Source organism: Pelobates fuscus, chromosome 3, assembly GCF_036172605.1.
Source record: "Pelobates fuscus isolate aPelFus1 chromosome 3, aPelFus1.pri, whole genome shotgun sequence".
NCBI lineage: Eukaryota > Metazoa > Chordata > Amphibia > Anura > Pelobatidae > Pelobates > Pelobates fuscus.
Window position 1 is genome coordinate 390,298,589 of NC_086319.1, and position 72,089 is coordinate 390,370,677.

The following is a 72,089-nucleotide window of genomic DNA, read 5'->3' on the forward strand; positions in this document are numbered from 1 at the left end:
CTCCAGCCCCTTTGTGAGTCTCTTACTAGTCCGCCTTATACCCATTTTGGGGGCTTTTACTATTTCCCTCGGCCCCTTTAAGGGCCTCTTACTAGTCCCTCCCCCAGCCTCTTTGTTAATCTCTTACTATTCCACCCAGACCTTTTGTGTGTCTCTTGCCTTGTACTATACTACATGCACACTGTATGCCTCCCTCCTGCCAGTCACCCGGACATTTCGCCTGTGCTGCCTTATGGTAGCACAAGCCCTGGTGACTGGGAGCAGGAGAACTGCCTGGAATGTGGGTTCTCCTGTTTTCCCTGGGCATAGACTTATTTCCTGAGGATTGATTGACAGGTGGGGATCATATTTTGAAAGTACGTTCAATTCAAATGTATAAACTTGCTAGCATTTTTACATTCAATTAAAGTTTGTTTGCATTTCTGCTAACACAAAGGTATAGATGACCGTTAACATTCTCTAAGACTTGCGCTGAGCATGACAAATATGCTGTATTGAGGATGTCTCGAATTTAATGTGAAACTGTCACTTGTGTTCTTTACATGTTTTTTTGTGAAGGACCCCAGTTTCTGCTTATGTGATGATAGTCACAGGTAGCTTTTTCTTACCATAGCATCCTTATAATAAAATAAAATGTAAAAACACACACGTAGCAGTGCTGTTTAATGTATATAATGCATCAGGATGCAGTATCTGCTGGCTGGCCACTAGATGGCACATGTACCTTAAGATTAACTATACAGGTGGGAGGCTGTTTGACTCAGCAGCTATTTTTGAAGTTATATTTTTCGTGTAGTCTTAGTCACTCCATCCTACACTGTATCTCGATTGGTGCTATTAAGATAATAATGCTTTATTCCACTTCTTACCTAATGGCATAGCACTTTGATGGGTGATGTTAGCTTTTACTTCTTTATATTATTAACCATGAGGAGCCAACAGAGTCCACAGCGCTGTGCAACAGATGGACAAACGAGCAAGTAATCGCTATAAGTGGCGTGTACAGGAAGAAAACAGGCTCACCGTCTAAAGAAGCACCATAATGCAAGCTGCCAAGCCAAGTGCTAAATCTATTTAATACGCTTCGATGCTTTCTCTTCGTTCGTCAGCCAGAAAAACACATTTTTTATTTATTAAAACGTTATAAATTAAATAATAATAAAGTAATTTTGTCAATAAACCCACATTTAAGCCTGGGCCTGGGCCTGTGACGGCATGCTGGAGGCGAGCAGCAATTTATATATAATAATATATAAAATTAGATATAATTTTTACAATGTACACAGCACTCGGTGGCTGACACCTCCACTGCCCCCTAGTGTTAGGATCATGGTATAAAGAAAAGGTGCCAGTCACTCACCACATCCCTACATGGCTACCATCTCAAAAATCCACTTGATGGTCTTGCTCCAGCTTGAACCCTGTCGTGAGGACAGGCCAAGCCTGAGCAGGCAGTCCTTCTGTGTTATTCCAGTGCACCATCCCCTTTTATACCATATATTATACACAGCCTGGCCAAAAAAAAAGTCGCCACCGAAAAAAAGGTCACACACTCTAATATTTAGTTGGACCGCCTTTAGCTTTGATTACGGCATGCATGCGCTGTGGCATTGTTTCAATAAGCTTCTGCAATGTCACAAGATTTATTTATGTCCAGTGTTGCATTCATTTTTCACCAAGATCTTGTCTTGATGATGGGAGAGTCGGACCACTGCGCAGAGCCTTCTCCAGCACATCCCAAAGATTCTCAATGGGGTTAAGGTCTGGACTCTCTGGTGGCCAATCCATGTGTGAAAATGGTGTCTCATGCTCCCTGAACCATTCTTTCACAATTTGAGCCCGATGAATCCTGGCATTGTCACCTTGGAATATGCCCATGCCATCAGGGAAGAAAAAAATCCATTGATGGAATAACCTGGTCATTCAGTATTATCATGTAGTCAGCTGACCTCGTTTTTTGGGTACATAATGTTGCTGAACCTAGACCTGACCAACTGCAGCAACTCCTTCAAAAAATCATTAAAAACCCACTTCTTCATAAAAGCGTATCAATTAAGCTGTGAATAGCTCCCAACTGATTCCTCTCTTGCAACTGTCACTAGTCTAATACTATCCTTACCTTTTGTGTCACTTTACCCCACTCCCTCTAGCATGTAAGCTCATTGAGTAGGACCCTCAACCCCTCTGTTCCTGTGTGTCCAACTTCTGGTTACAACTACGTTTGTTCGTCCACCCACTGTAAAGCGCTACGGAATTTGTTGGCGCTATATAAATAATAACATAATAATAACCCCAGATCATAGCACTGCCCCCACAGGCTTGTACAGTAGGCACTAGGCATGATAGGTGCATCACTTTATCTGCCTCTCTTCTTACCCTGATGCGCCCATCACTGGTGGTTCCCCACTCTCCTTCCAGTTTTTAATAATGCGTTGGACAGTTCTTAACCTAATTTTAGTCGTTTCTGCATTCTCCTTAGATGTTCTCTCTGCTTGACGCATGCCAGTGATTTGACCCTTCTCAAACAGACTAACATCTTTTCCACGACCACGGGATGTGTCTTTCGACATGGTTGTTTAAGAAATGAGAAGCTATTCATTGCATCAGTTGGGGTTAAATAACCTGTTGCTAGCTGAAAGATAATCGCCCATGCAGTAACTATACAATAGGAGGCTCTTTGCTTAGGTAAATCCAACTTTTGCCAACTTTTTTTTGACCAGGCAGCTTATATACATATGGAGGTTATTTAGTTTCTCCAATGACCATGATAGATTTTAGCCCACCTGCCACGTCAAGGCAAACATCTCAGATGGGTCCTACACTAACCTTTCACCTTTCTTTCTTGAGCTTCTGGCAAAGATTTTTCTAATGAGACAGAAAGGGGTACTTTTTTTTTTTTTACATACACCCCTATGGAAGCAAGGTGAAAGGTTAGTGTAGGACCCATCTGAGATGTTTGCTTTGACATGGCAGGTGGGCTAAAGTCTCTCATGGCCGTTGGAGAAACTAAATAACCTCCATTTGTTTAAATATGCATAGGGATTTGGGAAGAGCGCAGGTAACTTTTTTCCCTTGGTTTTTACTGTATGTATTTGTTCTGATGTGTACTATGGTCGTTGCTGCCGCCCAGGAGTGATGGGAGTTTCAGCGCAGGACTTTTTTTTTTTTTTTTTTTGTACAGTGTATATACATGTTTATAGTTGTGCATTTTATTTGTATATATTTTATAATGATATATTTATTTATATTGGAGTTTATGTATATATATTTCCTAGTGGTGTGTGTATCTATCTGTGCCTATTAAGCACATGTTTAAAGAAAACCATAGGTTGTCAGGTGCTTGGTTCTTGGAAACTGTTGAATAAATGGGTGTCAATGCTTCCCTGGGTGTGTGCTTTGTATCTGGGACCTGCCCTACCTGTGACTCATGGTTTCACTTTAAATCTCTGTTCACCTGTATTCGCTGAATTCTGTCTCACGGTTACCCTTTTATTTACTGGTTATGCATGATCTTTTAATGTGCTGTCATTCTTCATCCACACTCTCCGTGTCATGTGAGTACTAGTCCTTTAATCTTCCTGCTTCCCTGTCCGGTGTCTTCCACCAGGTATCTCTCCTCCTATCACCCTTTCTTTTTCTCTCCCCTATTGTCTCAGCCACGTTTTCTGCTTTTATTAAGAGTTCCCCACAGTGAATGTGTAGTATGACCAGAAGGACTCTGCCCTCTAATCTTTGTCCATATTTCTCGAGTCACCTTTCTGCTCTGCATTCCAATTTCTCATTTTAGGAAAAACAGGATATTCAGTCCTAACCTGTATGACTGACACAATGATCTAAATCTCTACACCTTCATTGCTGGCATATCGTTAGAAAGCCTTAAATCTCCACAGCTGGTTGAGGAGAAGGTGTGGTGTAACTTAGAGAGAAATTAATGATTTTGAGTCAGCCGTGCATTGGGAATATAAAGCCTAGAGCTGAGGACCAAATACCAAAACTGGTACCTATAGAATTGTCACACTGAAAATTCCAAGCCTGTACGTGAAATCAAACAGGAAATAAAAAAACAGAACCTTCCAATGTACACAATTTACAGTGTCCAACTGAAGGAACTACAGAGCCTGCTGGCACCTAATGGACTGTCACAGAGAGTATTGACCCCAGCAGTTTGTGGACTGGTATAGAAGGAAAATACAGACCCTGCCACCGGAAACGGATTGGAAATGTACCGGTGCAGGTTTTCAGAGCTTAAAGTCTTATCGTAGTCTGACCTAGACAATACATACATCTTCCAGACTGACCCCTTGATTACTGGTCAGTGCCATTCCCAGAGATGGTTCAACATTATCAGAATCAGCATTACGAGCGATTAAAAAAGCAATGCCAGCGAGCTGGGCGTCTCTTCGAAGATCCAACTTTCTCTGCGACTGACCGTTCTCTGTATTTCAGTCACAGCCCCGCAAGGGCAGTGCAATGGAAGCGTCCACAGGTAAAATGTTATCTCCTTTTTCATGGACTGCATCTCAAGACCCTTCTTCACTGACCTCCACCTCTTTACCTTGCAGGAACTTGTCCAAGCACCCCGTCTGTTTGATGAGGATGGCATTAGTCCCCATGACCTGCAGCAAGGTAGTTTGGGGAATTGCTGGTTTGTGGCGGCTGCTTCATGTCTGGCTGGTGACCCCTCAGTGTGGAAAAAGGTGATTATTTGCCTTGGTAAGAACTTGTTTAAGAGGCCCTAAAGATGTTCATAAATGCATGTATGTATGTGTGTGTGTGTGTGTATATATAATTATACACCTTCCGACTGTTCTTAAAAGAGACAGTCCCTACTAATTTGGGCCCAAATCCCACTGTCTCTCTTTTCTGCCCTCATGTTCTCCTTTCTAGGAGCTTCATATTGTTGGTGTGTCTGAGTGTATAACAGAGCTCCACAGCAATAATACTCCCAGTAATGTGTCTGAGTATATAACAGAGCTCCACAGCAATAATACTCCCAGTAATGTGTCTGAGTGTATAACAGAGCTCCACAGCAATAATACTCCCAATAATGTGTCTGAGCGTATAACAAAGCTCCACAGCAATAATACTCCCAGTAATGTGTCTGAGCGTATAACAGAGCTCCACAGCAATAATACTCCCAGTAATGTGTCTGAGTATATAACAGAGCTCCACAGCAATAATACTCCCAGTAATGTGTCTGAGTGTATAACAGAGCTCCACAGCAATAATACTCCCAATAATGTGTCTGAGTGTATAACAAAGCTCCACAGCAATAATACTCCCAGTAATGTGTCTGAGCGTATAAAAGAGCTCCACAGCAATAATACTCCCAGTAATGTGTCTGAGTGTATAACAGAGCTCCACAGCAATAATACTCCCAGTAATGTGTCTGAGTGTATAACAGAGCTCCACAGCAATAATACTCCCAGTAATGTGTCTGAGTGTATAACAGAGCTCCACAGCAATAATACCCCCAGTAATGTGTCTGAGTGTATAACAGAGCTCCGCAGCAATAATACCCCCAGTAATGTGTCTGAGTGTATAACAGAGCTCCACTGCAATAATACTCCCAGTAATGTGTCTGAGTGTATAACAGAGCTCCACAGCAATAATACTCCCAGTAATGTGTCTGAGTGTATAACAGAGCTTCACAGCAATAATACTCCCAGTAATGTGTCTGAGTGTATAACAGAGCTCCACAGCAATAATACTCCCAGTAATGTGTCTGTGTGTATAACAAAGCTCCACAGCAATAATACTCCCAGTAATGTGTCTGAGTGTATAACAGAGCTCCGCAGCAATAATACTCCCAGTAATGTGTCATTAAACTACAATAACATTTTTTAGAAATCAGTGTAAATAAGATATGCTGTTCTTGTTCCAAGTTACATTATAGTTGCATAAATTGTAATTACCAAGTCACCTCAAATTTCTCTGAACAGCCCCGTCCCTGGCCTCAACCCAACTCACACCCCTAAAATTAAAGTGTCCCTCTTTGCCCTTTTATCAGAATCAGCACGAATACCTTGATTTAATAAGTTTTCCAAATGATGTATCTACAACAATTTGCATAGTCTTTAATGGTGACTTCTGTAGCTAAATCATTTGGAAAGTTTTCTAACAGTATTGAATCAGTTGCAAAGCTGATTAAATAGAGGCGTAAATTAAGAACGTATCTGTTTAAAGCTGTCAGCTGATGCTTTCAGCCAATCATGGACTCCACATGCACAAAACTGGCTTGGAAAATGTAGATTTATTTCCAAGCCAGTTTAGTGAATGGGGAGTCACGGATTGGCTGAAAGCATGAAATGACCGCTCACAGCCAATCAGCGGCACCCTTGCCAGGTGGACCTCCACGCTTCTTGGATATGAAAATTCAAAAGCCAGATTCCACCTGTGGGGCAAGTGGACATCTCTGCTGGAGTCATCTTTGGGGTGAAACTGATCAAATATGGTTTAACCCCTTGATGTAAAAGTGGTTACCATGGAGGCTCCCAAAGCCTCCTGGTACCGTGACAACTTCATTTAGATTAAGTTGTTTTAGTGCCTGGAGTGTCCCTTTAAGTTGCTATAATTCTGTGATTAGTGAATAATACTGCAAATAAACTTGTGAATAAGTAAATTCCCTTATTTCTCTTACTGGAGTGAAGTCAGGAGTATATTTATTAATCTGTATGAACCTTTTCTGGATAAGTATACGGTGAATCTACACAACTCCAGTACAGTAGACACTCTTATTGCTTTTACCAATCGTTAATATTTTACCACATATTGTACTTGTAGGTTATACCCTCCCCACAGGAACAAGACTGGCCTCAGGCTGGTGGTTCTACCCATGCTGGTATATTCAGGTTCCGGTTTTGGCGTTTTGGTCGGTGGATTGAAATTGTAATCGATGACCGCCTGCCCACCACTGAGGGGGAGCTGATCTTCTGTCGTCCTGGTAGAAGGGGGGGCCCATTCTGGTGTGCACTACTAGAGAAAGCGTATGCCAAGTAAGAGTACAAGTTTACCTTCGCCTAATGAAATGACCCTCTTTAACTTATCGAGCTTCAAATATATCTGTCTATGAGGTCCATATTCTGCAGACGTTTTACTATTATAAACCTGTCAGGACAAAAAGCTAATAAGTGGGTGGGGGGGGGGGGGGGGGGGGGGGGCGGCAAGTAAAATGCCTGAGATGTTGGGGGACATATATTTCTGAACTGTAGTCTGAGGTGAGTAAAGGACCTTCATTTTGTCTCTAAATGACCTCAGCCAAGGTGTCTGTTTGTCTGTGTATCTGTTTGTGGGTGTGCATATCTTTGGATGTTTTTGTAGTTGAGTGCAGGTATGAATCTGTGTATGAGTGGTTATTTGTTGCCATGCCATTGTCACTGTATACATGTTTACAGTGTGTGTAAGTCTCACTAATGCATTTTGCCTCTGTTTCCACCCCTGATCTCAACAATCATTTTTGTCTCAATTACTTGTTCATTTTTTATTTTTGTTATCACACTCTACAGAGAAGAGAGAGGAGTATATACATTTGGACATGGTGTAAAGTGGCACCATCTTCTTACTTTAGCCATGCCCTAATTTATATTTTCCTCCTCTCTGCTTGTTTTTTATTGTTATCTTGTTAGAGTGTTTATATATCTCACCGACACTTTCTCACCAGCCGTCCTCTTTATTGCTGCTTCTGCAGGTTAAATGGTAGTTACGAGGCGTTAGATGGAGGTAGTACAGCAGAGGCTCTTATTGACTTCAGCGGGGGAATCTCTGAGCCGATCAACCTTCTGGAGGATAATTTAGCATCTGATGAAGACAAGAAAAAGTTGTTGTTCAAGGCAGTGATGAAGGCACACACTCGAGCTTCCCTCATCAGCACTTCAATCAGGGTAACCAGGAACAATAGATGGCTTAGCTTTATTATCCGTTATTAAGGTTTCTCCAGTGTTCTACATTGAGGCCAAGTTATAATTCTTTATGTACCACTATTTAAAGGGTTACTTCAAGCATCATAACCATTAGAGCCAATTCCCCTCACCCCCCTTAGCTAGGCTCCGATGTTCTCTGGTAGCCCCTTGACACGCTCAGACCTGCAAAAGTCGGGAAAGTCATACAGCAGTCAACATTCATTGACTGTGAGCATTAGCTGACTGCTCTTGGCCAATTGCTAACATTCTGTGCAACGAAAGACAGAATTGACATTAGCTGGCTGATGACACCCCCTGGCCCAGCCAGAGGTGGAGTTAATCCAACATCGAAGGAGTTAATCGCTATATGTGCAGCAGCATTTCAAATCAAAACTCCAGGCACCATGACTACTTTAGTGCAGAGTTTTGCTTGAAGTGACCCTTTAAATTGCTATTTCTTTTATTTTCTTTCTTTTCTTTTCTTTCTTTCTTTTTTTTTCCTGTAAGTAACCATCTCATTGCCTTATTTTCTCACCATATCTGTTGTTACAAATCCTTTCCTACTTTTTTCCTCAGTTTTCTATATTCTTGTCTTTCAAATGTATAGTTTCCATCCATCTGCTTTCCGGTTTCATAGTCTTTCATGATATGGATGCTATAAATGTACCCGGGCCAGATGAGTTGTAGTATGTTCAAAAAATTGACAAAACAGATTGAAATGTCAATAAGCAAATTGAAGGTAAAATAGCTCGTATTGAAAAAATCCTCAACTTGGCTACCATCACAGATTTACTATTTCAGCCTACAATTCATAATTTAGTGAATAAGGATTTTGGTGGAACAAGGGATTTGTAAAACTGCTGTACAACGCCCTTTCAGGAATAGACATACATATTTGATACCATAACTGCAAATGTAGACAAAAAGGGACCGCAAGACGAAGTAGCAGACCTTACTGTGGCTTAGTGTACCATGAAAGAAAAATACCATAAGGTGTACCTAGCCACCAAACCATAGAAACCAGCATTCCAGAGAGCAGGTAAGTCAGACAAACCAAGGAAAGTCTGTAAATAAACCACGCCAGAATAAAGGGCACATAAGCCATGACCATGTCAGAACAATCACCAAACTTCAAACGTTTGGAGCACAAACTGGCAAAGGACCAGAAGGGAGTCAGGCCTTATGAAGGATGAGACCTTTTTGGTCAAATGAGGCCAAAAAGATGCAGCTAGCCACGCAAAACTAGGCTGTTTAAGAAAGTGCAGTTTATTGACCATATCGTTTAAAGATGTGAGCATGGAGCTCTGGTGTGAAACCTGTTAATGACGCAAGAGTGACAAAGGATGCAAGGTGTATCTCACACTTCCACCTACTCACAGCACGAGATTCAGGAAATGAGAAGAGAGGTGTAGGTGGACGCTATCACCGTTAGAACATCCAAATCACCTGGAACAGCATCGTTGAGCCTTAACATATTTTAATGAATACGTAAATGTATTTAACATAAGTAGTGATGTACCGAACTGTTCGCAGGCGAATAGTTCCTGGCGAACATAGCGTGTTCGCGTTCGCCACGGCAGGCAAACACATGCGCGGTTCGATCCGCCCCCTATTCGTCATCATTGAGTAAACTTTGACCCTGTGCCTCACGGTCAGCAGACAAATTCCAGCAAATTAGCAGCAGACCCTCCGTTCCAGACCCTCCCACCTCCTGTACAGCATCCATTTTAGATTCATTCTGAAGCTGCATTCTTAGATAGAGGAGGGAAAGTGTAGCTGCTGCTCATTTGATAGGGAAATTGATAGCTAGGCTAGGGTATTCAGTGTCCACTACAGTCATGAAGGACTAATCTGATCTCTGCTGTAAGGACAGCTGTAAGAACATCAGTCTGCTTTTTTTTTTTTTTTCTATGTAATGTAATTGCAGTTGCCTGCCTGCCAGCTTCTGTGTCAGGCTCACAGTGGATACTGTGCCCACTTGCCCAGTGCCACCACTCATATCTGGTGTCACAATAGCTTAAGCTTGCATTTAAAAACAAAAACTTATTTTTCACTGTAATAGATTGAATAGCAGTTAGTTGTCTGCAAGCGTCTGGGTGTCAGGCCTTCAGCGTGTACTCTGCCAACCTCTGCCAGTGTACTTTGCCACTCATATCTGGTGTCACAATAGCATGCCTTTTAAAAAGAAAAAAAGTTTTTCACTGTAAGCTAATAGCAGTTACTTGTCTGCAAGCGTCTGGGTGTCAGGCCTTCAGCGTGTACTCTGCCAACCTTTGCAAGTGCACTTTGCCACTCATATCTGGTGTCACTATTCCGTGCCTTTAAAAAGAAAAAACGTTTTTCATTGTAAGGTAATAGCAGTTAGTTGTCTGCAAGCGTCTGGGTGTCAGGCCTTCAGCGTGTACTCTGCCAACCTCTGCCAGTGTACTTTGCCACTCATATCTGGTGTCACAATAGCGTGCCTTTAAAAAGAAAAAACGTTTTTCACTGTAAGCTAATAGCAGTTAGTTGTCTGCAAGCGTCTGGGTGTCAGGCCTTCAGCGTGTACTCTGCCATCCTTTGCCAGTGCACTTTGCCACTCATATCTGGTGTCACTATAGCGTGCCTTTAAAAAGAAAAAAAGTTTTTCACTGTAAGCTAATAGCAGTCAGTGTCCTTAAAGCGGGTGTCAGGCCTTCAACGTGTACTCTGCCAACCTCTGCAAGTGTACTTTGCCACTCATATCTGGTGTCTCTATAGCGTGCCTTTAAAAAGCAAAAAAGTTTTTCACTGTAAGCTAATAGCAGTCAGTGTCCTTAACCCCTTAAGGACACATGACATGTGTGACACGTCATGATTCCCTTTTATTCCAGAAGTTTGGTCCTTAAGGGGTTAAAGCTTGTTAGTTGTCTGCAAGCGTCTGGGTGTCAGGCCTTCAGCGTGTACTCTGCCAACCTCTGCAAGTGCACTTTGCCGCTCATATCTGGTGTCTCTATAGCGTGCCTTTAAAAAGAAAAAAAGTTTTTCACTGTAAGCTAATAGCAGTCAGTGTCCTTAAAGCGGGTGTCAGGCCTTCAACGTGTACTCTGCCAACCTCTGCAAGTGTACTTTGCCACTCATATCTGGTGTCTCTATAGCGTGCCTTTAAAAAGCAAAAAAGTTTTTCACTGTAAGCTAATAGCAGTCAGTGTCCTTAACCCCTTAAGGACACATGACATGTGTGACACGTCATGATTCCCTTTTATTCCAGAAGTTTGGTCCTTAAGGGGTTAAAGCTTGTTAGTTGTCTGCAAGCGTCTGGGTGTCAGGCCTTCAGCGTGTACTCTGCCAACCTCTGCAAGTGCACTTTGCCGCTCATATCTGGTGTCTCTATAGCGTGCCTTTAAAAAGAAAAAATGTTTTTCACTGTAAGCTAATAGCAGTTAGTTGTCTGCAAGCGTCTGGGTGTCAGGCCTTCAGCGTGTACTCTGCCAACCTCTGCAAGTGCACTTTGCGACTCATATCTGGTGTCTCTATAGCGTGCCTTTAAAAAGGAAAAAAAAAGTTTTTCACTGTAAGCTAATAGCAGTCAGTGTCCTTAAAGCGTGTGTCTATCTTGGAAAGGACTTTAATAATTTTATTAGTTCAAATTTTATTTTCTACTTAAATCCAACCTAGTATGTGTCTCCATGCGATGGCTTGGTCTTCAGGACATTTTGGTTTGAAGGTAGGAAGCAAAAGGCACTGGTAATCCTTAGCATACTGTTCTCATGAATGAATGGAATTAAACATTTTACTCCAATTCACTGGTTTTGTAAACTTGAACCAATAGAGTTTCCAGCCAAATATTTCAAAATTCTAGTTCTGCAAGGTTTATTCACACTAATGCTTACCTGAGTTTTGTACTCCTAAGTCTACTTATTAAAAAGGGCAATGTATGTCTCAGTGCGCAATTCCCTATTTTATACATCTTTACATGTGGTGTTGTTTTTCTTTTCTACTAGCCCTCTACAGGTCAGTCATTAGAAGAGGTCTTGTCCTCCGGACTGGTCATAGGTCATGCATACAGTGTTACTGGTATCCAAAGCATTAAATTGCGCTCTGGACTCATGTCCCTTTTCCGGACTCACAAACTGCGTCTCATCCGTTTGCAAAACCCCTGGGGGAGTGGAGAGTGGACGGGGGCTTGGAGTGATAAGTATGGCATTCAGGGTCCAGCTATGGGTCTACTCTAAGCCTTCTGCAGTTAGCACATTGACAAGTCTTATTTGTATTTACAGCTCAGAAGAGTGGAAGAAAGTTGGTCGCAGAGAACGCGAAAAGATGGGGGTTACCGTGAATGACGATGGTGAATTCTGGTAATTGCTACTGAATTATTCCTGGGTAGTAGCTTACATATAAAGCCATTTACAGTGTTAAGTTGTGTGTATTTTATAGCTACATGTAAGAAGGATAGTGCCTTTACAAAGCCATTAAATGACTCCAAATGATTGATATAGTTCTATTTACTATAGTGTGCTAAATACTGTTCTAAAGTACTAGGTTTTTAAGTGATTAGACATCAAATATTGGAGATTTTACATAGATCAGAAGACTGATCAGCAAAGCCTGACCGTTTATTTGCATTGCCACTCATACACAAACATATTTCTTTGATGGCCAATTATGTAACTGCTCTAATAACTACATTTTTAACATAACCTTTAGAAGATGTTATATTTGCCTGTAAAAAAAATAAATAATTAAACATTCTGTGCGTGTGCGTGTATATGTGTGTGTGTATATGTGTATATATATATATATATAACCAACTCAAACTCTTCATACTTCTGTCCACAAGGATGAGCTGGGATGATTTCTGTTCCCACTTCACTGACCTCATCATCTGCCGTCGAGTGAACACTCACTTTCTCAGCACTCACAAAACCTGGAGTGAGGTGTCAGTCATGTCTACATGGAAACAAGATCCAGATCCATTGAAAGACCGAAGTGGAGGTTGCCCTAACTACAAGGACACCTACCTGCACAACCCACAGGTATTCACCCTTGCATTTAGCTACTCAAAGTACCCACCAATACCACACGTGTGCTTCATACACCACCCATAGATGTCCACTCTCACATTGAGCTACCGACCAAAGGAACAAACATACAGAGTTCTTCACTAAATTGAGAGTTCCAGGGGAATTCCAAATTTATGGAAAAAATAGCCAATAGCCATAGCAAAACCACAACCTGGACAAATTCTCTCAGTTAGCCATGCTTCCGGTTTGGCAATGTTGGCCTTAAAATTGAAATAGGTGTGTGTGTGTGTGTGTGTATATATATATTAGGCCATTCAGTCACAATTAATCAACTTATCTGTGTAGTTTTGTAGACTGTGTAGACTGGTAAATTTCACAATGTTAACATGATCTATTAATATTCCATAGTTTTTACCGCTAACTCCTATTGAGATGATATCGAAACAAGTACAGTGGCAACCTACCTGCACTACAAATTTTTTTTAAATCTCTCTTTCCAGTTTGTTTTTGATGTGACTTTAAATCAGGAGTGTGCTCTAATTTCCCTGGAGCAAGAGGATCGTAGGACTCAACGCAGCATTGGTGGGGGAGAAAACCTTCCCATTGGTTTCTTTGTATTTAAGGTACACCCCTCTACAGCTATTGCTCAACTAATATAACTAACAGGTCAAGGAAGAGCTGGAGAGCACTCGTACAGTTAGTTCTCTTGCTCCTTATCACAACTTCTCTTGTGCTTGTTGGTGGAATGAAGAATTGGTCTTACTGATGTCAATGTACTGGCAATAGAGTTGGTATGTTTGCATCAAAGCAGAGGATATCCCAGCTTGCAAAAGTGTTCCATACCAGGGCCAATCTCAACTCTCGGTTGGACTGGGGAAGTAGATAATCAAGATCCCGGGGTGGGTGTTATCTATCTTTTATTGTAAGCTAGTTTGAGCATGGTCTTCTTCACTTCTTGTCGCTGTTATATTCAATATTTAAATTACTTAATTACATTATTTCATTATAAAGCGTTGTAGAATATGTTGGGGCTATATAAATGATGATAATATTTAGATATCTGTATTTGTGATAAATTGTATGTTCATTGCTGTTTAAAAGTAGATTGTTGTTCGTTGCAGGACCTGGTTAAGTAGACTTACTTTGCAGGGATTCGTACCCCGCACTCTAAGTTAGTAAAAATATAATTATCTAAAGAATTTTGGGCAGTATGGAACTGGAAGGATGAACATGGAATGAGCAAAACTGGGCTAGTGTGGCTAATCAGAAATACAACCATGTCTGGTGATTTGAGACTGTGTGCATCTGTATCCTAGACTCTACAAGCAATAAAACTTACAAAAACAGTAAATTAGCTCAGCGGGAAATTAGATATGGTAACTCGTAGTTTAAAAAAAACACTTGTCTTTAATAGACTCCATTCACCCTCGGTGCAAATAAAAATCTGGCTCAGAGATGTTTATCTGTCATTGAGACCTTCACGTGTTAAGACGCAGTCAGTGACCATACAGTCAATTAAAGTAGAAAATATATCAATGTCTTGAGGTCACAACATCAAGGAAGAAAATTGGCTTCATAATTAACTTTGCTGCCCCTGAGGTGTATTTTACAGGTTTTGTTTTTGTATCCGTCATTGTATTGTGTATGGGTTCCAGCAAACGTGTGTAAATAAGTGCATGGTAATAAAATAAACTTGTCTTGTGGTGAAGGAATAATGAGATAGTGTTGTATCTTGTTAATTCTCGCTCACATCGTTTTACATGATCTGGCAGGACACCATTCCTTTAACATGATATGCAGGATTGTTTAAATTAAAATTGTGAGGAATTCAACATTAAGGCCAAAATAGTTGAGTTAAGAAATACTTTTTTGTTTTGAATTTGGTTATATTGACCTTTATATTTTTTTATTTTTTTTAATTCTTAGCATGTCCTATTTTTGTGGATATCTCTGTCTGTGTACGACTATCGACTATATATTTTTTTTATTTGTGAATACACCAAAATCAATTCTACAGCCTCTAGCTGGTATCTTATGGAAGGAAAGATGATAGAGTATACCGATAATGAGTGGACAATGGCCTAGGGGTACAAGCCAACCGTCTTCTTTTTCTTCCATCAGGTGGAGATAAACCGAATATACCGCCTACACCGGCAGGCCAGCGGAGTCTCATCCTCCACTTACATCAATTCTCGCAGTGTATTTCTGCGCACAGAGTTACAGAAAGGCCGTTACATCATCTTACCGACAACCTTCAGCCCGGGTCAAACCGGCTCATTTCTCCTCCGAATCTATACAGACCGAGCCATCAGACTCAGGTATAACAATATTCAGCATCTATGGGATGCAGTAAAACATATGGGAAAAACTTGATGACTACCAGCCATCATTTTACAGAAAATATAATTTTGTATCACTAGCTGAAAAGCTATATTAACTTTTGTTTTTAACTGCATTTCCACAGGTTTCCACCAGGGGTGTGCTTATGATAAGATGCAGACCATTTTCTTGCTGTAACATTTAAAAAAAAAAAAATGTATACTGTGTATTTGGGCTGATACTACAGCCATTGCTTCTGCCCAGGAGTAGTGGGAGTTTTAGCACTAGAATTTATTGTGTTTGTTTGTATCTCTTTTTTCTGTGTAGATGAGGATTCAAGTAGTTCAATTCTATGTGGGCTAACCCTTCACCAGGGTACCTGTCCCTGGTTACTCATATACATTGAGGGATTAATAATCTACGTGTGTGTGTTTTAATATGTGTAGGGCTGTCTGAGCATAAGTGAGACAGATAGAGGGGCTTCCAAAATACGTTTGTATTCATGACAGTATAGTGATCCTTGACACCTAGAACCAGAATAACCTGTAAGCTCCACATAGTTGAGTATAAATTGAAGTTGACTTTGTTCTCATCCTAATCTTTCTCTGGGTCTGGACAGCTTAGTCACTTCTGCCATAAGGCGGAGAACTGGATGGATATGTCTGGAGAGGAAGAGACAAAACTACTAATTACACGCAAAATGTAAAACTGTTGGAAAGCCCTACCCTAACTTAATGACTTATTTTACTGCTTAAAGGGACACTATAGATTTAGAAATACACACGTGTCCTAGTTACTGTGTTGGTCATCCCCCACCCCCCTGTATGGGTTAAAATATAGTTTACTTCCCTGTATATTACACCAAGCCTCTTTCTGCAGCTGACCCCAGCCTCATTAGCTGAAATAATCAGTTTGGAAGATCTCTGCCAAGCCAATGCTTTCCCGTATTAAAACTTTGGGAGGTTGGTGAGCATGCGCGGCAAAACACTGCACTGAGTTTCACTCGGCTATTTTGTTAGAAGTGCCTCCAGAGTGTCACTGTTAGAGTGACAGCCACCAGAGGCATTTAAACCCTGCAATGTAAACACTACCGTTGTGGTAAAACAGTGATGTGTTTAATTACCGGGTTAAACAGACTTCATTGAGGAGAAGCGGCCTGGATGCATATAGTGTCCCTTTGAATTTCTACAATAAGTTCTAATCAACACCATTATATATTATTTTCACGGTACTGTTTCACAAACACACACCCTTTAATATTCGTCCTGGAAAGGATACTATAACTGCCATGCAAGCGCCTATTTATATTGGTGTAGAAACTTGCATGTGAACTGGAAACGTAATTAGTTCTTCGTATACCATCGTGTGCACACCAAACCTTGTTAAAATCCCTTACAGATTTTGTCTTGACCACGTCCACTTGAAGTCTATGTGATGGATCAACCAACAAACTGTGCTTATGGTCCTAAACTAAAAAGTTGAGATCATGGCCTCTTGTCCTTGTGTTACACTTTCTATGAAAATGCTTGACATGCGCACAGTCGTATGACGGCATATCTATAGCCCATTACCCAGATCCCAAAAAAACACAGACACCAATTTCTACTGTTGCAATTATAACAATTGGGGACATTGCCAACAACTATCACTGCATTTTAAAACCATAATCTCCCCTGGCAATAACCCATCAGTAAACAGTATATAACAATATACATAACATGGCGGTCTAATGATAAACTGCAGGGGTGTACCGAGACACCCCTACACAACCAGGTTCGGAGCCACCAAAGAGCTCAAACCTACCAACCAAGTAAACTCCTGCCTAAATCATCTTAAACCTATCCATGCCCCACTTCCTACTCCATGTAGCTCCCAATCTAACCTTGCCATTCCCTGCCGCTGTGAAGAAACCGAGAACAGTATCCCCTATGAGCGACTCAAAAAGGGGAGGGTGGGTGGGACAACTAACAGGTAAGTGAAGATTTGATTAAGATGGCCACTTCTCAAGATGGCCGTGTTATATATGACTGGACTAAAACCCTGCCCCCTCCTTTAACCTTCCCACTTAACTCTTCCCATGCCTAACAATTTAAAAAAAATTGGCCCTGTCAAGGCCCATTCTGCTGCTGCGCTGTCCCATGGGCTACATTTAGATTTAAATCTGTTTCCCCTTCTTCCCCAGCATAACTTTTTTGTGACTGTCCAATTGCAGACATCCCAATGCATCTCATCGAGAAGCCTTTGCAAGGCAGGTGCTCTGTGTAATTATTTCCTATTGAGTCTAGCTCCACTCCAAGGAAGGAACAGGATAGAAAGCAACATGACTGGTTGTCTGTTTGAAAGCCAGGGGGTGTCACGAGGTTAATTTATAAAAGTACCAATTTCCATTGAAATCTTTACTTCTTGTAAAATGATAACGGGAGGGTGCTCTCTTCACATGTAAAGCATTTCAGTGAGCTAATGTGCTTTAGGGGTCCAGAGTGTCTCTGTAAGCTAAAAACACTCAATAACTGTCCCTCCTTTAATTGTACTCCATTCATTACAACTCTGCCATCTATCATTAAGTCCGTATTCTAACCACTTAACAATTCGAGTCTGATAGTCAATACAGTTCCTGAATATGTTTCTCCTAAACTGTTTTAAACCAAGTATTTCTTATGACATATTTAACATATAAAGTGTACCAGGGTGTACATTTTCCAATATTTCTAGAAATTATTTATATTCATAGGGAGCTCACACGTGATGTTCCCAAGCCTTCCTGTCTGTCATTCTGCCTTGGCATTCCTAGAACTGTCACCTCCATTACCGTACATGCAGCATCTGGACTCTCACAACCAGGAAGCAACCATGGTATGTATGTGTTCTACTCTTTTTATCTGTCTATTAGTTGGGGGCTTTGGGATGTATGGACAACTACCAAAGGTAGAATTAACACTGTCTGATTTCTCCTTTGCAAGACCCTAGTGTTTACGTTACCATTCACTGTGAAGGGGAGAAGGTGACCTCTAAAACTGTAAAAGGCCGCAATCCAGAATTTGACCTGAAAGGTGTTTTTTATCGGAAGAATGAGCGTAGACCTCTAGTTGTAAAGGTGAGTCATACCTTATCTCTTCCACTCATCTTTCCAACCATCTGCTTTCCTTAACTGTCACATGTCATTTACTACTGCGAATAACACATGGTGGGACCAAACCAACCAAAGCAAGACTATCACTTTCAAAGCTTTGGGAGGCCATAAGCTTTTCTGATGAGAGTGCTTTTAAGGGACTTTTAAATGAATGAAGACTAGGAGAGAGTTTGATGGGGATAGACAGGCAGTTCCAAAGGAAAGGAGCCACCTGCGAGAAGTCCTGCAAGCATGAGTTAGCAGGAAGGGTGCAAGCAGCGGTCAGGAGAAGGTCACCAGCAGAGCTGAGAGACTGAGAAGGGACATACCTACCAGGAAGCCAGTGTAAGAATTGACAGAGGAGTATTCATTGCAGACTGTAGATAGTGGGATCAGGAATTTTTCTTGTTACAAAGAATAAAATGGACCAAGTCATTGAGAAGGCCAAGATTCTAAGTGTAAGATGTGGTAGAGCAATAAAACTGTGAAATGATCAATGAAACAACTTATTGGTAGGAGAAAAGCAAGTTTATCTTTAATAGCGACTATATGTTGGCATACAAACAATGTCATCTGATGATAACATTTTAGCTGGTGGTCCTTCGGGTGCTGATTTATAATCTCAGACCTCTTGGCCTTATTCCATGCTATATCTTTAATAGTGTTCTTTGTGTTCATTGCAACTTTTTTGTGTTCAACTCTTGAATTGATCGATACGTCTTTCAGGTTTGGCTGTCTCGGTTGATGAGGGACATCCTTCTTGGTAGTGTATCTGTCCCATGTCCAGTGGGGGAGTCAAATCAAAGTTCTGTACTGAAGCTACAGAGCAAGGAAGGAACGTCTTCTGGCTACGTCTTGATAGAGTCATCTACCAGCTCTGACATGACCTCACTCTAAATCTCCTACCTTATTCTTCTCCCGCCATCACTGTGAAGATCACAGCAAAGCCTGGATTAATCGACATGCAAGAAAAAAATCTACACAGAGAGACGCAATAATCTTTTATATCATTTTATTAAAAAATCATGTTTTGACACTTCTTTTTTTTTTTTTTTTTATAACTCGGTATTTATTGTGTTTTCAGAGAAAACAATTTTTTTTCTGTAATATATAAATAAAGGAAGCTAAAAAGATATTCTCCATATATAGCAGGAAGAAGTCATAATAAAAAAAGGGGGGACACTTATTAAAGTTGCTTATTTTTTTTACCTTACCGGTATTTTAAATATATATGTCTTTTTTTTTTTTTTTTTTGATGCAATGGTTTATCAGTTTTTAACCTACTTTTTCTGAGACAAGTTTTTTATTCACTTCCCTTTTCTTAAAAAAAAAAAAAAATGGAATTTCTGCAAAAGCTGATGGAATTTACAACTAAAAATGTCACTTTTAGAACACTTATTAATAAATTTAAATTAAAAAAATGGAATCTAACTGTCACTTTTCAGACCACTTTGATAAAAACTGAGACTATGAGAGCCTCAGATGGTCGTTTTGGACTTCTTTGGGCTTCATCAGCGAGGTGTAGCTCATACTCCTCCAGGTACAGTGAGCATGGGGTCCACATCTGGTTCACCCTTTTAGATTAGGGAGTGCCCAAGCAAATGCAACTTGGGTTACAAACTGTAATGCACACATGGATTACAGTTGATGAGACCAAAATGATTGTCCGGGGTTGTTGTATCTCTGCTGCAGAGAGGACTTGCCAACATTTCACTTGTGGACTGCTCTTTTGTGTGTTTCAGTCTGATATACAAATGGCATATATTCTCTTTGTAAAGGCACAAACGAGCAAAATAATTTTGAGAACTGAGCAGGGATTTACCGAACGGCAAGCTGAGTTTCTCTAAGATTTTGTCCGTTCTCTGCACTTTGATAAATTTCTTCAATTGTGCAATAGAATCTTAGGAGATGTACTTAGAAAATGTATTAAGTTTGGTTATGCCACTGAAATGTTCCATGGAAGTTTGTACAGCTACGTTACGCATTGGATAGAGCGTCCTCTGCACAATAGTAGAGGTGTTTACTGGGCACTGCAACTGATCAGTTCCAAGCGAATCTGTTCTTCGGAAAGCTGTGGGCTCTATGGGACACTATAACAGAGGTGTTGTACTCTCAGATAAAATGAATACTATTACACTGTTGCTTGTCCCTTTCTTCCCAATACTTTGTCTTAATCATACTACCCCTCTCTCTTTGTGTGTGTCTCTGTCTCTCTCTCTCTCATTCCCGTTATTTGTCTTTCACTTTCTCTTTTTTTTTCTTAGTCTTTTGATCACTTCTCCTATCCTTTCTTTTATGTTCTAACTGTTCGTATCACTGTTATTTTCACAGCAGAACCTTCTACTAATTACAGACGTATCTCTGCTCCTCCTTTTTCCTCTCATTTTATCAACCCCCTCATCTCTCTCTTGCGAACTCTCACCATTCTCTTTGTAGTTCATTCTCACTTTTTCTCCCCCTCTTTCCTGTTTTAGTACCTCGTCTCATGCAGCCTTTCCTTCCTCCTTCACTCAGTCTCTTCCCCGCTTCGTCTAAGAATGGGAAGACTCATAATAATTCTGCTTCTGGTTTTCGGAGGTGCCTGCCCAGGTGAGACACGTGGTTGTCCAAGTAGAAGGGGTGAAATTGGAATATCAGGTTGGATGTGCCCAGACTGACTGGCAGTAAATGCAATGTTATAAATAAGATCCTTACCAGCTAAAGGATGTTTGTCTGTCTGTGTGTGTCCGTGTCCGTGTGTGTGTGAATGCATCTAATATATAATTATCTGTGAATTCCGTCTCTATCCCTCTAGCAATAACCATATAAAGGATAACGTGCGAATTTCCACTGTATTCAAGATAAACTTTTTAATTAACTTGAGACAAAGTTTAAGGATGAACAATATTTTTGATTTCTTTTGTCTGTTAAGAAACATGGGTAGTTGGTATTTAAAAAATAAATAAATTATATTTTAAGCAAATTAACTACACAGGTAAACTTGTTTCCCAACAATATGTTAGAGCATTTTTCTTATTGCTTTCCATATGAATTAGAAACTTAAAATGAACTGGGGGAAATAATATTCAGATAAGGCACACCAGATATAACAGTAATTAGTTAATTAACTAACCTGGAATTTGAGAAGAATAAACATTTTAATCTTAAATAGCGGAACTGATATTTTTTTCCCAAAATGGCTGCTTTGGCATAACATCCTTAATTCCTATTACATCAATTGTCTCACATGCAGTATATATCTTTACAGGTTAATACAGCAAATAGATTTATCTTGTGTCAGTGAAGGGATACATTCTATGGTACATTAAACCCTTTTTTTGAAAGGTTACATTTGACAAAATCGGTGAAGGAATTGAGGAGGAGTTATGAACCTTGAAAAATAGCAGAGCTGTTTTTTTTTTTTTTCCAGTTGTGAAATTTTGGTCTAAGGCAGGAGTAGGCAACCTTCGGCACTCCAGATGTTGTGGACTACATCACCCATAATGCTCTTACACCCATAATGCTGGCAAAAGCATCATGGGAGGGTTAGTCCAAAACATCTGCGGTGCCGAAGGTTGCCTATGCCTGGTGCAACAGTTGCAAATCTTGTAAATGTTCTCCCCATATTTCTAGCCACCGAATAAACCACAATGTTGGAACTTTAAAGAGAACTAAACTTAAATGTAACATGTTTGTCTAAAATGCCTAAACTATACATTTTGGAGACTGGGATAATTATTTGAGTGTGGCTAGTCTGAGTTTACAATCTTACATTTATAGAGTTATTCGCTAAAGTGAGAATTCCATGTGATTTCAAAGAGAATTTCACGTTTAAGGACAAATACAGGTAAATTCAATCCATTTTGATCCATTGGGATTGATTTTACCTGTATTTGATGCTGGCTCTTTTTTACGTCTGTGTAAGTAATAAATATTTTTATACTATACTTTCATCTGCAATCACCTTATTCTGGATGCACTTTGTTTTACATGCTGCTGAGACCTGCAATATCAACTACAATAAAAAAAGATACCACTTTAGATCTCCAATGATTGCTGAATGCCCTTTTTAGTCAATCAAAGTGTGAGTGACCCATTGGCACTAATAATGACTCTATCTGGGTTCCACAGAGTTGCACTATGTTTTATTCTTATACCCCTTAGTTGGATCCACCCTATATATTGTGTTTATAAAGCGCCAACATATTCTGCAGCGCTGTACAATTGGGAAAAAGACAAACACAATAAGAACAGACCGATACAACTGGCAGGGGGCTCTGCCCGTGAGCTTGCAATCTAAAGGTTAAACTGGGGAGATGAGACAAGAGGTAGCAGAGGGATTTGTATGTGATAGCCGATAGAGTTAATAGTATAACACAGCAGCTGATAGCATGTGAAGGGAATGAGGAGGTGATTGGCTATGGTTCCAAACAGCTGGAAGAGCATGCTATATGGTTGGAAGGAACCAGGGTGAGACCCTGGGTGGGTAGAGCTGAGTAAAATTAAAAGGCCTTCATGCAGGGATATATGATGACTTGGGGCTAAAGAAGAGAGATAAAACAGCTGCTTAAAAGGCATTTACAGCTGGGAGTGGCAAGCAAGGGGGAGAGGAGTCAGGGGAATGGAGCGGGCTAGCCATTTGCGATAAACAAATAAGTATTTGGCAACCAAATTTCTAACAGCCAGATTATTAATAACTACATGTAACATCAGGTACAAAATATTACAGTAGTAAACTATATGTAACAACGGTAGTATCATTATAGTAAAGTAATAATCTAATGTTATAGTTGTCAGGGTACCTGAGGCCTCTACCTCTAAGGGAGGTAGAGACTTGGTGGTTTATCCGTCCAGGCGAGTTTCCTCCGTTCCTCGCGGTCCATCCAGCCACTTAAACACCGGCCGCGAGGAATCCACATCCTTTTCTAGCAGGACGCTCAATACGTGACGTCATGACGCTATCACGAGCGACCTGTCACTCAAGTGTCCGATATCCAATCGGTACTTGTCAGAGGCGTGCTTACCATCCGGAGCCAGGGTATTTAAGCTTACTTCTCTCTTCAGCTCATTGCCCTGTCGTGGTTCTAGCTTGTCTAGTCACTCAGTGCTCTGGTATTCTAGTTTGCTCTATTTGGTTTTGACTCGGCTTGTTGTACTTCCCTGCTTCTCTGTTCTCCCTTGACCCGGCTTGTCTCTCGCTTATCTGTCTTCCCGTTCCCTCGACCTCGGCTTGTCTCTGACTATTCTCTATTACTCTCGGTACGTTAGTCCGGCCATTCTAAGGCCCGGTATACGTACCTTTCCACTCTTTGTACTCTGCGTGTTGGATCCCTGTCCCGATCCTGACATTACGACAGGGCCAATGGATCCTGCAGGTACAAACAGTCAGCTTGGTTCTTCTGATCCCAGGTTTGACGCCATGGAGCATAGGATGGATCAGATGGCTCTAGCACTACAGGCACTTTTGTCTCGTGCTAGTAACCCACCTGAGGAGACACGTACTCCTTCTATTTCTCCTGCAGTCTCAGGTCTAGAGGTAGCCACTGTAGGTGCTTCTTCCCGTATTACCCCACCAGTACGTTATGGCGGGTCACCGGAGAAGTGCCGTGGTTTTCTGAACCAGATTAGCATCCATTTCGAATTACAACCCCGCTCTTATCCTACAGATAGAGCGAAGGTTGGATTTGTTATTACTTTACTCATTGAGAAAGCTCTGAGATGGGCCAATCCTTTATGGGAGAATGATAATCCACTAGTCTATAATTATAATGCCTTTGTAGCTGCGTTTAGAAGAACTTTTGACCCTCCTGGTAGAAAGGTCAATGCAGCTAGATTACTGTTGCGCCTTAGACAGGACAATCGAACACTTGTGGACTATGCACTAGAGTTCAGGTCCTTGGCGGCAGAAGTTAAGTGGAACGAACAGGCTTATATAGATGTGTTTCTGAATGGGTTATCAGATGTAATTCTTGACGAGGTCGCTACTAGAGAACTCCCTGAGAATTTGGAGGATTTAATTTCTTTTATATCTCGTATTGATGAACGCATAAGAGAGAGGCAGAACACTCGAGATAGGACCCGTAGACCCTCCTTTAAACTAGCGCCTACCTTTCAAAATTCTGAGTTCGAGGACTTACGTATTTCTGAACCTATGCAGATAGGCAGTACTCATCTCACAGAGAGAGAGAGACAGTACAGAAGAAGGGAGGGTTTATGTATGTATTGTGGAGTCAGAGGACATTTACGCCTAAATTGTCCTAATCGTTCGGGAAACGCTCGCACCTAAGTTTCTCTAGAGGACAGGCCTTGGGTGTTTCTACTTTGTCCTCTATTCACAATTACAAAGAGTTCAGGCTTCTGTTACCCGTTTCTTTGAGGTGGGAGAAGGGAGTAGTAAAGACTATGGCACTAATCGATTCTGGAGCTGCTGAGAGCTTTATAGATCAGGGTTTTGTTGCCAAGCATGCCATCCCATCCCAGTTAAAAGAGACACCACTGGCTGTTGAGGCCATCGATGGTAGACCGTTACTTGAGCCTGTTATTTTCCATGAGACCATACCGATTAACTTAACTGTTGGCATCCTACATAAAGAGGATATATCCTTAATGCTCATTTCTTCTCCGTCTATTCCCATAGTCCTGGGGTACTCCTGGTTGAGGAGACACAACCCTATTATTAATTGGGAGTCAGGGGAGATAGTTTCGTGGGGAGAGAATTGTCAAGAGAGATGCTTGCGGAAGGTCTTACCTCTCGGATTAACTAATACATCGACTACCTCTGACAATCCTACAGAGACACAAATTCCGCCTCAGTATCTAGATTTAAAGGCAGTATTTGACAAAAAGAAAGCCGATACCTTACCCCCACACAGGTCCTTTGATTGCAAAATTAACCTACTTCCTGGTACCATGCCTCCCAGAGGTCATGTATACCCATTATCTACAAAAGAGAACTCAGTTCTAGAGGAGTATATTCACGAGAATTTAGACAAGGGATTCATCAGGAGGTCCTCCTCCCCTGCCGGGGCTGGATTTTTTTTTGTTAAAAAGAAAGATGGTTCTTTGAGACCTTGTATTGATTATCGAGGCTTGAATAAGATAACCATTAAAAATGCCTACCCGATTCCCTTGATCACCGAACTCTTCGATCGTTTGAAGGGCTCTACAATTTTCACCAAGTTAGACCTCAGAGGGGCATATAACTTGGTGAGAATCCAGCAGGGACATGAGTGGATGACGGCATTCAATACTCGATATGGTCACTATGAATATACTGTTATGCCTTTTGGGTTATGCAATGCGCCAGCTGTATTCCAGGATCTGATAAATGAGGTTCTTAGGGAATTTCAGCAAGATTGCGTCATTGTATACCTAGATGATATACTCATTCATTCTAGTGAGATTGAGACTCATCACAAGCAAGTCAGGAGGGTTTTGCACAAGCTTCTCCAGCATGGCTTGTACTGCAAGTTGGAGAAATGTAGCTTTGATCAAACCCAGGTAACCTTTCTCGGCTATGTGATCTCTGGGGAGGGATTTAAGATGGATCCGGATAAGCTCCAATCCATTCTAGAGTGGCCTTTACCCAAAGGTCTTAAAGCCATACAGAGATTTATTGGTTTTTCTAATTATTACAGGCGCTTTATTAAGGGCTATTCTTCCATTATCGCACCTATCACTAATATGACCAAACAGGGGGCTGATACTAAGAATTGGACTACTGAAGCTCTCCTTGCGTTCAAAACTCTCAAGGAGCTTTTCGCTTCCGCTCCAATTTTAGTTCACCCCGACACTTCTCTGCCTTTTCTACTTGAGGTAGACGCATCAGAGACTGGTTTAGGTGCTGTCCTATCTCAAAGGTTGGGGGTTGATAAACCATTACATCCATGTGGATTTTTCTCTAAAAAATTGACCGGTACTGAAAGCAGATATGACATTGGTGACAGAGAGTTACTAGCGGTTATCAAGGCTTTGAAAGAGTGGAGACATTTATTGGAAGGTACATTACATCCTGTTACCATTCTAACTGACCACAAAAATTTGTCTTATATCGGAGAGGCTAAGCGGTTGTCCTCCAGGCAGGCTCGTTGGTCGTTGTTTCTTACCCATTTCAATTACGTTCTGACTTACAGACCTGGGTCAAAGAATTCTAAAGCCGATGCGCTATCTCGCCAATATGAGCCCTCTGTTTCAGTTGAACCACTTATGTCCTCCATTGTACCCAAATGCAATATTATTGCTAATACCAGTCTCAAAATTCATTCTCCGCTACTTGACCAGATCTTGAAGTCACAACATCTAGCTCCCGGAAACACTCCTGAGGGAAGAAACTTTGTTCCTCCTGAACTTCAACTGGAGCTCTTACAGTGTTTTCACGAAAGTAAAATAGCTGGTCATCCTGGTATTCGCAAGACATACTCTTTGATATCCAAGGATTTCTGGTGGCCTTCACTTCGAAAAGATATTGAGGAGTTCGTCGCAGCTTGTGAAACTTGTGCCAAGACTAAACTACCTCATGCATCTCCATGTGGCCTGTTACACCCCTTGGACATTCCTGAGAAACCTTGGTCCTGTTTGTCCATAGACTTTATCGTTGATTTGCCTGCTTCCAAGAGACAGACTGTTATTCTCACGGTAGTGGATAGATTTACTAAGATGGCCCATTTCGTGCCATTACCTAAACTTCCGACTTCTCCTGAATTGGCGGAGATTTTTGCAAGAGAGGTTTTTCGCCTACATGGGATTCCTTCGGAGATTGTTTCTGATAGAGGCTCTCAATTTGTCTCACGTTTCTGGAGATCCTTTTGTTCTCAAATGGGCATCAAATTGAACTTCTCCTCGGCCTATCACCCTCAGTCTAACGGAGCTGCTGAACGTACCAATCAAAAGATCGAACAGTATCTGCGTTGCTTTGTTTCCGAACACCAGGACGATTGGGTCGGTCTGATTCCTTGGGCGGAGTTCGCACACAATAACCTTGTTTGCGATTCAACTCGCTCTAGCCCTTTCTTCATGAACTATGGCTTTCATCCCTCGATTTTTCCTTCGGTTTCCTCTTCTCAGGGGATACCGTCGGTTGATGATCATGTCGCCAACCTGAAGAAATTATGGGATCAGACTCGGCAAATTCTGTTACATAGTTCCTCGTTGTTCAAGAAACACGCTGACAAGCATAGAAGAGCGGCTCCTGTTTTTATTCCTGGGGATAGGGTATGGCTAAGTACTAAGAATATTCGACTAAAAGTTCCATCTATGAAATTTGCTCCTCGCTACATAGGCCCTTACAGGGTTCTCACTCGTATCAATCCGGTTGCGTATCGCCTTGCTCTGCCACCTGCCTTACGCATTCCTAACTCTTTTCATGTCTCCTTGTTGAAACCTCTTATTTGCAACAAATTCTCCTCTAAGGTCTCCTCGCCTCGTCCTGTTCAGGTGGAGGGTCGGGAGGAGTACGAGGTAAGCTCCATCGTTGATTCCAGAATTTCAAGGGGAAAATTGCAATATCTGGTCAACTGGAGGGGATATGGTCCTGAGGAGAGGAGTTGGGTACCTCAGGAGGACGTTCATGCTTCTCGCCTTCGCAGAGCATTTCACCTCCGCTTCCCATCTCGCCCCGGTTCCTTCCGCCCGGTGGGCGTATCTGAGAGGGGGGGTACTGTCAGGGTACCTGAGGCCTCTACCTCTAAGGGAGGTAGAGACTTGGTGGTTTATCCGTCCAGGCGAGTTTCCTCCGTTCCTCGCGGTCCATCCAGCCACTTAAACACCGGCCGCGAGGAATCCACATCCTTTTCTAGCAGGACGCTCAATACGTGACGTCATGACGCTATCACGAGCGACCTGTCACTCAAGTGTCCGATATCCAATCGGTACTTGTCAGAGGCGTGCTTACCATCCGGAGCCAGGGTATTTAAGCTTACTTCTCTCTTCAGCTCATTGCCCTGTCGTGGTTCTAGCTTGTCTAGTCACTCAGTGCTCTGGTATTCTAGTTTGCTCTATTTGGTTTTGACTCGGCTTGTTGTACTTCCCTGCTTCTCTGTTCTCCCTTGACCCGGCTTGTCTCTCGCTTATCTGTCTTCCCGTTCCCTCGACCTCGGCTTGTCTCTGACTATTCTCTATTACTCTCGGTACGTTAGTCCGGCCATTCTAAGGCCCGGTATACGTACCTTTCCACTCTTTGTACTCTGCGTGTTGGATCCCTGTCCCGATCCTGACAATAGTATTCATCTTCCTGCATTATTAGTGTACGAACCAATTAAGGAGACAGGTTCCAGAGGTCGTCTTTTAATTATGTTACATTATTTGATAATGGCAAAACATAAAAAGAATTATGGCGTCATCCCTTGAGTGCTGTCGTTCTTTGCGTTTTCGTTTTCACATACTAAAGCTATGCAAAGCGGAAAAACATTTTTCCAGGTGCCCGGGGCTTGGACTGGTGAACGGACTCTATTGTTTAATAAACCCGCTTCAACAGTCTATGGGGCTTATTAGTGCGGCAACTTGCGCTATGTGGTGTATAAACCTAACTCGACTTTGAAATAATTTGATAGATAAACAGATCTGGAGCATATGTAGGTGTAGCAGAGCTCGGGTACTCAATGCAAGTACCTCTGGTGGTTTCCATCCTTCTAATCGCCCTTCAGAAGAGAATATCGCCCTTATCCCCGTACAGTTTCTGAGACTTAGTAAGAGTAAAACCAAGCGTGTTGTATTGGAACAGCTCACATATATTTATATACAGTAAAATGTGTAATAGCCCTCCCAAGCACTGTCAATTCTGGGGCTAACTTGATCAGTCCTGCAGTAACGTGGTTTCCCCCCTTTGGGGATATCAGGTTCCTGGTAGTGGAATGTCTGGGGCTTCTGTTTACCCTTAGTTCACCATAGCCACTGCATCCAACACACCCAGCTGCTCTCAGGTCAAAATATTAGTCCACATGGTGTTCGATCGCTACCCAGTTGAAGATCTGCTGAACAGTTCCAAGCGGCCGTCTTCAGTTACCAGTCCCTGGTCAGAGGCCGTACCAGGGATTATGTTAACTGGTGGCTGGCAGTGATGGTGCTCAGTTTGGCCATGTCTGCTTAGACCAGGGGGAAGCTCAGAAAGTGGTGACCTAATCTTTACAGTCTGTAATCGCTCTACCACAGGACCCCCTTGAGGTGGTGACAATCCATTTTAGCACATAAAGGGCTATCAATGCACCCCTAGCATGAGTGCATTTTATTTTTTATGTTTTTTTCATGTTTTCCTATTGAAATTAACCCCATTAAGGAAAAAAATTCAGGAATAAAAGAGAATCATGACATGTCACACATGTCATATTTCCTTAAGGGGTTAAGGTTTGTGTAGAAAAAGACGCAATTAAAATAATACTTAAAACTTCATATATATGTATATATAGTGTTCTTTCTTCTGGTAAAACAGGCTCAACAAGCATTATAAACATACATATGGTCTTCTGTGTCACATAAAAATATAACTCAAACAGACTCTCCAGGCAGAGCAAAACATATTTATTCTTCTAGCTTTGAAAATACAAAGTCTATATTTCTTACAGTGTCATTGATGTTAAATGTTACAACTGATGGCATTTGCTGGACATTCAGAATGTTAGGTGGAGACATTCTGCCCTTGATGTTCGTTGCCTTTGTGTATCAGTGTCTCATTGTCTCATCTTACACATATAACACATTCTATATATACACCATCAAAGTGTGTGTGCAAGAGTATATTATCGTAACAAAGTCCATGCTATTGATACAATATTCTCTTTGGCAATTAATTACCCTATTAGGTCATCCAGGGTTCCATGGACACTCAGAAATAGAGAAGGACTTGTAAGACTTATCTTCTGTTCTTGTCACTCGAGATCCACCAGGCTTCAGTGTGAAATGCACCTAAAAATCTTATATAAAAATAGAATATTGTACAGTTACTGTTTTAATAGTTTTCTGTCTTTTAATTTGTTTGTTTGTTTGTTTATACCCCGTACTGTGGGTTTTACATTGCTTTTCTTCTTTTTTTTTGTCTAGTCAGTACAAATTAATATTAGTAAAACAATCCTTAGGGTTATGCGCATCAGAGGCAAGAGGTATACCAAGAGCTGGCCAGCTGGCCACTTTATGAGTCCCCCAGGAAGATCAGCCAGCTGGGGAAGAATAGAGGTGGAGGTGGCGAGGGAGCTGTACTCTTCACGCTCTTCCAGCACTGCTCCCCGGCATGCTCAGCTATGATGCTGAAAAATGGGTTATGATGTCCCTCCAGCCCTGGTATCACTAAGCAGCACATGCAGGAGCAATATTTGAAGAGCATGAACACGAGTCCCACACTGGACCCCAGGGAAAGATCCACTCCAGCTCTCCCAAAGGTAGGGAGGCTGGGTGGACAAATTACAATAATAAAAAATATAGAATTTGTGAGTGTTTGTGAGAGAAAGTGTGTGTCAGTGAATGTGTGTGTGTCAAATCAGTGAGCATGTCTGTCAGTGAGTATGTGTGTCTGTCAGCGAATGTGTTCCTTTCGGTGTGTGTGTCAAATCAGTGAGTGTGTATCTGTCAGTGCAAGTCTAATAAGTGAGTGTGTATCTGTCAGTGAGTGTGTGTGTCTGTCACTGTCTGTGCCCCTTTGGAGGCGACTACAGGAAAGCATGTATTGAGAAGTCTTTGAAAGCAGTTGAAGCTAAAAAAAAAATTGCAAGTTAGCATGTAAATCTCCCATGTTGAAATTAGTGTACCTGATAATGGGGAGCTGTGATGTAGTGAAAGGTTTAAAACCATATGGCCATTTGGTGTAACTGAATCCTCATGTTTGTTTGCATATATAGGTGATTTTAAGTAGTCTTGTAAGTTTAAAACTGTATATCTTTTTTGTGTGTGCACTGTTCCTTTAACTGTATTTTGTCACTGAATGTGTGTCTGTCCGTTAGTGTCAAATCAGTAATAGTTTGTGTGTCAGTGAGTGTGTGTGTCAATCTGTCTGTCAATGAGTGCGTTTGTCAGTTTCCTCTGTGCGTAAATTTGTGTCAGTGTCATCTGTGTGTAACTGTGTGTGTGTCTGTCAATGAATGTGTGTTTCTGTAAGCGTGCCTCAGTGTGTGTCAAATCGGTGAGTGTGTCCTCTGTGTGTCAGTGTCCTCTGTGTGTATTATATTTTCATCTGGTGACTTTCATACTTCAGATTAATATATCATACACTCCTCCTTACATACACAATATTCCTTTTATATCACATTTATTATAAAAATATTCTTTACTTTCATTATTCAGGCTTGTTCTGATTAATGAGTTTAATTAAAAGATCTGTATCTAGTGTGTTCCATTCCATTTGGAATTTAAATCAATAGAAATGACTTTTTCGAGGCAGTGGTACTAAACATGAAAGGCCTTGTTCTTGCTTGGATTGAGTGGGACAGTCATGATACCATGTCCAACCATCCCATTTCCTTTGCTTCCTGCTTCCAAAACGTAGAATAATATAGCACCATACACAGTTATTTAACTAGTCAGATAGAAATTCAGCAAACAATAGCTACCGTATCTTATCACGCTAGATTAAAGTGATCCTATTGCTTATTATAATATAAAATTTGCTAGTAGTTGGGAGTTGTTAGTACTCCTTAAAAAGGCCACCAAGTCAAAATGTTCCTTATAACTACTGATAAAAAATTATGCTGTTATGGCCAACTAAACCCTTGAACCCCCTTTATGGAAATTGGATTTTGATTTGTTAAAGGGACACGTAGACATGAAAAACAAATTTAGCTTAATTAATTAGTTTTCACTGCTCAATTCACTGCAATTTAGGAGTAAAAATAACTTTTGTTTCTGTTTATGCACCCTAGACACACCTCCCCTGGCTGTGACTCACACAGCCTGCATAAACAAATGGTTTCATATTCAATCAGACTTGTTTTTGTATCTCCTACTCTGTAAATTGAACTTTAATCACACACAGGAGGCTCCTGCAGGGTCTAGCAAGCTATCAACAGTGCAGGAGATAAGAAATTCTAAATTAAAGAGACTTTGCAATAAAGGAAATTTAAGCATTAGATGTCTCTTTACAGGAAGCGTTTAGGAAGGATGTGCAAGTCACATGACAGGAAGTATGACTAGGACTGCATTAACAAAGTTAATACCTAAATGGAAGAGAATTAAGCAGTGAGACTGCAGGAGCACGATCTATACACCAAAACAGCTTCATTAAGTTAAATTTTTTTGGTGGCTCTAAAGTCCCTTTAAAATTATTTTTAGTTTGGTTAGACCCTAAAGGAAGTTGTTAGACATGCAGTGCGTGCAGTAAATGCCCTAGGCGCACATAGCGAAGAGTCAGTTTGGCATAATCGAGCTGTTTAATCCATCCCATGTTAAAGGGACTAGCTCGCTCTAACATGGTGACATATTTTTCTTTCATGTCTTGCATTAATACTTTGTAATACATAGAGAATAAAATCGAGGTCAGACTGAAAACATTGAATCTACAATCTTGCCAGAAGCCCAAGAGATGTCAAAATGTTTTGTTTCGGGGCGTGGCTTGGAGGTCCGCGAAGATGGCAGCATAAACTGAGAGCTCCCCGCCGGCCTAGCTTTCAACCTCACCGACCGCACTAATAATAGCCGAAAATGGGGAAAACACACCGCGCATCGAGCACCCAAAGACCCGGGGACACCCCGAAACGCACTGTGACCCCCTCCGTGAAGCCATACCTCGTGGCACCGGCGGATCTGGACCAGGCCTCGAACGACTCCACGGCCTCCGGCCTATCCCACCCGCGTTCCCCGCAGGGTGACCACTCACTGCCGACCTCCCAAGCCTCCCTACCCGACATAATGTCTATGCTGCAGCAACTACCCACTAAAGCGGATCTGAAAACTGCAAACGCGGAACTCCGCGCGTCCATTACCGCTGAGCTACACGCCATGCGTGAGGACATACAAGGCCTTAACCAAAAGGTGACTCAGTTGGAAGCTGACAGCGACCACATGTCTGCGGTTCAGGCAGCAACCACAGACAGACTGCAATCCCATACCAAGATACTACAACAAATGGCGCTCCACATTGAGGACCTGGACAACAGGGGTAGGAGACAAAATATTAGAATCAGAGGGGTGCCAGAGGCGCTGGACAAGAAAAGCCCGATCCAAGACACCTTGCTGGACTTATTTAATAAATTGCTGGTGCGACCTCTCCAGACACCCATTAGCTTTGTACGAGCACACCGCGCCCTGAGGCCTCCGGGCCCCCCGGACGGGCCACCCCGTGACATTATTTGCTGTTTGGAAAGCTTTCCACTGAAGGAGGAAATCCTCCGCAAAGCAAGGGGCACAGATAAAATAATACTGGAAAACTCGGAAGTCCACCTGTTTCCCGACCTATCCCCAGCCACGCTATCATTTAGGCGAGCCTTGAAACCCCTTACAAGGCAGCTACAAGCAGCCCAGATGAGGTACCGCTGGTGCTTCCCCACGGGCCTACAGGTTGCTACGCCCAACGGCCCCTTCACGATCCTGGGGGAAGAAGACGCCCAGGCGCTGCAAAGAGAGCTGCACCTTTCGCCAGAAACCCTGACATGGCCGAACCCACTCAACTTCTACGCTTTTGCCCCCAGATCACAGGACACGGGCCCTCGCCCTCAGAGAATTCGTCCTCCCCGTACTCAAACGACCAGACCAGTGGGGACACCCATCTGAAACCCGCTCCATTCCTGAGAGGTTACCCCCCCCCCCCCCTCCAGAACCGCCATGCTGACTACACTAGCAGACTATGAACTATACCACCCACCGCAGACCACCCTTGGCGCTTCACCGTTATTGTGAACTTTGACTGTCATTTGGTCACAGCAAGTATTATGGGAACTGTACCCCCACTTTGGGTGTGGGGGGGGAATATTAGACCTAGCTAAGATTGCCCTGGGGGGTGAAAGGGGTGCCATACCCACACTGCCGCAGAGAGGAAAGGGACCCACGAAGGGCCTAGGCCCGAGAGGGAAAACATTAGGAACAACGCACCTCATAGCCCCGTTATAAGACCCCCCACTCTCTACTATTCTAACATTTAAGGGCCTTCTAGATTAACTGAGATCGGTACATTAGGCTGGGGAAGGAGGGGATGTCTAGCTCTGGGAGCGGGAGGGGGGTGGGCGATAGGGACTTGGGAGGGGGGAGGAAGGCGGAATTGTAGGCCAGTGGACCTGCTGGGCTCTACCACACAGGGGGGGGGGGGGGAGGGAGGGTAATTTTGAAATGTTGATGTGTTTTATGTTATGGCTAATACTATTGCTACTGTTTTTTACTGCATTATATGGTGAGGTTGACACTCATGCTGAATTTTATTTAGATTGTGCCGTAAGTCGGGGAGACGATGGATCCTAACTGGGTGGTGCCCCGAGAGGTCACAGTGGTCTGTGACGACCTTTTTGAGAGCGCACTTGACCCCCTGGACCCTACTCACTTGGGATCCCCGGACCCCCTTCGACTGCCCTACAGGAGTGAGCGACCAGAATCAGGTGAGCGGTCCCCCTCCGCCCTCTAGCGGACGGGGGGGTTCCAGCCCCCCTTCGCTCTCTTCCGATACCGCTGGTTATAGCGATTTTGTTCAGACTTACCGACTGTGACTCTTGACTCCTGACTTTCTCCCCCCCCGCCTAACCCAAGCCTTCCTGTGCCCCCCCTTTTTCCCTACCCCACCCTCCCGCTTGTCCGCCGGACGGACAAGCCTACGCTGATACACGACTGCTAGGAAAGCCCCGGTCATGTCCATTGCCCCGGCCCCCATCACGATACTGTCCCTGAACGCCAGAGGCCTTAATCAACCCGAGAAACGGTCGGGAGCGGTGAGGGAATTTCTCTCCCGTAAGGCATCGATTGTGTTCGTACAAGAAACGCATTTTAGGGAGGGGTCACGTCCCACACTAACGAACCACCACTACCCCATAGGATACTTTAGCGACTTTCAGGGGGGAAAGTCCAGAGGTACTGCGATTCTCATTCATAGACGCATCCCGTTCACAGAAAAAGATGTACAAACCGACCCAGAGGGTCGATATACCTTCTTAAAGGGGGAGATAGCGGGCACGCTTTACACCTTCGCTAATGTTTATGCCCCAAACCGCAGACAATACCGTTTCCTGGCCCGGACACTCCGCTCACTGCGGCGCTTCGCTGAAGGGGTATTGGTCCTAGGGGGAGACCTAAACGTAGCTCTAGACCCCAAATGGGACTCCTCCTCAGGACGCTCACCCGTCCCTACCCAACACATCGCGGCAATCAGGGCCTTACTGACGAGGGAGAGACTAGTGGACTGCTGGAGAGCACTACACCCTGACGAAAGGGACTATACCTTCTACTCTCACCCGCACAATTCCTACACTCGCATTGACTATCTCTTCCTTTCACAATATCACCTCCCACTGGCCCTCCAGGCTGACCAAGGCACCGCAACATGGTCGGACCATGCACCGGTGTCGGTCACCCTGAAGTCCCCCCTTTTCAGACCTAGGGTCTCTAAATGGAGGCTGAATGAAGCCCTGCTTGCCATGCCAGAACTGACTGCGGACATAGACACCACACTCCGGGACTACTTTACACACAATGGCGACCAGACGTCCCCCACCATACGATGGGAAGCTCACAAAAGTGTTATCAGGGGGCATTTCATACAAAAGGGCGCTCTCCTGAAACGACAGAGGGAGGCACGCATGACTTCGCTATTAGCAGACATACACAGCCTAGATACCCTCAACAAACGCCTCCAACTCCCTACCCACCAAGCCACGCTGTTAGGTCTAAGGAGGGAACTGACCACACTCATACAATCCCAACATCATAGGGCAGTTCTACGACACAAGGCATTCTTCCATGTAAACGGTAATAAGAGTGGGAAGCTCCTAGCACGCATGCTCAACAAAAGACGACGGGACACATACATAGACCGCATTCGGGACAAGGACGGGAACCTCCACAGACACCCCACCAAGATACAGGAGATCATTCGATCATATTACGCAGACTTATACTCCCTACCACGACCGCACACTGACACGCACACTCTCAGACTCCGTGACTCTATAGATGAGTACCTCTCGGCCCACACACTCCCCGCCCTAGCGACTGACATATCAAACCGACTAGAAGAACCCATTACCACGGAGGAACTTGCGCTAGCGATTAAAAGCTCCAAATCAGGGAGAAGCCCGGGCCCCGACGGACTACCACTAAAATATTACAGGACATACGCTGACATACTTTACTCCCCACTGACAGACATGTTCAATGCGATCAGAGAGGGACACGAACTTCCCGGACAGGCTCTAATGGCGCACATCACTATCATCCCCAAAGAGGGGAAGGATCGAGAGCACTGCGGCGGCTACCGACCCATATCCCTCATTAACACGGACATAAAACTCCTGGCAAAAGTTCTGGCGACTAGACTCCAGACGCATGTTCCCGATCTGGTCCACGCAGACCAGGTTGGGTTTGTGCTGGGTCGAGAGGCTAGGGACAACACTATCAGGGCCCTGACACTGATGCATAGGAATACCGAGACGAACACGGGCCTTCTCCTACTCTCCACAGACGCGGAGAAGGCCTTTGATAGGGTCAACTGGGAATACATGTTCCGGACATTAACACACCTGGGAATGGGACCACACCTTTTGGGCTGGATTAAAGCCCTGTACTCCAAACCGACAGCACACGTACTGGTCAATGGGGCCCTAACAGACCCGTTCCCTATATTTAACGGTACGCGTCAGGGATGTCCCCTCTCCCCGCTACTTTTTGTCCTAGCGTTGGAGCCATTCCTGAACACCATCAGACATCATCCCGACATTACCGGCATTCACACAGGAGACACACACCACAAAATTGCCGCCTACGCGGATGACCTACTGTTTTTCCTCACACATCCAGAGGTCTCCCTGCCCAACCTAGTCCAGGCCTTTCACACATTCGGACTCCTCTCGGGATTGAAAATCAATTTCTCGAAATCCTATGTCTTAAACATTAGTGTACCCATACCTCGCGCAGACCAACTGCGCAGGAGCTACAAATTCCAATGGGCCTCGGACAAGATACGCTACCTGGGTACCTGGCTGACAGTGAGCGCAACCACCCTGTACGCGACAAACTTCACCCCATTACTGACCCAATTTCGGAAAGAAATGAGGGAATGGGCCTTCCCCCACATATCCTGGTTAGGTAGGGTACAGGTGGTGAAGATGAATTTTTTGCCGCGTCTACTCTACCTCTTCCAGGCCTTGCCTATCCTGATCCCAACCTCTTTTTTCACGACACTCCGGGGAGCACTGGGGTCCTACGTGTGGAACGGGAGGAGACCCAGACTGAAATACTCACTGCTTACACGGCCCAAAGACAAAGGAGGACTAGCCCTCCCAGACTTTCTGCTATACTACAAAGCATGTCACCTACAACGAATAGCAGAATGGTCCAAGCTAGGGGTGCACAAGCTGTGGAAATCCCTTGAGGGACACGCAGCGGGAGTCCCCGCCGCTCTACTCACATGGCTCCCAGCGGGAGGTTCTGGGAGGGAAGCCCGTTACACACCCTACACAAAAGCGACTCTGACGGTATGGAGAAGGAGTATGGGGCGTCATGCTCTTAGTACGCACCCCTCCCCCCTTCTGCCTCTCACCCATAACCCGGACTTCCAACCAGGCCTAGACCCGAAGGCCTTGCAAATTTTAGTGGACGACCCCCTACCCCGACTGAGACATGTCTGTTCCAACCGGGGACTGAAAGACCTGACAGAGTTACGTGGGGCGACCCCTCAGTCCTTCCTAACGCGTTTTCGCTATGCACAAGTACGCAATTACATAAAACTCCTCCCGCAGGGACAGGCTTTGGGCAGAGATCTCACAGCTTTTGAGAGACTATGCTCAGCCCCTGACCCATTATCACATGGAATTTCACACCTCTACTCCCTCCTCCAAATGCAAACCCCAGTAGAGACACCTAACTTTATGGGGAAATGGGAGGAATCCCTAAAAAAGACGTTTAGCGCCCCTGAATGGGAAAAGATCTGCAATAATGTTCACCACTGCTCAACATTTAGCAAGAGTCAGGAGACTGCTTATAAACTGCTCACGAGATGGTACCACACACCAGCTACTGCGCACCACATAAACTCTCAAGACTCCCGCCTATGCTGGAGGTGTGAGAAGGAGATAGGCACACTCTTACACATTTGGTGGAACTGCGAACTGATTCAACCGTTCTGGCGCACTATCCACCAAGTCATAGCCCGCTTCTCAGATAACCCCCCACCCCTTGAACCGGCAGCTATGCTGCTCCACCATACACCCACCCCCACGTCCAAATATAAAAAGACACTCACGATCCGAATCATTAATGTAGCAAAACAATTAATCCCACAGTTTTGGAAGAATAAAACGGCCCCGCCCTTATCCCAGTGGTTTGCCCAAATGGAGGACCTCAGAGCAGTTGAGGAACTTATCATGTACGCGGCTGGCCCGCAAAAACAGCAGCAGACTTACCTAGACATATGGACGCAGTGGATACTGTTGACCACGAAACCGGAATTCCAGACCATGCTTATGGACTACACGACCGATACCCCAAGACTAACGAAAGCAGAGATAGTAGACTAACCCTATCCCCCCTTCCCTACCCGGACCCTGCCCCCCCTTTTTTCCCTGACTCCCCTACTTCGGACCGACTAGAGAGACGGAAACATGTAACCAAGAGCAAGCAGACACTTTAGGCTGCATAAACACGAGCATTGGGCACTGACGACTAATGCACACAACTATGCCCATCGGCCTCACCGACCTACACACCTGAAGACCTGGTCGGGGGCCGAACCCGCAATGTCCACTACGATCCTACATACCACCAGACCTAACTCATGATAACTACGGATCTGGCCAGTCGAATATTGCTTGCAGAATTCTGAAATACACCTGTGAGCTCTGAGCTTCATAGGGCCTGCGCGCCCACAAGAATCTGTTATTGTTTTCTTTTGTTTACTGATAACATGGATATGTGAAATACGACACAGCAGTCTTGATCACTGACGAGGACCTGCGAGTCCACTAATACATGGGGCCTGCGCGCCCACGAGTTTATATTTGTGCTTTATTGTTTTTCTATGGTTGGACTCATGTTGAGTCTTAAATATTGCTAACAACTACACGTGGAGACTTGCACGTCTCGGAATGAAGCTCATAATTTTGAAATAAAAATTATATTTACAAAAAAAAAATGTTTTGTTTCTTCGTAATCTTTATCTTTGACCTATTTTCACATTGTATAAAGAACATGTCTTGTTTGGAGTGACAAGGTAAGCTCATTTAGCAGGGTCCTCTACACCCACTGTTCTCGTATGCCATACGTGTTTTTTTAGAATTAAATATTTATCTTGTTTACCTTTTGCACAGCACTGTGAATACGTTGGCGCTATATAGTTATATTTATGCTGCAAACAATAGAATATAATTGCACATAGTCTTACATGGAATAATATATTTGCTTTACAATACGATTGGCTAACACATCCTTTCCTGTGCTTTCTGTCTGCAGGGCACCCACCTGTTCACATGCCTGTTCTAGAAATGTCTATCCGACCTCCGGGCGTCTATGTATTATCTTGCTCACCTTATTCTACAAAAGAGAGCATTGTCCAGCTACATTGGAAAGAAAAACACGCGAATGGGTCTTATAGCATGATAGGGGCACAGAGTCCATTATATGGAACTCACACTATGTCTTCCTACAAGGAAGTTGCCAAACTTGGTTGGAAGGCAAACACAACCTACATCTTGGAGGTTAAGGAGGACATGGAGGTTTGCTGTGAGATGGTAATGTACCCGCATGGAAGGAGCCCGGAGAGCTGTGTGACTATGAAGGTGGACACAGGTAAATGGGGGAAGAGTTGGTAGATATAAGGATGCTTCAGTGAGATGACAGACTTTGAGAAAAAAAGTGACAGCAATAAAATGACAAGATTGATATAGCAAAGGGCAGATATAACAGAATAGAGTGGCCCAGTAAAAACAACAGAAAGATATAACAGCAATCTGTGAGAGTTTGGGTAATAGTGGTATAAGTGAAGGAAATAGGTGACACAACGGTAAGACCGAAGGTAGAGGTGATTGTAAGATCTACCAATTAGGGTCCTCATTCACCTATTAGGTCTATTGTATTGACAGAGGTGGCCTGTTACAAATGGGTCAAACATTAAAAGGGACAACGTGTAGATGTATGGTGATCTAGAAATCAGTTATATGTGTGTAATATGTGACAATTCAAGCGGTTTTAACAATGTAGAAACAGTAAACTGTCAGACATGTAACAATCTTTCCTCCTTTTAGAGACTCAACATTTTAAATCCGAGCTGATGGTGGTCTTTTTGGTGGGTGGATTTTTCTTCTTGGGATCGCTTGTCATATTGTGTTACATCTGCTGGACCCGGAACCGGTGAGACTCTTAGGGTTTATTTCCTTGCGTGTCGTTGTCATTTAGAGACTAGACAATAATCAGTGAAATAGCTGTCCCTTGCACCGGTCCAGTGTTACAAATGCTAACGTTTAATGACCGACAGTCTGCGGGTGCCAAATGTTTTAACATTTTCCATGGTAGTTAAGAAGATAAACTTAAAGCTAAGCAACACCTAGTTTGTGTTCTAAACGGTAAAATGTTCCACCCGCTGTGGTTTGACTACATATTACACCTCCTTTATCTAGCTGTAAAAGACTGTTAAAACAAAAATACTAATTAGTGACTGGCTGCTCACAATACATCCTATATTAAAAAAAAAAAAAAAAAAAAAAAATATATATATATATATACATTATTCTATATTTATTCTGTATTCTTATTCTATTCAAAGGGAAACTATAGACTTAGGAACACAAACATGTATTCCTGACCCTATAGTGTTAAAAACACTATTTAGCCCCCTGTCCGCCCCTCTTACCCTGCTTAAACTGTGTGAACTGACAATCTCACCCAATGACAATGATTTCCCATAGGAGAACATTAGATTGGTTGAGATTGCCAAGGAGGCGGGCTGGGGGTTCAGTAGCTGCAAACATCTACCGGCTTTTGGTATTTAAAGTGTTTAATGTCTGCTTTTTACAGACATGCATGGGAACTAGCCCCTAGTAGGATTCAATTATAACAATGTTTGATGAAGCATAGGTTCACATATCACAGTTCTGAACCCTAGTCTTTATGGATTGGTGGTCATTATCAATATCATTGAGCCAGAGAGATCAAGATAATTATTTAAATAGAAAAAATAGTGACCTGTTTTATGGTTACTAACAATATGTACTTATTTAAAGTATGTTTTCTATATGAAATTGGTGGTAATATCTAATATAGCATCTTATCAAAAATACCAGAAGAATCAGTCAACCGCCATTAGAGAAGAGGAAGTCCAACCATTCCATTCAAATCTCCCTGATCTTTCTAGAACACTTTGATACACTGAGTCTCTCTTGGTGAGGCCTACATGAACAATATCCAACCAAACAGTGTCTGGCAGACTCTTCCTTGTTTTGGGCATGGTCTTTAGGTTTATTTTTTATTGTATATGTCCTATGTAACATGTTTAAATCCGTTCCAGGACATACTTAAAAAAATTAGAAATCTAAATGTTTTTCTTGAAAGGCACAGCTTAAATAATTACCGGTACTCCAAGCACCATAACCACTTCAGTGACTTCACGTGGTCAAGGTGCCTGGATTCTGTATGTGCACCGTTTCGCTATTAACTGATCTGTAAAGTGACACCCTCGGAATTGCCATGAAACATGAGCATAGTGATATTTGAGCAGGGGCAGCCATAAAAAAAAAACTAAGCAGTTAAAATGGCAAATTTATTATGAATCATCAAACACCATTCATCATGGCAATTGTTTTTAGGCCAGAGGCCTATCATTGTAAGGGGTCACTGCACCACAGATACTATGGATTGAGAACCACATCACTCTTGGCCACAAAACCATGTGGTCATGAGAGTTAAGGGGTCCACTCCCTAAAGATCTGAGATTCGAGCACATTGTACCACTCTGTTTTGCACTTGGTGATGACATGCAACATTGTCACAGTAAGGACTATTTCACTCTGCTCTTAATGATACTTGACATTTGGAATTCCAAATTAACTGCAACTTTTTTCAAGTGAATCCTTGCAAGTTTTGCTGTTGGCGCTGGCAAACGGCTAGTTATTCCTTAATAATACCAGAGGTATTAAAATAATACATGCATGCACAGAGATTACACAGTGAATACTTTGAAGAAAATTCAATGAGCAGCTAATACCGCAATGTCGTTTTTTGCAAAATTGGAAGCGCTTCAGACTGGGTTTTTTGCCTTCTTTTGGATCAACAGCAAAAACATAACTAGGAAGGCTAAACTTGATGGACGCAAGTCCATCTCTTTTCAGCTACGTAACTAGGTAACTATGTAAATTTTTCAAAGAAACGTACTAGTACAACACTTGGACAGGCTTACATTTAGCTCCATTGTTTCCAAGGTTTTGTCCCATGGCGTTGTGATACTTGGACAAAGGCATCTCCACAATGTATGGTTGGGTACTGATTAGGGTGCTCTCTCGAGTCATAGTTTTCTCTCTTCTCCCTTACAGTAGGAAATACTAGGAGCATGAGCGTCCTCCGCGTAGGACAAAGGGGGCAAATACCCCCAAAGAAATTGTCCTTCCTTTGATTTTAATGGGGCAGAATGTATTTTTGTAATCTAATGTCGTTACTTATACCAGATAATAAATGGTATATTGGCATTAAAATTCAGCTATTTTCGTGAGGCCTTGTTAAATCACCCTAATACATACCGGCTAAATGCATTATTAGTTGTAAGATTTTCTTCGAGATTTTTAGATTGGGGTAATTTGGGGTTTGCTCTTATTAAGTTACATTTGCGATAACTCATTTTTTAACACGATGGGCTGATGAGTGTTTGTTTTGCAATCTGGATGTTAGACGTAGGTAAAACCCCAGCAGTCACAGTGGAAATCTATCTGCAGAGAATGTTTCCACAGCCTGTGATCTGAAGAAGAAGAACAACACATTGTGTAGCTTGTGGTATAAGATTACACGCACACACAAAATAACTGTATGCAAATAGGCTCGTGCATTTTACTCAGAATTCAAATAAACTGAAAACCAGACTTCAAATTCAGACTAAAACAGACAAACTAGAAGATTTATGAATCAGCTGTTTTTTATTATAATTCTAAATCCAGTTTTCACTTCATCGCAATTTAATTTAATTGCAACTTTTAGGCGAAAGTATCTGATGATAGCAAGTGTGTGAATATGTACTGCTATGTGAGTATATAGGGACGGTCTGTTATAGTTTCATACCTTGATAACATCTACAGTGGGATCTACAAAGTGGGACACTTTCGGGGACCGGGCCTAGCTCACAAGCTGACCAGGCGTGCTTCATATGAGCGCCTGCCAGAATGTGCTATATTTCAGCAAAAACTACAAAAATACAGCTGCAAACAGCTCAGAGCCAAGCATAGAAGACACCTTTAACAGAAGGGACACAAAGGGTCCCAAAATAATAACATTTGCAAGCTTATCACACTATCTACCAGGATTGCAGGCCCATTAGCAGGGAGAGGTGGCCGATCTCTTGCTTTGGACAGAGCCTCCTGAAGTGAATCTACTAGTCCCCCCCTTTGGACTGGTGGGGGTTATTCTGGTCCCCGCTGGGAACACTAAATACTCTGCAGTGGCAAGCACAATCTCAACCACGTGGCGAATCAAAGATGGCTGCTGCGCTGAAACCCACACTGAGTCAAGCAAACCCTGAGAGCCTAGATTGGGTAAAAAGCTTTGAAGCCAGATTTGACAAGCTGTGCCAAGACTTCTGGACTCGTATGGCATGTCGCTCGGCCACTCTAGCCTCACTGGTCCCACCGCAGACTCAAGCAGCAGCTCCAGCTCACTGTCCCTCCTTTGGGCTGGCTGCCTGGGCAGGGCGGCAACCACCCAGACATCCATACACCCGTGCGGTGTGCCAAGTTCCACATTGACGCAAAGCTGCAAAGCAGACACTGCACCAGATGCTGAAGAAGGGCGTGCAACCACATGCTGCCACCCACTCGGCAGGTGGTTCAGATTCCCGCAGATGCTTTCCTGGATCTCGTGCCTTGCTGAGAGGATCTCCATGTCAATACTCCCCCGTGTGCCCAGGAAGGGTGGGCGCACGGGGGAGGCTGCCTAGTGAGCCCCTCCAGAGACTTTAAACAGGTCCACAGAGCTTCCTTAAGCCGATCGGGGGCTAGGGAGGGCAGGTTGTGGTGGACTTGCAGTATGCAGGGACTCACACGGACCAAGACAAGCCTGGAGGTGGGGGTGGGTTGAGGGGCCAGTATTTAAAGCTAAAGTTAAATTGTTTTCCTTTACATTAATAAGCTGTAGCCCTCCAGTGACTTCCCTAAGCGATCTTAATAATTTAATAGCAAACCCCAGTGGTTTTATTTTACCTTCTATCTACTTATAAGCATGTTCATAATTTTAAAGTTTAATCTTAGTGGAATCTACAACAGTGCATGGGTCATACTTTATCACAGAGTTTATGTGTTTAGCTTCACCTACCAGCACTGAGCTACAAAAAACAATGTACAATTTATCGTACGTGTTATCTGAAGGATGTTTTCCTGTACTCTGATTGACACCCTACCGCTTTTGCAAATATCCATGATGTATCTGTGTAAATCCAAATTAAAAAAAAAGGGCACTCATTTTAATAGTGTGACTGGGGTGTGTGAACAGGGGCTGTTCTGAGAAATCTTAGGTGACTCACTAATAATAATTTATACACTAAAATGTAATTTAGAACAAGAACAATGTAGACTGATTTCTAAACACATTTCATGTAGTTTAAAGACACATTACTGGCAATATTATTAGCGTGGAGCTCTGTTATACACTCAGACACATTACTGGGAGTATTATTGCTGTGGAGCTCTGTTATACACTCAGACACATTACTGGGAGTATTATTGCTGTGGAGCTCTGTTATACACTCAGACACATTACTGGGAGTATTATTGCTGTGGAGCTCTGTTATACACTCAGACACATTACTGGGAGTATTATTACTGTGGAGCTCTGTTATACGCTCAGACACATTACTGGGAGTATTATTGCTGTGGAGCTCTGTTATACACTCAGACACGTTACTGGGAGTATTATTGCTGTGGAGCTCTGTTATACACTCAGACACATTACTGGGAGTATTATTGCTGTGGAGCTCTGTTACACACTCAGACACATTACTGGGAGCATTATTGCTGTGGAGCTCTGTTATACACTCAGACACATTACTGGGAGTATTATTACTATGGAGCTCTGTTATACACTCAGACACATTACTGGGAGTATTATTGCTGTGGAGCTCTGTTATACACTCAGACATATTACTGGGAGTATTATTACTGTGGAGCTCTGTTATACACTCAGACACATTACTGGGAGTATTATTACTGTGGAGCTCTGTTATACACTCAGACACATTACTGGGAGTATTATTGCTGTGGAGCTCTGTTATACACTCAGACACGTTACTGGGAGTATTATTGCTGTGGAGCTCTGTTATACACTCAGACACATTACTGGGAGTATTATTGCTGTGGAGCTCTGTTATACACTCAGACACATTACTGGGAGTATTATTGCTGTGGAGCTCTGTTACACACTCAGACACATTACTGGGAGCATTATTGCTGTGGAGCTCTGTTATACACTCAGACACATTACTGGGAGTATTATTACTATGGAGCTCTGTTATACACTCAGACACATTACTGGGAGTATTATTGCTGTGGAGCTCTGTTATACACTCAGACACATTACTGGGAGTATTATTGCTGTGGAGCTCTGTTATACACCCAGACACATTACTGGGAGTATTATTACTGTGGAGCCCTGTTATACACTCAGACACATTACTGGGAGTATTATTGCTGTGGAGCTCTGTTATACACTCAGACACATTACTGGGAGTATTATTACTATGGAGCTCTGTTATATACTCATACACATTACTGGGAGTATTATTGCTGTGGAGCTCTGTTGTACATTCAGACACATTACTGGGAGTATTATTGCTGTGGAGCTCTGTTATGCACTCGGACACATTACCGGGAGTATTATTGCTGTGGAGCTCTGTTATACACTCAGACACATTACTGGGAGTATTATTGCTGTGGAGCTCTGTTATACACTCAGACACATTATTGGGAGTATTATTGCTGTGGAGCTCTGTTACACACTCAGACACATTACTGGGAGCATTATTGCTGTGGAGCTCTGTTATACACTCAGACACATTACTGGGAGTATTATTACTATGGAGCTCTGTTATACACTCAGACACATTACTGGGAGTATTATTGCTGTGGAGCTCTGTTATACACCCAGACACATTACTGGGAGTATTATTACTGTGGAGCCCTGTTATACACTCAGACACATTACTGGGAGTATTATTGCTGTAGAGCTCTGTTATACACTCAGACACATTACTGGGAGTATTATTACTATGGAGCTCTGTTATATACTCAGACACATTACTGGGAGTATTATTGCTGTGGAGCTCTGTTGTACATTCAGACACATTACTGGGAGTATTATTGCTGTGGAGCTCTGTTATGCACTCGGACACATTACCGGGAGTATTATTGCTGTGGAGCTCTGTTATACACTCAGACACATTACTGGGAGTATTATTGCTGTGAAGCTCTGTTATACACTCAGACACATTACTGGCAATATTATTAGCGTGGAGTTCTGTTATACACTCAGACACATTACTGGGAGTATTATTACTGTGGAGCTCTGTTATACACTCAGACACATTACTGGGAGTATTATTGCTGTGGAGCTCTGTTATACACTCAGACACGTTACTGGGAGTATTATTGCTGTGGAGCTCTGTTATACACTCAGACACATTACTGGGAGCATTATTGCTGTGGAGCTCTGTTATACACTCAGACACATTACTGGGAGTATTATTGCTGTGGAGCTCGTTTATACACTCAGACACATTACTGGGAGTATTATTGCTGTGAAGCTCTGTTATACACTCAGACACATTACTGGGAGTATTATTGCTGTGGAGCTATGTTACACACTCAGACACATTACTAGGAGTATTATTACTGCGGGGCTCTGTTACACACTCAGACACATTACTGGGAGTATTATTGCTGTGGGGCTCTGTTATACACTCAGACACATTACTGGGAGTATTATTGCTGTGGAGCTCTGTTATACACTCAGACACATTACTAGGAGTATTATTGCTGTGGAGCTCTGTTATACATTCAGACACATTACTGGGAGTATTATTGCTGTGGAGCTCTGTTATGCTGATATTGATACCTTAGAGAGAGTTCAAAGAAGGGCTACTAAACTGGTTCATGGATTGCAGGATAAAACTTACCAGGAAAGGTTAAAGGATCTTAACATGTATAGCATGGAGGAAAGACGAGACAGGGGGGATATGATAGAAACATTTAAATACATAAAGGGAATCAACACAGTAAAGGAGGAGACTATATTTAAAAGAAGAAAAACTACCACAACAAGAGGACATAGTCTTAAATTAGAGGGACAAAGGTTTAAAAATAATATCAGGAAGTATTACTTTACTGAGAGGGTAGTGGATGCATGGAATAGCCTTCCAGCTGAAGTGGTAGAGGTTAACACAGTAAAGGAGTTTAAGCATGCGTGGGATAGGCATACGGCTATCCTAACTATAAGATAAGGCCAGGGACTAATGAAAGTATTTAGAAAACTGGGCAGACTAGATGGGCCGAATGGTTCTTATCTGCCGTCACATTCTATGTTTCTATGTTTCTATGTTTCTATGTTTCTATGCACTCGGACACATTACCGGGAGTATTATTGCTGTGGAGCTCTGTTATACACTCAGACACATTACTGGGAGTATTATTGCTGTGGAGCTCGTTTATACACTCAGACACATTACTGGGAGTATTATTGCTGTGAAGCTCTGTTATACACTCAGACACATTACTGGAGTATTATTGCTGTGGAGCTATGTTACACACTCAGACACATTACTAGGAGTATTATTACTGCGGGGCTCTGTTACACACTCAGACACATTACTGGGAGTATTATTGCTGTGGGGCTCTGTTATACACTCAGACACATTACTGGGAGTATTATTGCTGTGGAGCTCTGTTATACACTCAGACACATTACTGGAAGTATTATTGCTGTGGAGCTCTGTTATACATTCAGACACATTACTGGGAGTATTATTGCTGTGAAGCTCTGTTACACACTCAGACACATTACTGGGAGTATTATTGCTGTGGAGCTATGTTACACACTCAGACACATTACTAGGAGTATTATTACTGCGGGGCTCTGTTACACACTCAGACACATTACTGGGAGTATTATTGCTGTGGGGCTCTGTTATACACTCAGACACATTACTGGGAGTATTATTGCTGTGGAGCTCTGTTATACACTCAGACACATTACTGGGAGTATTATTGCTGTGGAGCTCTGTTATACACTCAGACACATTACTATGAGTATTATTGCTGTGGGGCTCTGTTATACACTCAGACACATTACTGGGAGTATTATTGCTGTGGGGCTCTGTTATACACTCAGACACACAAACAATATGGAGCTCCTGGAAAAGAGGGGCAGAGGGATTTAAGTCCAAACAGGGCCACTTGGGTGGTATGGAGTTTATATGTAGAAAAAAATGTAAATGCCAATAAATATAGAAATACGAAAATAAATATAGTTTAGAACCAGCACAATCTCCACCTTGGAATATACTATGCCTTTTATTTGCTCTAATTTTGATTTGGTGGGCTGTAGGAATCCCCTCAGTTTGGATGGATGAGAGGTAAGAGAGTTGTAATTTATTAAAAGGACACTATAGTCACCGGAACAGCTACAGCTTATTGAATTTGTTCTGGTGAGTAGAAACATTACCTTCAGGCATTTTGCAGTAAACCGTCTTTTCATAGAAATGCAGTGTTTACATTACAACATAGGGATACCTCCACTGGCCACTACTGAGATGGGTACTAGAGGTGATTCCTGGGGCAGTGCTGCACAATGTGACTGACAGTCAGTGTCTCCACCTTCTGTATGGAGACACTGAACTTTCCTCACAGAGATGTAATGATTCAATGCATCTCTACGAGGAGATGCTGATTGGCCAGGGCTGTGTTTGTCTTGTACTGGCTCTGCCCCTGATCTGCCTCCTTGACAGTCTCAGCCAATCTTATGGGGAAGCATTGTTATTGGCTCAGATCACCACTTCTGATGATGTCAACCAAGCAGGCAGATCAGGGGCCGAGGCAGCATCTGCAGACTGGAGTAAAGGTAAGATTTTGATATATTTAGGGAGGCAATGAGGGTGAAGGGGGGCTAGATGGTGACTTTAACACTATAGGGCCAGGAAAACATGTTTGTGTTCCTAACCCTATAGTGTTCCTTTAACGGTTAAATACATTTTGTATGAAAAAGACTACACCTACCATCCATATTGTATCATTTTTTAGTTAATGGCCTCTGGTGCTGGAAGCAAGCTCACAGGATATCGCTTTAAGAAAACACATACCCTATGCTAATGTCTTGCATTCATCTTTCATGTAAATCCATACCTCCTAACAGCAGTATCTGGTGAAGCAGGATTTCGGTGGGCGGGGTAAAAGGGTGTTCCACTGACGCGAATCACATAACCAAAACTGCCCAGAGGGGCAAACATGCCCCAAAAAATCTGCCCGAGGAATTAGAAGGTCAGTCTGGCATGAATACATGTCAGGCTGCCTGTCAATCATGCAGGCTGGCCAACTAAGGGCATACTATGCAGACAGCACCCTGAGCTTGGCATAAATGAGTCTAATGATGCGCTCGCTCCATGCTTTCTAAGGACTGTCTCCTAGCAGTCACTTGTCCACTCCTCTCCTTACCCTTACTAGCAGGCAGAAGCTCCTTTTACACAGTCTGGGACAGAGAAAATATGTGTGTTGTGAATTTTGAAGAAAGGGAACTTGCCAGATAGTTAGAGAGACTGAAGTAGCAAGAGCATTTACATAGTATGCAAAGTCAGCTCTACCTTTACTGATTTCATTGTCATCCAGTCCACCCAAGTTTTGTTTCCCTACATCCACATGTGAAGAGTAGTAAAAAAGATTTTTTTTTAGCAATGGGCCGATTTCATGGACATGGGCCTGGAGCTGCAGCTCCATCAGCCCCTATGTTAATCCGGCCCTGGGTAGGGTTTATAACTTGCCTGTGAGTACCGTGGTTTAGCTGCTGTCTATGAGTTGTTGGGATGATCTCCTGTCTGTGAGTGAAAAGGTTTAGCTGCTGTCTGTGAGTCTATGACAGATAACGTTATTAAATTAAATAATCAAAATGGACCTGCTTAAATCTGACTCTGCAGTGTTGTTTCTGTGAACATAGTAATTTGAATAGCGGTTTTAGATTTAGACTCACAGATCTGTGTAATATGGTTGTGTAATACATTATTAAATGCAAACACAAAAAACTAAGCCTTGTGCTCAAACTTTAAACACCAAAATAACTGAAAAAGGGGGGGAAACCTGTTTATAAAACTTAAATTTTATTAAAGTCTATTAAGAGGGTGAATTACAAATAAAGGTTTAATTCAACGTGTCCAGAAAATCCAAACCTGTCATAATTAAACTGCCTGTCAGTGTCATCCGCATGAGAAAGCTATCTTAACACAGTAATAGTCACATAGACAATACTGTAAGAGAAATGTAACAATATCTGAAAAACTATCAAAGACTAGGGAACCTAGCTATACCTAGTGTAATAAGTATAGCTACAAGAAAAGCTGAAATATATATAGCAGAGAAGAGTAAGGGAAAATGCTATACATTTTAGGGAATGAGGTGTAAAAACCCAAATTCTCATGGAGCAACCTGCCACACTCTCCCTTAATATTTCTGTCTATACCTGTGCTTAAGTTTCCACAACTCTTGGGCGGCAACAATGGCTATCGTATTCTGCTATAAAATCACCTGATTACAAAAATATTTCTTTTATTTTATGTGTTTGGGCTGATGACTATGATATCCTGTATTGTTGAAACATTAAAACATGTTAACATATATAAAAAAGCAACATACCCAACAGAGCATACAAAACCACAACACATAGCACACATAGCATACACAAACACATAACAGCACCGAACAGAGTATCCGCATGTCACACACAGCACTATGTTTCACAATATTAGATAGATGTACAGGGAACATACTACAGCTAGCGATATACAAGATAGCAACACTTAGTAGTACAGTGGATAGCATGTAGTACACAGTAACACACAGAAACAGCACACATCACATACAGTTACACACAGCAGCTCATAGCCTTACACAGGATAGAGAATACAGACAAGGTAATGAGAAATGTACATAGTGTAACACTATAAAAACAGTATGTGGAAATATATAATAACACAAGGAGAAAAAAAAGGACATATCACCCACTCCATGGTTGTGTCATTAGAGGCCTGCAGGAGGTCCTTCAGAAGTTCTTAAATATAACCAGAAAGCACTGCATAGTGCACTGTGTGATATATAAGCACACCATTAATGCGTATTGCACTTATAAAGTAAAAGTAGTATACTGTCTTATCCCAACTTCAGTAAGTGGTAAATCTCTGGGGATTTTACTGTTGGTTTTGATTCCAGAAGTTCAGCAGATGTTGCAAACTTGTGTTGAACTGTGTTGAGATTTGGGGAACTTGTTCTGTATTGTGTTGAAGATTTGGGGAACTTGTGTTACATTTTGTTATAGATTTGGGGGGCTTGTGTTGTATTTTGTCGAAGATTTTGGGGGCTTGTGTTGCGTGTTGTTGAAGATTTGTGAGAAATCTTTTTTGTTTACTAGACAAGGTTGATAAAGAGATGGGAATAACAATTTGCCTCAATAATGTGGTGTGCTTGATGCGTGGGATATTCCTTTATCTATTCGGCACAGAGACTAGCAGCACCGTGTACAGGTATATGGTTGATTTCTTAGTGACTCTATCATCAGCCAGGAGTTTAGTCACTAACTAAACTCTGAATTGTAGTAAATTAAACTAGAAAAAAGGCAAAAACAACTGAACTGGAAAAATTCCAATTTATAGTAATAGCTTGGCTCTTTTAATGTTGCCTTTTGGATTCCAGTTTGCCACTATTCAGAGTTAAGTGAAAACCCCTCAGTGTATCAAAACAAATATTAAATATTGTAATTACAAAATCCTATTCTCCTGTTTTTAGCTTATTTTTTTCCTTTTTAATTATTGAAATATCATTCCCAGTGGGTTGGTAGCAGTTCGGGGACCTTTGCACAAGACCCATGTTGAAACCCAAATTTAAGAACATGGATATATTCACAGCACCTTGCCAAAAAGTCTCTAAAATTAGGAATTTTAAATCCACTATGCTGTTTATGTATCCATGCAAAGATTTCATAACTAATACATGGATATACAAGTAACAAGCCAGCAGCTTTAAAATGCTCTGAAGGGTACTTGTTTAACTTCTTACACAATCATAGAATGATTCACAATTCTGTCTTTCTCTTTTATATTAGGGGAGCACATCGCCTGAGAGAGGACACTCAACAAAATTGGAAGAGGAGGGGGATGATATACCCTTACCAAAATACAGTTACTTCAAGTCATCTGTCTTTTGATCCTTTGTCTATGGAAAACCACACAGACCGCAATGCTTTGCCCCAGAGAAATGCTCACTGCCATAGGCCTCTGCCTCAGAGAAACCAGCTACCTCCTCCTCCCCCTGTTCCACCTCCTCGGAACTGGCAACATCAACCAACTATGCTTGCAAAGAACCAAAGGCCTTCTGAGGAGAATTCCTCACCTGACCTTCCATATCCTACAATACCTACCCATAAGAACTTCTGGACACATGAGGTTCCACCAAGGTCAAATGATATATATAGTAATGTTCTGCGCAAGAAACCAAAGATGACTCAGCCATCATGGTGTTCTCGAAGAAATACCCCTACTTTTGATATTATGGTACACTCAAGACCTCTGTGGTCCACTTCCTCATATTGTCCTGAAGAAGTTGCTCCACTGCAGCCCACAATATCCAATGTGGATTCTCCTTTTTCTACCATTAACCCCATGTATCACAGTGGAGCACAATGGGTATCCCGCTCCGAGGGTAACATCCGACTATAAATAATGTAATAATAATTGAGTATACATAGACATTTATAATCCACTGACACCACATCTATACATTTATATAGTTACTGTGGCTTAAGAGACCCTATCAACTAAGCAGTGCTGATCGACATTTCCAATCAATATCAGCAACGGAAAGAACTGATTCTGCCCAAATTTAGGGCCCCCAGAAGTTTCCCTAGATTAGTCTCAGTTCATAACAAGCAATAATTGCACGGATGATATCACCACCTGTGCATTACGGGAATCGGAAACGTGATCAGCTCGCTGAAATAATGGGCACCTCATGAAAACTATGTAACCATCAGAAAATATACACCATTTACTTTATCATATTCTTTAGTAATTTATATTATATATTCTTTGTCTTATGGTCCAGTATGTATTTTATAATTCTTTGGTAAAGTGAAATGCTGTAGCTAAGGGAAGAAATTATTCTATGAGTTGTGATTCTAATCCTGTGGGCACCTGGGGAAAAGGCAGTATTAGGTTCCCTAATGAAAGTCAGTGATAAGTGTTCAGCATGGCTGGCCGCAGGATAACGCTCTTTTTTTTTCCTCCTTAATAATTTATGAACCAGAACAGGAGATGCATTTCATGTACAGGTTAGCTCTATGGAGGTAGTGAGTACCCCCATCCCCCCCAAGTGTTGCTGAAATGAAAGTCTGAATAGCACTGGTCAGGATCAGACTGGTGACTAGTATTATTTATAAAGGCACCAACAAATTCAGCAGCGCTGTACAATAGATGGATAACAAACAAGTAGTTGCAACATCACAAGTGAACGTACAGAAACAGAAGTTGCTGAGAGTCCTGCTCAAAAGAGCTTACATTCTATGTGGAGTGGGGTACACGAAGTACGGGTAAGATGTATTTAATGTAATGGAAAGGTAGTTGGCTAGAAGAGTTTACAATGATGGATTTTGTTTGTTTTAGGATAAGAAGCAAGGTAGGTCAATGAGGTGTTAGCACGAGTCCATGATGTTTGAATGTGTATGGATGCACGACAGAGGGGTAGATAGACATATCATACATGCAGGTGTACATGTGCATGCACATGTATATTCTGTGTGTGCAGATGTGTGTACATTTGTATCATGTATATTTCAATGTATCGAGGTGTGTTTGATTTTTTCTAAGATGCGTGTACGAGATGTTTTCCCAGGTTGCCCGAGGTGGTAGGACCTGTTTTTTGCTTATCCATTAGGAATTACTGATCCAAACTTTTTCTATTATTAGTCATGTTTAGCAAGTGCTACACCAGATCACATTGCGCTCACTTGTCCTTGCTCCAACGTGTGAAATAAAATATAAATCAATATGTGTTCTTTTATTCTTCGCTTACCGAGCATCTGCTTTGAAAGTCTTATCATAAATACAACAGAAGTCTACAACAGGAAGTCTACTGTAAGCTTGTCCACCTACTAGCTAGAGTCCCAGCACCACACATTATTATTATTTTATTATTTATATAGCGCCAACAAATTCCGTAGCGCTGTACAATGGGCACACATGTAATGATTGGCTGAGAACATCACCAAGTCATTCACAGGAACAGAGACAAACAAAAAAGGAGAAAACAAAATACACCTGATAAAATAAATGCATAAATAAAAGACAGATAAAATAGTAGATAAAGCAATTAGCAGTCGATTTAAGTGGATGTCGAACAATAAATAATAAATCTACATATATGTTTTTTTTGTTTGTTTTTTTGTGTGTTTGTGTTTGTGTATGGAAAATGGGACAAATGGCTGGAACTTGCCCTACGAGTGGCAATACCTATACAGGTTGTGGTTTAATCTCTCCCTTGGAAGTTGACATTTAAACAGGGCAAATAAAATATAAACATTAAACAAGTAGTTTGAGTGCTCACATAAGAAATGGCAAAGTCGATGCAGTTCTAATGGTCAGCTCCACCTTCTGCCTGAACACACACCAAGTTATAGACTAATACAATTACACAATCATAAAGTTAATGTCAGGTAGCAATATCTGTCTTTCTGTCTGTCTGGTTATCTGTGTGTCCAGCGATCTTTGTCTAACCTGGCTATCTCTTTGGCAAAATATCTATTAAAGGATCACTCTAGTGCTAGGAAAACAAACTCGTTTTCATGGCACTATGTAGTCCTTAGGTCCCCCCCACCCTCATGGTTTCTCCTCCCTCATGGTTCCCCTCCAATCTTTCCACCACTTTTTCCAACAGAAGTTTAAAATTTTCAAACACTCTACATTTGGTGGTCTTCTGAAATCGAAATTTCTGCTAAAACTAGCAGAATTTACTATGATGAAAACCAGTACTTTTTAGATAACTTTTAGAACACTGTAACTCTGTCTTTATGTCTGTTTCTGTAAGCATACCTATAGGTTTCCTAATGTCTGTGAAAAACAGTGTCTGTACATTTGTTTCTGTAAACAAGCCTCTGTGCATGAATGTGTATATTTGTTTCTGTGTGTAAGCGTGTTTGTCTGTGTGCATTAATATTTCTGTATGTTTCTCTGGTGTATTTATCTCTGGATATAACTGTTCATGTTTGTTTGTCAGTGCATGACAGTCTTTGCAGAAATGTATGTCTAAATGCACGTCTCTGAGTGTCTAATCATATGTGTGATTAATAATGCATTTCTTCTGTCTGCATGCAAGTGTTTTTGTGTCTGCATAATTATGCCTGTGTGCCTGTCTGTGGGTACTTATGTTTGTGTGTGTCTGTGTTGTTGCACCCCGTATTGGCTCATCAAACAACTACTTCTGTGTGGAAACAACACACAACCAGAACGACGCATCCCTATAATACATGCAAATATACTCTACCATGCATGTTGACACAATCGTCATGTGGGCGAGTTGTGAAAAAAACTGTACATTATAAAATATAAAGTCTCAGCAGCTGGTGCATAAATTGAGCAAATAAACTGGTTCTATTGAGTTTTTATTTCTATTCTACCCCATTTAATTTTTCATGTATCCTTTGCTTTTTTTTTGTCCTATATTTTATGCCTGCTTCCTTTGGGACCCACTCAGACACTTTCATCATGTCACAATATTTAGACGCTCTGGTGAAAATGTTTTAGGGACAGTTGGCTGTGAGAGGTGTCTGATTGCATTGCAGAAGGGTTTGACTAGGTCTGGCTGCTCACCAAACGTCTGTTTGGCTTTTAATGTTTGCTTGTTTTTTTTGCAGCTGATAGCCAGCATTTGGCTGACAATTAATTTTATGCAACTGACCTAATACCATGGTTTCATTATGTAATATTAGGAGCTCTTTCTACACCAATAACCCCGGTCACAGACAATGTAAAACATTTTTTTTATAGTTGAAATAGCCCATTCCTGGCCAACAAACTCCTTGTACATAGATTTAGGTGATAGATAGTTTGAATAGTTATTGCCTTGGTATTCTGTACAAAGTCCAAGGGTGATAAGAGTGGAAGGCATTAGTATTGGATATTAGTATCCTCTAATTCCTTTCGAGGAGATATGGCGAGGGAGAGGTCGTATTTATTCAATAAACTTGGTGGTTAACAAGCTAACACATCAGCATATTGAGAAAGACTTTTTCTAAACAGGGTAAATTGAGTCCTGGACTGCAGAACACAGAGCCGCAGAATATTACTGACATGCGAGAGCCCCTCAAAGCAAAATTAATAAAAAATAAAGGGAATGTCTTGACAATGAGTTAAGTGTGAGTGTTAGTGGGTGTGATGTTTGACAATATAATACATTTTTTGTTTTTTATTTTTTCTGAACATGAATGTTCTCAGTATACCCATCAAGGGGCCTGCTGAAGCCTGGACAGGATGTGGCCTGTTTATTTCCTGTTTTTGTGGCAGATTCTTCTGCCCTCGATTCTACTGATGTCAGTAATGCAGAGACTGGTTGTGTTGAGGACATTGTTATTCTGTGAGTATAGTGTAAGTGGTTAGACCACATGCTGATAATGACGACAGGAGGTCACATGCCGGCTGTGTACTAACCAATTTCATATTATACCCCTACCTCTTATTCCAACAATTATTGTTATCAATAGCAGCCAATCTCTTATTAGCTAATCAATCACTTAAATAATTAGCATAAGCATTTCAGGTCAATTATTTTTTTTTTACCTTTGAGGGCTTTCAATGAGTAATTCAATATTGTGTAGCATAGTTTATTGGAATACCACAAGAAGAAAGTCCTTCTCTGTCTTCTATACCTACAGTATATCTAGATCCGTCTTGTAGTTACGATTGCTGAAAAAAATTTTTTAGGATTCCAATGCAGGGTGTTGAAGTTTACTGGTAAAACTGTTTTTTTATTAGAAAAAGAACAATGAAATGTAATGGGGACGTTTATTTAGTGTCCTAAAAGAACAGGAAGAAACTGTGCTTTATATATAACTATATACACTTGCCACAGTGCCACCTACTGCGCAGTCCGTAAAACACAACCAATATATATGGTTTGTGATTGTATTTAAACAAGTCACACCTCTAATGATTGGAAAGTAGGAATGTAAAGTAGGGATACATTTGTAAGGAGCTACTATATCTTTACACATGTTTACCGATAAACTGATAAGCAAACCTATTAGCCCTACAACTATTATATAATAAACTAAAATAAGAGACTGGAACTGTACCTACATCAACCCAGTCTGTTATATTTACGTGGTGTCATTCTACATTGATTTAAATGTTAATGATATTTTGAAGGACTGCAGAGTTTGGGAGAGTCAGAAATGGTGTGAGAGGGCATTCAATAAGGAGGGGCTGCCCTGAAGGTGCAGTTCTGGGGTGCAAGTATGAGAATGGGACAGTAATAGAATATTAGCACAGAGAAGAGGTCGGCTGGAACATATGTGTTAATAAGGCAGGAAATATAAGCAGAGGAGTTATACAGCTAACTACATGCAGCAAACACGTTATTTTCTATTAATAAATTGTTATTGATTTTCAAAATATAAATACATGCATTATTCAATTATCAGAAACAATAACATATATAATGTAAGCTTGCATATATGGACATGTGAAGATAACTACATAACCTGAGTTACCTTAGAGCAGTGTAGGAGGGCAAGGCTGTATAACGAGGGGAGAGGAGACTATATATATTCAACTCAAATCGTCTCCCTTTATGGCGTTGATCCTAAGATCTTTAACCAATTATCCCAAATACAGTATTTTTCTCAAATGACAGAAATTAGAAGCAATTTTCCGTTCCATCTTGCACTGGAGTTTGACAAAATTTGACATAATATGACAGAGATATATACATATATTGGTAGGGTTTGTCTGAATTCCTGAATTCTTTATAAAACAAAACAAAAATGATACATTCAGGACAATTTGAAAAAAATTATTTCGGATCCATTTGATTTCCTCGGGGTAACAAATTAGGGTCTTATCTACTAAGCAACCGAAACAGCAAAATGAAGGAAAAGGCTTTCCCCCCTTAATTTTGAGCTTACAACTGTTTAGCTCCCTTATTTGTTATCCTTAATTATGTATATAAGGTTAGTGATCTCCCTGTATATAAGGTTAGTGATCTCTCTGTATATACGGTTAGTGATCTCCCTGTATATAAGGTTAGTGATCTCCCTGTATATAAGGTTAGTGATCTCTCTGTATATAAGGTTACAGTTCTCTCTGTATATATGGTTAGTGATCTCTCTGTATATAAGGTTAGTGATCTCTCTGTATATAAGGTTACAGATCTCTCTGTATATAAGGTTAGTGATCTCCCTGTATATAAGGTTAGTGATCTCCCTGTATATAAGGTTAGTGATCTCTCTGTATATAAGGTTACAGATCTCTCTGTATATATGGTTAGTGATCTCTCTGTATATAAGGTTAGTGATCTCTCTGTATATAAGGTTACAGATCTCTCTGTATATATGGTTAGTTATCTCTCTGTATATAAGGTTAGTGATCTCTCTGTATATAAGGTTAGTGATCTCTCTGTATATAAGGTTACAGATCTCTCTGTATATATGGTTAGTGATCTCTCTGTATATAAGGTTAGTGATCTCTCTGTATATAAGGTTACAGATCTCTCTGTATATATGGTTAGTGATCTCTCTGTATATAAGGTTAGTGATCTCTCTGTATATAAGGTTAGTGATCTCTCTGTATATATGGTTAGTGATCTCTCTGTATATAAGGTTAGTGATCTCTCTGTATATAAGGTGGTTAGTGATCTCCCTGTATATAAGGTTAGTGATCTCTCTGTATATAAGGTTACAGATCTCTCTGTATATATGGTTAGTGATCTCTCTGTATATAAGGTTAGTGATCTCTCTGTATATAAGGTTAGTGATCTCTCTGTATATAAGGTTACAGATCTCTCTGTATATATGGTTAGTGATCTCTCTGTATATAAGGTGGTTAGTGATCTCCCTGTATATAAGGTTAGTGATCTCTCTGTTTATAAGGTTAGTGATCTCCCTGTATATAAGGTTACAGATCTCTCTGTATATATGGTTAGTGATCTCTCTGTATATAAGGTGGTTAGTGATCTCCCTGTATATAAGGTTAGTGATCTCTCTGTTTATAAGGTTAGTGATCTCTCTGTATATAAGGTTAGTGATCTCCCTGTATATAAGGTTAGTGATCTCTCTGTATATAAGGTTAGTGATCTCTCTGTATATATACGGTTAGTGATCTCTCTGTATATAAGGTTAGTGATCTCTCTGTATATATACGGTTAGTGATCTCTCTGTATATAAGGTTAGTGATCTCCCTGTATATACGGTTAGTGATCTCTCTGTATATAAGGTTAGTGATCTCCCTGTATATAAGGTTAGTGATCTCCCTGTATATAAGGTTAGTGATCTCCCTGTATATAAGGTTAGTGATCTCCCTGTATATAAGGTTAGTGATCTCTCTGTATATATACGGTTAGTGATCTCTCTGTATATATGGTTAGTGATCTCTCTGTATATAAGGTTAGTGATCTCTCTGTATATAAGGTTAGTGATCTCCCTGTATATACGGTTAGTGATCTCTCTGTATATAAGGTTAGTGATCTCCCTCTGTATATAAGGTTAGTGATCTCTCTGTATATATACGGTTAGTGATCTCTCTGTATATATGGTTAGTGATCTCTCTGTATATAAGGTTAGTGATCTCTCTGTATATAAGGTTAGTGATCTCCCTGTATATACGGTTAGTGATCTCCCTGTATATAAGGTTACAGATCTCTCTGTATATACGGTTAGTGATCTCTCTGTATATAAGGTTAGTGATCTCCCTCTGTATATAAGGTTAGTGATCTCCCTGTATATAAGGTTAGTGATCTCTCTGTATATAAGGTTAGTGATCTCCCTCTGTATATAAGGTTAGTGATCTCTCTGTATATATACGGTTAGTGATCTCTCTGTATATATGGTTAGTGATCTCTCTGTATATAAGGTTAGTGATCTCTCTGTATATAAGGTTAGTGATCTCCCTGTATATACGGTTAGTGATCTCCCTGTATATAAGGTTACAGATCTCTCTGTATATACGGTTAGTGATCTCTCTGTATATAAGGTTAGTGATCTCTCTGTATATAAGGTTAGTGATCTCCCTGTATATACGGTTAGTGATCTCCCTGTATATAAGGTTACAGATCTCTCTGTATATACGGTTAGTGATCTCTCTGTATATATGGTTAGTGATCTCTCTGTATATACGGTTAGTGATCTCTCTGTATATATGGTTAGTGATCTCTCTGTATATATGGTTAGTGATCTCTCTGTATATAAGGTTAGTGATCTCTCTGTATATAAGGTTAGTGATCTCCCTGTATATACGGTTAGTGATCTCCCTGTATATAAGGTTACAGATCTCTCTGTATATAAGGTTAGTGATCTCTCTGTATATAAGGTTAGTGATCTCCCTGTATATACGGTTAGTGATCTCCCTGTATATAAGGTTACAGATCTCTCTGTATATACGGTTAGTGATCTCTCTGTATATAAGGTTAGTGATCTCCCTGTATATACGGTTAGTGATCTCCCTGTATATAAGGTTACAGATCTCTCTGTATATACGGTTAGTGATCTCTCTGTATATATGGTTAGTGATCTCTCTGTACATACGGTTAGTGATCTCTCTGTATATATGGTTAGTGATCTCTCTGTATATAAGGTTAGTGATCTCTCTGTATATACGGTTAGTGATCTCTCTGTATATAAGGTTACAGATCTCTCTGTATATACGGTTAGTGATCTCTCTGTATATATGGTTAGTGATCTCTCTGTATATACGGTTAGTGATCTCTCTGTATATATGGTTAGTGATCTCTCTGTATATATGGTTAGTGATCTCTCTGTATATAAGGTTAGTGATCTCTCTGTATATAAGGTTAGTGATCTCTCTGTATATAAGGTTAGTGATCTCCCTGTATATAAGGTTAGTGATCTCCCTGTATATAAGGTTAGTGATCTCTCTGTATATATGGTTAGTGATCTCCCTCTGTATATAAGGTTAGTGATCTCTCTGTATATATGGTTAGTGATCTCTCTGTATATATGGTTAGTGATCTCTCTGTATATAAGGTTAGTGATCTCTCTGTATATAAGGTTAGTGATCTCTCTGTATATAAGGTTAGTGATCTCCCTGTATATATGGTTAGTGATCTCTCTGTATATAAGGTTAGTGATCTCTCTGTATATACGGTTAGTGATCTCTCTGTATATAAGGTTAGTGATCTCCCTGTATATATGGTTAGTGATCTCCCTGTATATAAGGTTAGTGATCTCCCTGTATATAAGGTTAGTGATCTCTCTGTATATAAGGTTAGTGATCTCTCTGTATATAAGGTTAGTGATCTCCCTGTATATAAGGTTAGTGATCTCCCTGTATATAAGGTTACAGATATCTCTGTATATACGGTTAGTGATCTCTCTGTATATAAGGTTAGTGATCTCCCTGTATATAAGGTTAGTGATCTCCCTGTATATAAGGTTAGTGATCTCCCTGTATATAAGGTTAGTGATCTCTCTGTATATAAGGTTAGTGATCTCCATGTATATAAGGTTAGTGATCTCCATGTATATAAGGTTAGTGATCTCTCTGTATATAAGGTTAGTGATCTCCCTGTATATAAGGTTAGTGATCTCCCTGTATATAAGGTTAGTGATCTCTCTGTATATAAGGTTAGTGATCTCTCTGTATATATGGTTAGTGATCTCCCTGTATATAAGGTTAGTGATCTCCATGTATATAAGGTTAGTGATCTCTCTGTATATAAGGTTAGTGATCTCCCTGTATATAAGGTTAGTGATCTCCCTGTATATAAGGTTAGTGATCTCTCTGTATATAAGGTTAGTGATCTCTCTGTATATAAGGTTAGTGATCTCCCTGTATATAAGGTTAGTGATCTCCCTCTGTATATAAGGTTAGTGATCTCCCTGTATATAAGGTTAGTGATCTCCCTGTATATAAGGTTAGTGATCTCCCTGTATATAAGGTTAGTGATCTCCCTGTATATAAGGTTAGTGATCTCCCTGTATATACGGTTAGTGATCTCTCTGTATATAAGGTTAGTGATCTCCCTGTATATAAGGTTAGTGATCTCCCTGTATATAAGGTTAGTGATCTCTCTGTATATAAGGTTAGTGATCTCTCTGTATATATGGTTAGTGATCTCCCTGTATAAAAGGTTAGTGATCTCCATGTATATAAGGTTAGTGATCTCTCTGTATATAAGGTTAGTGATCTCCCTGTATATAAGGTTAGTGATCTCCCTGTATATAAGGTTAGTGATCTCTCTGTATATAAGGTTAGTGATCTCTCTGTATATATGGTTAGTGATCTCCCTGTATATAAGGTTAGTGATCTCCATGTATATATGGTTAGTGATCTCTCTGTATATAAGGTTAGTGATCTCCCTGTATATAAGGTTAGTGATCTCTCTGTACATAAGGTTAGTGATCTCCCTCTGTATATAAGGTTAGTGATCTCTCTGTATATAAGGTTAGTGATCTCTCTGTATATATACGGTTAGTGATCTCTCTGTATATATGGTTAGTGATCTCCCTGTATATAAGGTTAGTGATCTCCCTGTATATAAGGTTAGTGATCTCCCTGTATATAAGGTTAGTGATCTCCCTCTGTATATAAGGTTAGTGATCTCTCTGTATATAAGGTTAGTGATCTCTCTGTATATAAGGTTAGTGATCTCTCTGTATATAAGGTTAGTGATCTCTCTGTTTATAAGGTTACAGATATCTCTGTATTAGCAGTTTCCCTTTATATAGGATTAGATATTTGTATTCATATTTCTGCAGACTGTGCTATGTGCACAGTGTGTGTAAAGTATGCTAATAATATGAAGTGATCTATGAAATAAAATCTCATTAAGATGTCTTTTATTACACTTAGCGCCCCCTCCCCTCCCCTGCTTCTCCACAGTCTGTATTCCCAGAGGTTGCAGCAATCTCTTCAAACATTGCCCAACCGCAGATTGCAATGCTCCAGTCAATGAGGTCTGCTAATAGGACTGGCTTGGCTTGTGGCCCACTGGCCCAGACAGACAGACAGACACCTCCTGGAGAGGGGCAGCGGGTCTATATATAACATGGAAAGTTCAGCTAATATCCAGTCACTGACTCCTTTCTCTCTGTCACTGCGTGTACCCCTGTTCTGTGCTAATATGTGTACCCCATTTTGAGTGACTTTGTGTACCCTATTTATGTAACCCTATTCTGAGTGACTGTGTGTACCCCATTTTATATAACCCCATTCTGAGTGACTGTGTGTACCTCATTTTATATAACCCCATTCTGAGTGACTGTGTGTACCCCTTTCTGTGTCACTGTGTATAATTATACCCCCCATTTTTAGTTATTGAGAGAACCTCTATTCGGTAACACTGTGTTACGTCCATACCGTTTCACTGTTTAGTTTCCCACATTTGAGTAGCTATGTGTACCCCAATCTGTATCACTGTTTGTACCCCAGTTCTAAGTTACTGAGTCTACCCTATTCTGTGTCACTCTGTGTACCTCAATCTGTGTAAATGTGTACACCCTTTCTATTTCACTAGGTCACCTGCCTTTATTGACCTGTGTGTGCTCACATTCTCTGTACCTGTACTGACTATTCTGTGTCACTCGGTGTACCTGTACTGACTATTCTGTGTCACTCGGTGTACCTGTACTGACTATTCTGTGTCACTCGGTGTACCTGTACTGACTATTCTGTGTCACTCGGTGTACCTGTACTGACTATTCTGTGTCACTCGGTGTACCTGTACTGACTATTCTGTGTCACTCTGTGTACCTGTACTGACTATTCTGTGTCACTCGGTGTACCTGTACTGACTATTCTGTGCCACTCGGTGTACCTGTACTGACTATTCTGTGTCACTCGGTGTACCTGTACTGACTATTCTGTGCCACTCGGTGTACCTGTACTGACTATTCTGTGTCACTCAGTGTACCTGTACTGACTATTCTGTGCCACTCGGTGTACCTGTACTGACTATTCTGTGCCACTCGGTGTACCTGTACTGACTATTCTGTGTCACTCGGTGTACCTGTATTCACTATTCTGTGTCACTCCGTGTACCTGTACTGACTATTCTGTGTCACTCGGTGTACCTGTACTGACTATTCTGTGTCACTCAGGTACTCACTTGTGTGTAGCTGTATTTTGTCTTTTTGTGTATTGTAACCTTCTTTGCAGAACAATTTATTTCTCTTCCATATTGTTACTTTGTTTCCCTTTACTTGTTTTCCTACTTCTCTCTCATAACTCATATCATTTTCCTCTCTCACATCCCACCCCTATTTATATTCCCTTCTGTACCCACTTTCTCCACTCTCAATATTTGGGGTTCCAGATCTCCCCAGGAATTATGTGGATCCAGTTTGCCCCCCTCAACATCCCTCTGTCCAGGCGGCTGCAAACAGCTGCAGTTTTCCAATGGACCTTCTCCTTCTTGGCAATGGGTGAGTACAGCTTCTCTGCTAATGACAGAACCCTGCAAGCTTCATCCTGATAGAACCCTTCAAGCTTTATCCTGATAGAGCCCTGCAATCTTCATTCTAATAGAATCCCGAAAACTTAATCCTGATAGAACCTTGCAAACGTTATCCTAATAGAACCCGGCAAACACCATCCTGATAGAACCCTGCAAACTTTATCCTGATAGAACCCTGCAAACCGCATTCTGATAGAACCCTGCAAGCTTTATCCTGATAGAACCCTGCAAACCGCATCCTGATAGAACCCTGCAAGCTTTATCCTGATAGAACCCTGCAAGCTTTATCCTGATAGAACCCTGCAAGCTTTATCCTGATAGAACCCTGCAAGCTTTATCCTGATAGAACCCTGCAAACATCATCCTAATAGAATCCCCAAAACTTCATACTAATAGAACTCTGCAAACGTCATCCTGATAGAACCCTGAAAACTTTATCCTGATAGAACCCTGCAAACTTCACCCTGATAGAACCCTGTTAACCTCGTCCTGATAGAACCCTGCAAACTCCATCATGATAGAACTCTGCAAACGTCATCCTGATAGAACCCTGCAAACTTTATCCTGATAGAACCCTGTTATTCTCATTCTGATAGAACCCTGCAAACTCCATCATGATAGAACTCTGCAAACGTTATCCTAATAGAACCACCAAAAACTTCATCCTGATAGAACCCAGTAAACGTCACCCTGATTTAACTCTGCAAGCTTCATATTGATAGAACCTTGCAAACGTCCTTGTGATAGAACCCGCAAACTTTATCCTGATAGAACCTTGCAAGCTTCACCCTGATAGAAACCTGCAGAGAATTCCATTGGACAGAGCCAAGCAGAGCATTATGTTGCAAACCCTTTGATAGAGTCTGCAGAACATTTCATTGTAGTAGGTTTTTTAGGATGGATTTCTGCAGAGCATCACACAGCTAAATATAATTACCTTTAACTTTGCAGCGCATTGCTACATTAGAGGTCCAATAGTTTTCGTGCCGTTGTTTTCTGCAGCTCTGCACCTGATCCATTAACCCCTGCACTGTAACCATCACTTCTTGAGCCTTCCTGTTTGTAATTTGCTCTACACTAATTGTGTTTGTACTTTCTAGATATGGTTGTATGTGTTTTGATACATACCATGACAGATTGCTTAACATTGTAACATAGCTAGTAAAATACATTCCCATTTTTTTCCAGTTGTATTAATGAGTACATTTTACTTACATGATTTTAATGCGTATACATGTTTGATTGAAGTGGAGTTCTATTGCCTTGCAGTTTTATGATCTATTTATACACACTGCAGATAAATGGGAGATTTATTGCGGGGCTCTGTCATGCACTCATTCACACTATACACTACTGTGAGTGTAATCGCTGTGGAGCTTTGCAATTAATTAATATACAATATATCTGCTTACAATTAGTGATGTTCCGAACAGTTCGCCAAGAACCGTTCGCCGGCGAACATAGCGTGTTCGCGGTCGTGAACACGCGCGATGTTCGGTCTGCCCCTATTCGTCATGGAGGTGGGAGGGTCTGGGAGGGAGGGTCTGCTGCTGATTGGCTGGAATGTGTCTGCTGACTGTGAGGTACAGGGTCAAAGTTTACTCAATGATGACGAATAGGGGGCGGACCGAACATTGCGCGTGTTCGCGACCGCGAACACGCTATGTTCGCCGGCGAACGGTTCCTGGCGAACTGTTCGGGACATCACTACTTACAACCTATTAGGATTTGAGGAAGGTGGGTATATATATATATATACATAGTTAGGTGTCTTGTCCAGAAGGTGATCTGACTGGTATTTGAACCTGAGTTTTTCAGTTCTGAGGCAGATACCAGCTGATATAATTGTGAGTTTTATTGCTGTACAGCTCTGAGATATACCATATACACACAAAAAATGTCTGACAATTACACAGGACTTTAACAACATAGAAGTACTCTTATGCGGTATAATATCATTCAACATGCACATATCATTAGATTTTTTTAAAATTAAAGTAAGAATCACAAAACTGTATACATCACAGGATGAATTTGCTTAAAGGGACACTATAGTCACCAGAAAAACTACAGCTTATTGTGTTTGCTCTGGTGAGTATAGTCAGTCCCTGCAGCCTCTTTGCAGTAAACACTGTCTTTCCAGGGAAAATGTAGTGTTTAAATTACAGCCTAGGGACACCTCCAATGGCCACTCATCAGAGGGCTGCTAGAGGTGCTTCCTGTGGCATCTCTATAAGGAAATGCTGATTGGCCAAGCCAGCATTTGGCCTCACTCCCTCCTTTACAATCTCAGCTAATATAATGCTTTTCCTATTGGAAAACATTGGATTTTTAGAGATGATGATGTCAGTGAAGGAGTGGGCGGTGCCTGCGCCGGCTTCTGGCGATAGGCACGTTTTATTATCTGTTAAGGGGGGTCGATGGTGGTTTTGACATTATTGGGTCAGGAGTATATGTTTATGTACCTCACCTATAGTGTTGTTTGGAATTTAAAGTGAAATTCTTAGCTCAGAATAATGGAATTGGAAATATTATATAAGTAAGCATTCATATAGACCTCTGAGTAAAACCGAATGGATTGGAAATGCTAAAAGACAAAGAACGACCTCCCATTGAACACGCTCAAGTCAAGTAGACACAAATGGGAAGATATACTTAACAAGTTCTGTAGATGGTACATTTAGTGTGACATTTATTTTCCTTCAGCACATCTTAATGATTGTCAACCTGATCCTTCTCAATATTATGTTAGGGATTCTTAGGGATATTAGGGATTCTTTCTCAATGTACTGCGAGAACCTCAGGTTGGATGAGGTCCATCAGCAGCTATATTAAACCAAATACTGGATGTGCCTATGAAAGCATAGACTGGGTAGTTGTAGTGTGTTCCTAGTTAATTAATGATTGAATGGATAGTGCATTATTGAGAAAGATTCTGGTTTATATCGATAACTGAACATAATAATAATATGGACACCTTCTCCTAGCATTATCCAATTATAGGTCAAGTAGAAGTAAACTTTAATGTTAATCCAGATGTGGTCATTCAGAGTTATTTCCTAAGTAACGAGCTGAGCAAACCGCACAACTCAACAAGTTGACCTTCGAAAAGCTACAAACTTATGTAGGCTTTCTTCTGTTTCTTAATTAAACTTCTTTGAGCATCAGAACATTTTCCCATTCTCTGTTTCTCATTAGCTCATTGCTGCCTTATTCTCTACATTGTCCTGGCATTCTCCCGATACTGGTTGTTTGCCCTTCTTTACGGAATCTGGCTCTATGTTGACTGGAACACTCCATCCAAGGGTGGAAGGCGATCGGAGTGGGTGAGAAGTTGGACGGTATGGAAATACTTTGCTGACTATTTCCCCATGAAGGTGAGTTGGAGTAATGGCTACCATACTACAGAGAAATGAAAAGGTTACTGAGGGCTAGGACCAAGGATACCCCATGGTTTGAATTAAGTCTTGGTATACTCTATATTCATTGTTTTAATCGTTACGGATAGACGTTTCAATACAGTTCTAATCTCCAACTAAAGCTTGCAGGGCTATTTACTAAAATGAGAATTCTTAGGGTATCAATGTGACTTTAAGGCAAATTTCAAATTTGAGGTCAACGCAGCCAAACTGAAAGCATTGCTGATTGGGAGAATGGTTACAGCTCGGTTACTATGCCTTAACTTCAAATTTCACTTTGAATTTCAGCTAGTCTAACTTTAGTAAACCTTTTGTTATATTGTCGTAAATACCAAGAAATGAGTCTTTATTGAAACGTTTTACCAATGGGTAAAACATGGTGTAAATAAAACTAACACTCCATGCACCATAACCACTACAGATTTTAAAGTTAAATAGGCAGAGTCGTTTGTTAAATCTAAAGTTTTTTTTTATTAAGAATGGGCAGATTCTGTGGATGCCAAGGGGTATCAGACAATGAATAGGTTCCTTTACACCTTTCAGTGAAGCAATGAGTTCTCTTACCCATAGTAATTATCTCCCTTCTGCTTACTGTTTATACTTTGTGATACTTACTAGTTAAGAAATTTCAATGACCAGAGAATAGTGGGTATTGATGAAAAATATCTGGTTTTAATACCTGCACAAACTGACCAAACATAATACAAAGGTTCTCAGTAACTGTCAGAGTAAAACGGGTATCTAACCACACAATAAGCGTATCTAGAAATGTTCATTTCCTGTGGAGGCGTCAGTTGTATGTTTTTACATTTATGCCTATTTTTAGAAGTAGAATATTCTGTTATATACTATACAGTAACTGGAAACTGTTTAAGTGAACAGGTATATCTAAAAATAAATAAATCAATAAAAAAATGTATTTAACCCCTTAAGGACCAAACTTCTGGAATAAAAGGGAATCGTGACATGTCACACATGGCATGTGTCCTTAAGGGGTTAAAGGGGCACTATAGTCACCAGAACAACTACCGCTTAACCCCTTAAGGACACATGACATGTGTGACATGTCATGATTCCATTTTATTCCAGCAGTTTGGTCCTTAAGGGGTTAATGTAGTAGTTCTGGAGTCTATAGCTTGTTCAGAGAAAAGGTAATGTTTAAATTGCTGCCTACGGACACATATACATTATCTCACAAAAGTGAGTGCACCCTTCACATTTTAGTAATTATTTTATTATATCTTTTCATGTGTCAACACTGAAGAAATGACACTCTGCTACAATGTACAGTGTAAATTTGCTGTGTACTCACTTTTGTGAGATACTGTAGGTGCAGTCACTCAGATGTCCACTAGAGGGACTTCCTGAATCAGTGCACTGAGACAATGTCAGTACTGAACTTTCCCCATAGACATGCATTGAGGAGTCAATGAGGAGATGCTGATTAGTGCAGAGCAGTGTTTTGCCACGCATGTGCAATATCCCCCATGCATTGGATTGGCTGAGATATTCAATGCACATTACTGTTGGCGTTATTGCTGTGGAGCTCTGTGATGCAGTGACATTCAATGCACATTCCTGTTGGCGTTATTGCTGTGGAGCTCTGTGATGCAGTGACATTCAATGCACATTACTGTTGGCGTTATTGCTGTGGAGCTCTGTGATGCAGTGACATTCAATGCACATTCCTGTTGGCGTTATTGCTGTGGAGCTCTGTGATGCAGTGACATTCAATGCACATTACTGTTGGCGTTATTGCTGTGGAGCTCTGTGATGCAGTGACATTCAATGCACATTCCTGTTGGCGTTATTGCTGTGGAGCTCTGTGATGCAGTGACATTCAATGCACATTACTGTTGGCGTTATTTCTGTGGAGTTCTGTGATGCAGTGACATTCAATGCACATTCCTGTTGGTGTTATTTGTGTGGAGCTCTGTGATGCAGTGACATTCAATGCACATTACTGTTGGTGTTATTGCTGCGGAGCTCTGTGATGCAGTGGCATTCAATGCACATTACTGCTGGTGTTATTTCTGTGGAGCTCTGTGATGCAGTGACATTCAATGCACATTACTGTTGGTGTTATTGCTGTGGAGCTCTGTGATGCAGTGGCATTCAATGCACATTACTGTTGGTGTTATTTCTGTGGAGCTCTGTGATGCAGTGATATTCAGTGCACATTACTGTTGGTGTTATTGCTGTGGAGCTCTGTGATGCAGTGATATTCAATGCACATTCCTGTTGGTGTTATTGCTGTGGAGCTCTGTGATGCAGTGATATTCAATGCACATTACTGTTGGTGTTATTGCTGTGGAGCTCTGTGATGCAGTGACATTCAATGCACATTCCTGTTGGCGTTATTTCTGTGGAGCTCTGTGATGCAGTGACATTAAATGCACATTCCTGTTGGTGTTATTACTGTGGAGCTCTGTGATGCAGTGACATTCAATGCACATTCCTGTTGGTGTTATTTCTGTGGAGCTCTGTGATGCAGTGACATTCAATGCACATTCCTGTTGGTGTTCTTGCTGTGGAGCTCTGTGATGCAGTGACATTCAATGCACATTCCTGTTGGTGTTATTTCTGTGGAGCTCTGTGATGCAGTGACATTCAATGCACATTCCTGTTGGTGTTCTTGCTGTGGAGCTCTGTGATGCAGTGACATTCAATGCACATTCCTGTTGGTGTTATTTCTGTGGAGCTCTGTGATGCAGTGACATTCAATGCACATTCCTGTTGGTGTTATTGCTGTGGAGCTCTGTGTTTCACTTGCATTTTGCACATCACTATGGAATTATTTTGTCGTGGAGCTCTGTAATATACTTGCAGACACTGCAGATAATTGTTAAATGCTCTGAAGCTCTGTGACATATGTGTACACCTCTCATTACTGTGAGTTTTCTTTGCTGTGGAGCTCTGTGATGCAGTGACATTCAATGCACATTACTGTTGGCATTATTGCTGTGGAGCTCTGTGATGCAGTGATATTCAATGCACATTACTGTTGGTGTTATTGCTGTGGAGCTCTGTGATGCAGTGACATTCAATGCACATTACTGTTGGTGTTATTTGTGTGGAGCTCTGTGATGCAGTGACATTCAATGCACATTACTGTTGGCGTTATTGCTGTGGAGCTCTGTGATGCAGTGATATTCAATGCACATTACTGT

At 41.5% G+C, this 72,089-nt stretch overlaps 3 protein-coding genes across 3 annotated transcripts in view; all 3 read left to right on the top strand.

Annotated features, from left to right (window-relative positions):
* Window positions 1–4,214: 4,214 nt before the first annotated feature.
* On the top strand, window positions 4,215–19,278 carry LOC134601500 (calpain-5-like). The gene is made up of 12 exons (XM_063446001.1): window positions 4,215–4,486; window positions 4,563–4,697; window positions 6,784–6,995; window positions 7,688–7,880; window positions 11,861–12,054; window positions 12,137–12,214; window positions 12,697–12,892; window positions 13,381–13,503; window positions 15,002–15,198; window positions 17,931–18,052; window positions 18,160–18,293; window positions 19,035–19,278. The coding sequence occupies exons 1-12, from the start codon at window positions 4,331–4,333 to the stop codon at window positions 19,203–19,205; spliced, it is 1,911 nt and encodes a 636-aa protein (XP_063302071.1). The 5' UTR covers window positions 4,215–4,330; the 3' UTR covers window positions 19,206–19,278.
* A 1,480-nt stretch (window positions 19,279–20,758) lies between these two features.
* On the top strand, window positions 20,759–54,492 carry LOC134601502 (uncharacterized). The gene is made up of 4 exons (XM_063446002.1): window positions 20,759–20,897; window positions 39,843–40,178; window positions 40,634–40,739; window positions 52,929–54,492. The coding sequence occupies exons 1-4, from the start codon at window positions 20,846–20,848 to the stop codon at window positions 53,539–53,541; spliced, it is 1,107 nt and encodes a 368-aa protein (XP_063302072.1). The 5' UTR covers window positions 20,759–20,845; the 3' UTR covers window positions 53,542–54,492.
* Window positions 54,493–65,032: 10,540 nt separating this feature from the next.
* The window catches only part of LOC134603572 (2-acylglycerol O-acyltransferase 2-like), a 17,032-nt gene continuing 9,975 nt past the window's right edge, over window positions 65,033–72,089 (top strand). The window contains exons 1-2 of the mRNA XM_063449670.1: window positions 65,033–65,468; window positions 68,699–68,877. Of these exons, the coding sequence (XP_063305740.1) occupies window positions 65,375–65,468; window positions 68,699–68,877 (273 nt within the window). The 5' untranslated portion in view covers window positions 65,033–65,374. The remainder of the gene's footprint in view (window positions 65,469–68,698; window positions 68,878–72,089) is intronic.

Coding starts and splice junctions, on each gene's coding strand:
- LOC134601500 (XM_063446001.1), top strand. CDS start 4,331: ATGGTTCAACATTATCAGAATCAGCATTACGAGCGATTAAAAAAGCAA. Junction 4,487..4,562: donor TGCAATGGAAGCGTCCACAG/GTAAAATGTTAT, acceptor TTTACCTTGCAG/GAACTTGTCCAAGCACCCCG. Junction 4,698..6,783: donor ACCCCTCAGTGTGGAAAAAG/GTGATTATTTGC, acceptor TTGTACTTGTAG/GTTATACCCTCCCCACAGGA.
- LOC134601502 (XM_063446002.1), top strand. CDS start 20,846: ATGGGAAGACTCATAATAATTCTGCTTCTGGTTTTCGGAGGTGCCTGC. Junction 40,179..40,633: donor GACTATGAAGGTGGACACAG/GTAAATGGGGGA, acceptor TCCTCCTTTTAG/AGACTCAACATTTTAAATCC. Junction 40,740..52,928: donor ATCTGCTGGACCCGGAACCG/GTGAGACTCTTA, acceptor CTTTTATATTAG/GGGAGCACATCGCCTGAGAG.